The sequence below is a fragment of the Bos indicus x Bos taurus genome, chromosome 23 (assembly GCF_003369695.1).
Source record: "Bos indicus x Bos taurus breed Angus x Brahman F1 hybrid chromosome 23, Bos_hybrid_MaternalHap_v2.0, whole genome shotgun sequence".
Classification (NCBI taxonomy): Eukaryota; Metazoa; Chordata; class Mammalia; order Artiodactyla; family Bovidae; genus Bos; species Bos indicus x Bos taurus.
In genome coordinates this window covers 41120206-41192294 of record NC_040098.1, presented here as the reverse complement: position 1 = coordinate 41192294, position 72089 = coordinate 41120206, and the positions used below count along the sequence as shown (strand labels likewise).

General features: G+C 42.4%; 1 protein-coding gene, 1 non-coding gene and 1 pseudogene across 2 annotated transcripts; 2 read left to right on the top strand and 1 right to left on the bottom strand.

Moving 5' to 3' along the window:
• The first annotated feature begins 13505 nt into the window (after positions 1–13505).
• Positions 13506–13577, top strand: TRNAC-GCA. Its single transcript has one exon. It is a non-coding gene; the product is annotated as a tRNA-Cys (tRNA).
• A 25953-nt stretch (positions 13578–39530) lies between these two features.
• STMND1 (stathmin domain containing 1) lies at positions 39531–64005 on the top strand. The gene is made up of 5 exons (XM_027524979.1): positions 39531–40485; positions 48516–48681; positions 52411–52562; positions 62535–62666; positions 63363–64005. Exons 1-5 carry the CDS (start codon positions 40405–40407, stop codon positions 63645–63647), a joined length of 816 nt encoding a protein of 271 aa, XP_027380780.1. The 5' UTR covers positions 39531–40404; the 3' UTR covers positions 63648–64005.
• Positions 60791–62481, bottom strand: LOC113881849 (annotated as a pseudogene).
• Positions 64006–72089: the final 8084 nt, after the last annotated feature.

The following is a 72089-nucleotide window of genomic DNA, read 5'->3' as shown; positions in this document are numbered from 1 at the left end:
ACGGGGTATTGCATGAAAATATCGTGTTACCAGTTGACTTGCAAAAGTTCTTTGGTAAGATTTTAGTAACCATGTTTTGGTGAATAAATGGAGCAAGGAGAGTGAATCATGTCCTGAGATGCCTTTGTCTGGGAAAACCTATTTTTGGTTAGAAACCTCTCCCCTTAGGACCTTAGGGGTGGGTGCAGGGAACCATCACTGTCAGCAGTACCTACATCTGTCTAAATGTAGTAGACTCTATTATACAGAATGAGGTACGTCAGAAAGAGAAAGACAAGTACTGTATATTCATGCATATATACGAAATCTAGAAAGATAGTGCAATGATCCTACATGCAAGGAAGCAAAGCAGACAGACATAAAGAACAGACTTTTGGACACAGTGGGAGAAGGAGAAGGTGGGATGATTTGAGAGAAGAACATTGAAATATATACATTGCCATATGTAAAATAGATAGCCAGTGGGAGTTTGATGTGTGATGCAGGGAACCTGAAGCCAGTGCTCTGTGGCAACCTGAAGGGATGAGTTGGGGAGGGAGATGGGGAGGGGGGTTCAGGCGGGAGGGGACACGTGTATGCCTGTGGCCGATTCCTGTTAATGTATGGCAGAGGCCATCACAATGTTGTGAAGTAATTATCCTCCAACTAAAATAAATAAATTATTAACAAAAATAAATGTGGTAGGCTCTCACAGAAACTGCAGGTCTGATAGCTCAACCTTGTTCTTGATTTGTCTATTCTGGAGAGTTATAGTTGTCAGATATAGGTACAGGGAATATTTTCATAACAATAACTTTTTATAGGTAATCTTTCTTTAACTTTTTATTTTATGTTGGAGTACAGTTGATTAATATGGTTGTGTTAGTTTTAGGTGGACAGCAAAGTAATTCAGTGACACATATACATACATATACATGGTTTTTAAATTTTTTCATGAAATACAATTTGTTGGATTTCCTTCCTGTTAGTTTTAGTGGTTTTATGTCCTTTCTAAGAAATTTTTACCTACCCCAAGTCACAAAGATACTCTTCTATGCTTTCTTCTAGGATCCTCAGTTTTAGCTTTTAATTATAGGTCTGTGATACATCCTGAATTAAGTTTTATGAGGTATAAGTTCAGGTTCCAAGTTGATTTTCCTATGCATTTGTTCAACTGTTCTGAAACTATCCTTGTGGGCTCTGTGTAACCTGATCGGTGATTGGCCCGTCAGCATCCTGAGGTTTCCCTGACATAACTCTAATTGCATGATAATATCTCGAAATGTCTGTCTGTGTGTTTTCCTTTCCCCAGCATCCTGGTGCTTGCGTGACTTTTCTGTTTGTCAGAGGCATTTGCTTTGCCTGGAGGAGAAGTAGGATAGTTAAGTAGGAATTTAAAAAGCAGGAAACAGTCAATGTTCAGTATTTCTTTTTAACCTCTAAACAGGCTTTTGAATATCTGAAAAGAAGTCCTGAGGGAATCAGAGAACAGAATTTAGACCACAAAAATAGAAGTAGAAAGAGGATGAAAGAAAAACGGAGCATTGCTTCCCCACCAATACATATAAGTAGAGGGTCATTTGGGTTGAGGAGTGTGTGGGGTAGAGGATGTACATGACCTTAGAAGAGGTGGGTACTGGGAATGCGAGGGCTGACCGGGCAGGACAGATACAGACAAGCAGGGTCAGCATCACGAACATTGCTAACCATAGTGAACAGCTCTGGGGATTCCTGGTGAAGCTCAACCAGTGCCTGTAGACCATTGGTTGCCTTTCCGGGGCATCCTGCAATCTACCCAGCTGGGGAAGTGTTAGCTATTCATCTTGTCCTTGGCAGCTTCCGTTTTATAGTTCAATTGTTTGTTGCTTTCCATCTGGAATGTATAGGTAGTCACTGCTCCCCTCCATTTATTAAGAGCTTAGGGTCCCCATAAATTCTTCTCCCGATTCTTCTTTGGGGTGTTTGGGCCCTGAAACCCAGAGATGAGATGGTAGACAGTTCCTGTATTAAGACTTGAGCGTAGGGGGAACAATAGTGAAACCATTTACGTCACACGTTTACTATATAGTATTGTAATAATTCCTGCACTTTTCCTATCTTCCACTAGATTGTATGTTTAGGAGGGCAAAGATCTTGTCACTCTTGGTCAATATCAGACCCCGATGCCCAGTGTAGTGCCTGGTATGTTGTGGGTGCTCAGTTAGCACTATTGAGGTAAATTAATGATTCAGTAAAGAATGAGTGATTTCTAAACACACTGACTTTAGTGGGTTCCTTAGAGAGAATATCAAGATGATAATGCTTTTTATCCTAAACATGTAAGGTCTAAAACTTTAAAAAATTAAGAAGCTAAACTATTAACAATTATATTTTTAGACTTTCCTGTTTTGTTGTTAAGACTTCCCAACCTTGGAAGTCTGTTCACAGTCTCCCATATTCATTCTTTGGAGTCTTGTATATATTCAGTGTTTCAAATGGTGAAGTCATTGAAAGGACAACACCCAGAGAGTTAGAGCAAGCGTACAGGCCGTCATGAGAAAACTCCATTTCTTCTATTTGCAGGAAATAGTTTGACAAACATAAAATTATTAAACTTTTTCTTTTGTACTTGTGGTAGAGAGAATAAGGGTCCTCCAAAAATGTTCATGTCTTAATCCTTGGAACCTCTTACCATATATAGCAAAAGGGATTTTGCAAATGTGATTAATTTCAGGATTTTGAAATGAAGAGATTACCCTGGATTCTCCAAGAGGGCCCAATAGAATCACAAGGGATCCCTTAAGACAGGCAAGAAGGTCAAAGTCAAAGGAGATGTGATGATGGAAACAAAGAGGGAGATTTGAAGTTACTCTATTTCTGGTTTTGAAGGTGGAAGAAGAAGCCATGAACCAAGGAATGTAGGCAGCTGCTAGAAGCTGGAAAAAAACAGATTCTCTCCTAAAGCTTTCAGAAGGAGCACAGTCCTACTGACTCTTTGATTTTTAAGCCTTCTGACCTCCAGAATTAGAAGCTAATAAATTTGCATAATTTTAAGCTACTAAGTTTTGGGTCAATTATTATATAACAACAAAAAACTAACACAGTTCTATAAACTTTACCAGTTGCATTAGGCATATTCAGAATGCTGGCTGAGAGGGGCTTGAGAAGAGCTTAATGAGGTGATGCTCAATTGGGACAGAACAGGAATTCTATAAACAGATCAGGTGATGCTAAGGAATTTAAATTATTCAGTTATGTATAAATTGCCTCATGAATATTTATAAGCATATGTCTGAATATCATAAACATATCCAGATTTTATATTTTTATATATATATATGCACACACATCACACCCAAATACACACATATATACTATCTTGGGACAGGTGTAAACAAAAGAGTGTGATATAAGAGTACCTAATCCATTTTTAATTACACATGCCTTACCCAGACTTTCCACATATAGTACTGTACTTGAAAAAATAATGTTGTAAAAGTTAGTTTGAGAAGTGGGAAATAGAGTTCTTGGGAAGTAAATGAATGAATGATTAGAATTGGTTAAATTAGATTAAATAATGATGTGCCTGTGTTTCGTGGTGGACCAGTGATTGATTTCATTGGGTTTTTCCAAAGACTGAAAAATACTGATCCTTGAGCAAAGCTGAAAAAATTGTTTGCTTTATCTAGTCCTAGGGTCAAGTTTAAATGTATAAATAGAAGCCATGAGTCGTGCTGCCAACTTCTAAGTCTGAAATCTACCCCAGTTACAATGTTTTGAGAGATACCAATGAGACCCTCATAGTCAAAAGACACCCTCCACTTCCATTGTAATGCCTGAAATTCAGTTAGCAGCAATTTGTTCATTTAGGTGACTAAGATTTTTTACCTTAGTTTTCTCTTAAAATGCCAACATCCGTATGGATAGGGAATCTCTCCAGGTCATTATCACCAGCTACCTTAGCAGGAATAATTCATGTAGATTCCTTTCTAGGGGAGTAGGAGGTGGGAAAGGTGGGGAATACTAAAAAGGAAGAAAAGAGGACACCAGAATGTGCCTAAGGCTGGCCATAGCCAAGTTTAAGAACTCTGCACTCAAACAGTTACCAAACTTAGCTGCAAACAAAATTGCAAAGTAACAATTGCTACCAGATTGCTCTGTCATCTATCCCTACAACAGCCTTGTTTATTAGGTGGTAATATGATTCCAGATTTAAAGATGCACAAAGTAAGGTATAGAAGTGAGCTTGAAGTGGACAAGTCAGGACTAAGTTTAAGTGCCAAGTCTGTAGGACGCATGATGCAGCCCCCATTCCTCTCGTGAAGCTTCTCTTTGGTACCAGCCTCTTCCTGCGCTGCCCCCTGACTTCCCATCTCAGACGCTCTGTGCTCTCCGGTCACCCTGTCACCCAAGCCCTCTCACACTAGAGCCCCCATTTCGATTGACTTCACACTCCTATCCTATTTTTTCCCTTGGCAGCAGAGCTGGGGTTCATTTAACTCAAGGAGGGTTGCAGAGGGCATAGAGACATGCCTGAGAGGTCTCCCATGGGCTTAGCAGGAAGTTCAAAGGGGCAGAAATTTAGCAACCCACTGATTCAGTAATAAGCAGCAAACCATGACCGCACCTGTATTCATTCAATGACCAATGAAGGCCACTCTTCGCAGGGTGCTACAGTAGCTGCCAGACAACTGAAGTCAGAGTTTGGGAAACCTGAGAGCACGCAACGGAAACGCAGCCACACAAGCAAGCCTTCAGTGTAGGAAGAATAAAACACAAAAGAGAGTCTTATGCTGGAGCCCCAAACAGTGGTCCAGGATTGGAGTTTAGTACAATAAACAAAGCAAGAGTCTGATTGCTAGACTAGGACTCCAGGTGAAAGTCAGCTGAGCACAAGTGTGCCTTGACTTTGACTGACTCATCTGAGCCTCAGAGTTTCTGCCGGCTTCCTGGAGCTCAGCCTGCAGCTGATGTTGTATAGGCTGGGCCAGTGTTTTTCAAGCTGTGAGTCATGACCCATCCATGGTCATGAAGTTGGTTTAGTGGGTAGTAAAGAGCACTCATGAAAATAAATAAAATAGGGAGAATACCATGTGAAGATGAAGGTAGATTGGGTTGATGCTTCCATAAGCCAAGGGCTTCCCCTGTGGTTCAGCTGGTAAAGAATCCACCTACAATGTGGGAGAGCTGAGTTCCATCTCTGGGTTGGGAAGATCCCCTGGAGAAGGGAAAGGCTACCTACTCCAGAATTCCGGTCTGAAGAATTCCATGGACTGTATAGTCCATGGCATTGCAAAGAGTCGGACACGACTGAGCAACTTTCACTTTCCGTAAGCCAAAGAATGCCAAAGATAGCCAGCAAAACACCAAAAGCTGAGACAGAGTCATGGAACTGTCTCCCTGAAGCCCTCACAAGGAAGCAGGTTTAAGAACTCTGCACTCAAACAGTTACCAAACTTAGCTGCAAACAAAATTGCAGAATAATCATTGCAAAAAATAACCAGAGCAATCTATCCCTGTAACAGCCTTATTTATTAGGTGGTAATATGATTCCAGATTTAAAGATGCACAAAGTGAGGTGCCTACTGGCACCTGTTCGTGAACTTCGGTCCCCAGAACTGTGAGAGAATACAATTCTGCTGTGGAAGGCACCCACTTTATGGTACTTTGCTACACAGCCAAAGCAAACTAAGACACCTTCTCCAAGATCTCCCCCAAGTTGGCATTTGTGCTGGAGGAAAATGGAACTTTTTCTAATACCACTTCTTTCCTTCTACTTGAGGTCAAGAGCATACCTCCTGTTTCTCCTCCTCCTCCTCATTACTGCCCCCTACCCATCAGCCCCTATCCTGGAGGCATTTGGGGGATGGAGTGAGCTTGTAGGGTGCTCAGGGTAGGTAAGTTGGGGTGGAAGGGAGGGAGGTTATTGCAAGTTCCCTTTTCCTACTTCATCTCCCACCAGCAGTTCAAACAGAACAAAATAAGATGCAAGACCACTGATCAAACTTAGCTCTGCGTCAAAAGACCAGCTAGTTCTAAGACTAAGGCAGACCATCAGGGCTGATGTGGCTTGGCATCTCAGAGGAGCAAAGAGACCTTGGGTAGTGCCTTCTCACTCCTTCATCTGTTTTCCTACAAATGCAGACCCTCTTTGGGTAATGAGAAAAGGAAAAAGCAGATCTGTGGAAGGCGAGCCAAGGCAATCCATGCTGGGCTGCCCCCAAATTAGACTGGAACCTTCACCACCTAGGAAAGCAAGGCACCGGCCCCCTCTGTGAGCCTGGATCCACATGCACATGTTGGGAGCAGGATGTGCTGTGTAGATCTGAATTGTTCCAGCTTCCAACGTTGCACCCAGGCCTTAAGTGGAATCACTATCTGTGGGAACTTTTGACAAGAGCTGGCAAGCTGAGCTTTTCTTTGACATGTAGCCGGGGGCGTAGCACTTGCTCTCACATGAGAGGCAGAGCTCTGCAGCCTGTGTGAGCCACAGGGCTTGCCCACCTTCAGCAGGAGGGGAAATTGCCCTGGTAAATTACCAAGTGAGGGGGAAATTGGAGTCAGAATCTCTATAGCGGAATTTATTGTGAAGTTCCAAGATTTTGCGAGAAGAGACCGTTTTGACGTGTGGTGTCGTGCATGCTGCGGGCTCTCTTAAGCCAGGAAAGCTTTAATTTTGAATCACGAGAAAAGCCGTGACACACGATGTGAAAATATCCGGCCGTGCTTTGCCTTCCCTTACGGCAAATAAAAGTCTTGAAATAAAAATGTTTCCACGGATTTTCAGATCTTTGCATGGGTTGCTCCTTTAGTCACACGTTCTCTTTGATATTACTCACCGGCAGCTTAAATGGAAGTTATTAGCATGAATGAACACTCTTTTCTTAATGGCTGGATGAAATCCGTTGTGAAGCCCAAACAGTCAGACAGAGAAAAGCAATTAATAGAATTTGCCTTCCTCTAAAAGAAACTTGGAGTGTTTGTGCAGTCATGTGCTGAGGGAAATGAATATGGTGGTTGGTTGTGGGGGAAGGGGGCGGATAGAACAGACCCTGCCCACAGGTCAAGTCGCAAATGCGCTCCAAGTGAAAAACCCAAGTCTGCGACCTCGAGGAATTGCATAAATGTATCACAAGACAAGATTTGGCTCAATGCCTAGAAGCCAATGAGGTCACAAAACCGAGTACTCAGAAAATATGCCGTGGACCAGACTCTCATTCTATTGCTTTCCACCATAGAAAGAGGATCTCTTCCTCTTTTCTCCTGCCCCCCAACTGCCTGTTATTAGAAGTAAAAATGGGATTGCCAGGTGTTTAACTTATGTAATCTTACAAAGATGCGACATGTACTCTCTCATCCCACACTCGAATTTTAGCTGTGGCTCTTCTTGCTCTGTCTGGAGGCATCTCAGCAGTTAATGGGAATGATTCAAAAGATGCTACTCCAATTCTGGCTATTTTAAGATCCTTAGCTTTTCTTAGCCGTGGATTTCTTCTGTCTAAATCTGCCCGACTGAATTGGAAGCTGCCCAGAATCATCTTCTTTGGAAATTACATTTGTGCATCTAGGGTATATTTGTCGTTCCGCCCACACTCAAGCCACTTTTTGAGAAGTGCAGAGCAAGTCATGTGACAGTCATCAGTGTATTTGCACCCTTTTTTTGTTTAAAAACATAATCTGCATTACAAATTGCACCAATTCCTGTATGTAGTAAGTCATCATTCAATAAAAAGCCCAAATGTATGCCTGTCACATTCAACATAATAAACTGCAAGTAAATACATCTTTTCTTAGTCCAAATCAGTCAGTAAATGATGTCTTTATTTTCTCTGTTATGCACCAAGTTTGCAATCAGCTTGATTCTTGATTCTCTGAGGCCAAGACCGCACAGCTTCAGAGCAGGGGAAGAGCGTGTTTTGTCAGAAGCGTTTGGACATCTGAGGACAGGAACGTAGCCAAAGCAATCCATGTCTCCAATTCTTTGCTTTACTTTCTTCTCCTCACTCCAGTATTATCACCATCACCATCTTAACCTCCAGGTAGAAAAGACTTATTACACAGTGTCTTCATCGGAAGTGATGCTATTAATATGGACGAGACATTGTTCCCCGCGTGCTGTGGATGAGTCTGTGATTCATAAAGACGTATGGTATAGAAGAAACACTTCGGCTTTTTTTAAATTTCTTGATTGGAATATAATTGCTTTACAATGTTGTGTTAGTTTCTGCTGTAAAACAATGCACTTGGGCTTTAAAGTAAGACAAGACTGGGTTAGGACTGCTGTCTTCTAACATACATTAGGTCTTTGTCTTTGGAAATATTGCTTAACCTCTGAGATCTTCTATTTAGTTGTCTACAAGATGAGGATAATAGATGCTTTCCAAGATAAATGTGATGACTTTAAAATACATGTGTGTTGTGCTAGGTACACAGTACCTGCTCAATTAAACTTTAACTAGTAGCATAGATGTGGTCTTATGGAAAAAGGCAAGCAAGCCAGGCTATATTTACTGTGGACAACTTAATTTTTTAAAAAGATTTTAAGTCTTTACTGAATTTGTTACAATATTGCTTCTGTTTTTTGTTTTGATTTTTTAGCCATGAGGCGTGTGGGATTTTAGATCCCCACCAGTGACTGAACCCACACTTACTCCTTTGGTATGAGAAGTCTTAACCACTGGACTGCCAGGGAAGTATTAATAACAGTGGTTATCATTCTGGCTACCACAATCTCCTTTAATTGTGTAACAAGTAAGGTCGACTTATCATTTCCTTTTTGTAAATGAAACTGACACTCAAATATAAGTCAGACTTTTCTGCCCTAAATTTGGATTCCTTTTTCATGAAGATTATAACCACTCCATTGCCCTCTCTTTGTACTTCAAACAATTCAAGCTTATTTCTGCCTTCAGATCCTCATACTAGCTGATTTCTCTGCCTCAAAAACTCTGCTTTCAGTATTTTACATATCTGACCACTTCTCTTTACTTGCGTTTCAACTCAAATACTCCCTCCTCGAAGAAGTCTTCCCTGACTACGCTGTTTAATGCAAGCTCCTCATCCCAGCCACAGCCCCAAGTTCCCCCGGAAACTTTATATGTTTCACTGACCCAGGGCCCTCCTAGCAGTGCAGGAGTCACATGAGATAATGGTTAAAACTGAGGGCTCAAGAATTAGGTGGTCTGAATTTAAATGTTACTTGTACCACTTACTGGCAGGGTGACCTTGGAAAGTGACTTGATTTTGCTTTCTGTACTTCCATTTCCTCCTCTATAAAATGTGGATGATGATAATGTCAGTGGCAGCATAAAAGTGTTGGGTGGGATTAAGTGGATTAACACACATGGAGAGGATGTGAATCAGTGTCTGATGAAGACATGCAATAAATGTGGATGAAACTTTCAGGATTATGGGACACACCTCATTCTCCGATGTTATCTTATCTGCGTGTGTTTGTTTATCATCGTCCTCACCACAGGGAAGGCATGGAGCCTCCCATCTTTTTCACCATTCTGTCCCCAGAATCTAGAATGGCACTTAGTAGGGACTTGATAACTATGTGATGTTAATGAATGAGAGAACATTAGCTGTGTGTATATTAGAGACCAGCAAGCAAAGGTGTGATGAGAAAGAGGTGAGGCTAGAGTAGCTGCATATCTGGATGAGATGGTTTCTGGGGACTTTCTGCTTCTGTTTCACTGTGTATCAAGCATTTATTCTCTCTGTGCCTTCCAAAAGCCCTCTGTTCCTCTCTTATCTTGTCTCTGGGCACACAAGGAAAGACCTCATCTAACCAGCATCTCCACAGGTGTGCTCAAGACCCACGGGTGTAACTTCATAAACCATTACAACTCAAGGAAAAAAGTCAAGTTGAACTCTTTAGAATAATAGCAGATTTAATGGCTACTCAAGAAAGGTGAGCCATGATCCATAAAAGATCAGTATCCTCGTAAAAATAGAGCAGGATCCAGAAGTGAGCAAAGGTGGGGAGGGGAAGAGCCTTGACAAAAGCTGCTTCACACACACATACACACTCTAACACCATTAAATACTCCCCCAGGCAACACACCAACTGTGTCAGTCATTGTTTTAAGACATTTTTAGTGTATAGAGCCAGAAAATATATATATATGAGATAAAATGCCCGATGAGTTCACACTGATATTTTCTATTTAAATTCAAGATTACAGAGTTTTTTTTCCTTGAACTTTTCTATATTACATTCATATCTCCTTTCTCTCATAGTAAGAATCCTGGTTCCAAAGGACACTGGGAACAACAGACTTAGAATATAGCATAATTATTTGTTTAAGCTACAAAGCATAAACAACAGTCTTGGAAAAGCAAGCTAATTCCACCAAAACCCATGTAATTACAGAAACATTTTACAAAGTTTTCACACATTCTCTCCATTTTTAACGATCATCCAATATCTCTATTGTCAGAGCATATATCCATTACATACTATAGTCTCTTCCTTTGAGTCTCTTTTGGGCTTAGTTCTAAAAGTAACAATACGCTTAATGTTCGCCAATTGTTCTTCTGTAGATGTCTCTCTAGTTATTTTGGTTGTCCAAAGATCATTCTTTAGTAGATCTTCAGGAGGAGCTCATACAAACAATATTCCCTGCATTCATGCATGTTTACTACTTTGTCTTAGTTATATCTGAAAGTCAGTTTTGCTGGGAATAAAATCCTTAGCTCACATTTTTCTTTCTTTAATGTATTATATATACTTGCATGTCTGAGTACTAAGTCATTTCAGTCGTATATGACTCTTCGCACCCCTATGGACTACAGTCTGCCAGGCTACGCTGTCCATGGGATTCTCCGGGCAAGAATACTGGAGTGGGTTTCATGGCCTTCTCCATGGGATCTTTTTGACTCAGGGATTGAACCGGCTCTCGTGTCTCCTGAATTCTCAGGTGTGTGCTTTACCACTAGTACCACCTAGGAAGCCCTATATGTACATATACATACATATATGTTATCTGTTTACTCCTGTGATTAAACAGTCTGATGATAATCCAATTTTTCCCTGTATAAGTTGCATGTTCTTTTTAGCTAGATGTCCAATAGATGTTTTTCCAGTAATTTTATTGCCAAAAGCCTTTGTATTGGTCATTTTAGGTTGATGTTCTCATGTGTACAGTATGGTTTTTCCATACATTGTTTCAAAATATTGCTCTGTCAAAAAAGTTATCTTCAGTTATAGGACTTGAGAGGATAAATGAGATCACATAAAGTGCTTCACACCTTACCTTACATATATGAGAATTCAATTAATGTTAGCTATCATGTAAAAACTCAGTGGTAAAGAACCTGCCTGCCAATGCAGGAGACCTAAGAGATATGGATTCGATCCCTGGGTGGGGAAGATTCCCCGGAGGAGGGCATGGCAACTCACTCCAGTATTCTTGCCTGCAGAATCCCATGGACAGAGGAGCCTGGCAGGCTACAGTTCATAAGGTGGCAAAGAGTTGGATGCAACTGAGGTGATTTAACACACACACACACACGTAATGTAAATAACAAAATTCAGAATCCCTCCTCCTCGCCCTGAAAAAGATGAAGGAACATCTTTAGCTTCAGATTTCTAAGAATTTGAATACAATGCTTGATGGAAAGAGGAATGATGGAGCTGAAGCAGCTGTGCTCACCAGGGGCTATCACGAGCGAACATCCCCACACAGGCACATGGTAGCCAGCAGGACTTGATAAAGATGTGCTGTGACTTTTGAGCTTTGGAGCCAGAAACCCCTTGAAAATTAACCATAGTCCTTGGAAACCTGGAGCAATGTAGAGTCTTCACATGTGCAATGTATTGTCTCGTTACTCCTGATAGGCCTGGTCTTATTTTTATACAGTTGGAAGTTGGGATCAATTATGTCTATATGAAGTGCTGAACATTTTGTCTGCCCCATTAAATCTCTCTCACCAGGCCGATCCAAGGTTTGAAATCTGCCCCCACGAACTTGCCAAGGATAGCTCAGGTCGTAAACACACAGCTGGTCTTTGAATCTTTCTCATCCTGATGACAAAATCCTCTGCATTCTGGTCTACCTGGTTTCACATCGTTTAAGGCACCCATCAGAACCATAGCATCTTGATGGGGTATGTTCTCCCGGCCTGTCTTGAAGAAAAACCATACCTTCGTTCCAAGCATTTTGCGTGCAGGTCCCCAGTGCCAATCTTAATAGTCGGTCCTAATGATGCTTGACTTCACGAGTACATGTGCTCTATTGACTCGAGCTATATTAAACCTGTTGGACTCAGCTCCACGAATGCCAGCAAGCTTTGGCCTGTGTTACCTCTTTTGCCCTTAGTCTTCTCCTGCTGCTTTGCTCCAACAAAAGAGCCCTCTTGAATGCTTTTCCCTGCCAGGCTAGCCAGGCTGCAGGGTTGCTACCCACATTCCACGGTCAGGCTGCATTGTCGGGCATTATGTTCCAGTGTTTACTTAGAACGCCACTGGGGACCTTTTTCCTCTACAAGGACACTGACTGTGATAGAAAGTTTTTCAGAGGCTACACAAGCAAAAAGCAGGTAAATATCAAATATAAGGCTCAGCCACTTTGTGTATTTAAAATTGTCAACAAGAAAACAAATTATAAGAAAATAATAATAAATATTATTGTTTCATATCTTGGCTCTTTTAAAAGGAGAGATTGGGAGACGAATGGAAGGAGGAGAGAAAATAGCATTGAAAGTTTAAAAAAAAAAGTGCTGATGGATGGAGTTAAGACCCAAGGTTTAAAGACAGCAATTGAATATACATACATACATACACACACATATATAGGTTTTATTCATACACGCACACATACATACACACACATATATAGGTTTTATTCATACATGCACACATATGTATATACATATATATTTAGTACTGTGATAGTTGATTTTTTTCTATTTATGTGCTGCTTGTAAGAAAAACAATCAAAATATTAGGATCTAGAAAGGTTGAAATTAAAGGATAGAAAAAGGTATCTGTAAAAATATCAACTGTGTTGTTTTCTATGGTATGTAACAAATCATCACAAACTATACTGCTCAAAGAATTTCAGGGGAATTCCCTGGTGGTCCAGTGGTTAGGGCTGCGTGCTTCCATTGCAAGGGGCAAGAGTTCAATCCCTGTTTGGGGAACTAAGATCCCACATGCTTTGCAGTGCAGCCAAAAAATTTTTAAAAATAGGTGGCACAGTGAGCAAAGAATCCGCTTGCCAATGCAAGGAGACATATTCTAATGCACATATATGGAATCTAGAAAAATGGTTCTGAAGAATTTATTTACAGGGCAGCAATAGAGAAACAGACATAGAGAATAGATTTATTGACATGGGGAGAGGGGAGGAGACGGTGAGACGTCTGGAAAGAGTAACATGGAAACTTACATTACCATATGTAAAATAGATAGCCAATGGGAATTTGCTGTATGGCTCAGGAACCCAAACACGGGCTCTGTAACAACCTAGAGGGGTGGGATGAGGTGGGAGATGGGAGGGAGGTTCAAAAGGGAGGGGATATATGTATACCTTCCAGCTTCCCTGGTGGCTCAGAGGATAAAGCATCTGCCTGCAATGCAGGAGACCCAGGTTCGATCCCTGGGTTGGGAAGATCCCCTGGAGAAGGAAATGGCAACCCACTCTAGTATTCTTGCCTGGAGAATCCCATGGAGAGAGGACCCTGGTAGGCTGCAGTCCAGGGGGTCGCAAAGAGTCGGACACCACTGAGCAACTTCACACACTCACACACACATATGTATACCTATGGCTGATTCATGTTGAGATTTGACAGAAAACAATAAAATTCTGTAAAGCAATTATCCTTCAATAAAAAAATAAATTAAAAAATAAAAAATAAAATAAATTAATTTTTTATAAAAAGGTTCAATCCCTGGGTTGGGAAGATCCCCTGGAGAAGGAAATGGCTACCCACTCCAGTATTCTTGCCTGGAGAATCCATGGATAGAGAAGCCTGGTGGGCTACAGTCCATGGGGTTGCAAAGGGCAATATTGTAAAGTAATTAGCCTCCAATTAAAATAAATAAATTTAAATAAACAAAAAAACAACTTAGCGACTAACCAACAACAACAAACAACAACATGTATATTCACACGTATCACATGCTTATGACAGATACACATTCCTAGATAGACAGGGAAGTCCACGCGGGGTTGCCTACTCTTCTGGCCTCCCTTGCTCTCTCTGTTTCTCCCTCTCCAGCTCCTCGGGCTGCTCTTCCCTGAGGACCCGCTGCCTCCTGTGGCCCGGTTCCTGAGCCCATTGTGAAAAGGAAGACTGGACAGCCACCATCCCATTGATCGTCGCTAAAGGATCTAAGAATTGCATCTCAGGACCCAGACACGGCTTCCAGTTGCCCAGCCTCATCCACTCCACAGCCTCATTTGCGGTGAGTCTCTGTGACTCCTGAGGAAACCTGGAAGCTTGGCGGAGGGTGGGGGTCACCGGTTCTGGGGCTCTGTTCCCCACTCAGTTGCTGCCAGTGCCATTCTTTAACCATGGCCGAAGCTTATTCCTCCAGGCGAGGTGGGTTCCCTCCCACAAGAATCACTTTAGGAAAGAATAGAGAACACAGAAGCAAGCCTGATATGGGAGTGAGCAAAACTGCGCTCTTCTCTCTGAGGCCTGGAGTAGTTTTGGCCTCACCTCTGAGCTACAGAGCGGTTTTGGAACTCTTCTTGTGGGGACCCAGCAAGGCACCTGGAGGATGGCTCAGACTGTGCTGTGTTGGTAAATTTCTCTCTGAATTATGCTTCCTACCCACTATTTCTGAATTTCCAGTAAACTCTCATTGAGATGCAAGCTGATGCCTTCCCAGTGACGGAGATTAAGAGAAAGGACCTGTCCCAGGTGGGTTACAGGATAAACCAGAAAAAGCAATGCTTTTTCTTTTGCTGCCAAAATGGCCAGACAGCATCAACAGTAGCAATGGAGAGCTGAGCCCAGAGGGATGAGCAGCAGGAAATGACAAGAGGAGGATTCTGGGGGACGGATCCGACAGACCTGCACCAACTCCCAGAAACTGCTGGCAAACAGCTTGGGAGGAATGATTTAGGTAACACAATACATGATGTCAACGCCACTGGGTTACCATAATAACATCCACAGCTGTTTACTGTGTACAGAAAGCTTTCCATAAATGATCCCACTTAATCACCCCCAACAGCCCTAGAAGGTTAGTGTCTCTACTACTGTTTTACACCTGAGGAAACCTTAACTGAAGCTCAGAGACAACTGAGCTCAGCTGAAGCAAACAGCTATTAAATGGCACTTGAGGCCTTGAACCGGGCTGTGAAAGTCTAAGCCCCGTGTACTTCTGACTACTCACCCTGCTCCCTCTTCACCTAGCAGATGAGAAAATTACGTGAGAACGGTGCCAGTACTGCATGCTGTAAAGAAAAAGTTGCAAGGGGCATAGGCTAGGCTCCAGCGTGCTGCTCATCCTGTGGATTTTAAAGAAGTTGCCAGTGGTCCCCTGTATGATGTCACTCTGTTTGGGTAACCGTGGATAGGGGAGAATACAGGCTCTTGTTATTTGTCTTGTGCAGAAGATTAAATTGAAGTTGCAGAATCAATTTAGCTCCAAGTCCAAAGGTTCCCCAAGCTGGTCCAAAATCATTTCCTCTCTTTATTCCACATGTAGACATCTGGCCTCAGCCTAACCCGAGTGACTACTATCTCGAGCTATTTTGTTCCTTGGCTTATTTGTCTTCTGAATTATCATCACGACTCTTCCATAATCCCCCTCCAAGTAAATATCAGTTCCTGAAAGAAATTAATACGCCATGGAGACGTCTTCCAACAACAGAGAACGTATTGCGGTCACGTTTCAGTACCAGGAAGCTGCTAATTCAGACACAAGACGTTTAAACAGCCGTTAAAGATGGACCTTGAAACACTTTTCTTTGAGAAGAAAACATAACACAAAGCATAGGTTTTAAAGTGTATTCGCATAAGACTCCATAGATACCATTATTTTCTCATACCTGAATCCTTTCATTTCATATTTATTTCTGAACCATTCATGTCACCATTGATTTGCAACAATTTCAGAATATTCTAACAGATACACCACTTTACAACACTTATATTTGTTGTAAGGATAAGAGTATTTAAATACTGTATTGAAATTGTGACGATGTTTTACACGTGTCAAGCAGCTTAAGAACGAGAACAAAAGCATTCCAGTCACCTGGACTGCAGCTCTATTTCCTCTGTATCTGAAATAGACTATCATCTGGTCATTTATCTTTGAGTGATGGGATATTTTTGAGGTTTCAGTTCATACAGTATTTGTACAGCCATAATCTCTCAGATGCCTTGCCCTCTCATACTGTGATCCTATCACATTTAAATGGAAAACAAATCAAGAGAAACTAAAATTATCCGGGTTCCCATTATTAGGACACCTATTAGTGCCTCGTCTGGCTGTTCTATGGAGTGATGCCAATATCCTCTCTGTTTAGGAAGTCCATGTTTAGCACGGGCCATTTGGATGTTGACTAACACACAAAAATGGCCTTTATGCCATAGGAACAAACTTAAAATAGTTTATTAAACTGGTGCATCGGAATTTTCCACCTGAAACCATATTCCCAGGGAGAAAGTCTCCCTGGTTACAGTTTTTACTGGTTGCTTTGTTTATATCTGCCCTGTCCCAGAAAGAATTTTAGACAGCTAGTCACCGCTGTCAGTCTAACATGGTGCCCCATGTATTATTAATAAAAATCCTTCCAGTGCCCACTCTGATGACTCGAAGATGAGGATAAAGCAAACACTTTGGAGTTTTTTAGTGCACCATTAAGATATCACTGAAACATCATTCTGACCCTAGCTGTCACTTTTAATACTTTAACCCATGATACAGATTTTTATATATAGATGCTATGGTTTTCGTTTAAATGGCTAGGAATTTTTTATGTTCACAAGTAAAACAAAACAAAATGATAAATTCTGATCTTAATCTCCAAACGGGAAAGTATTGACGGAGGCGTTCTAGGTAATTCTGTCTTCTGGGCAGATTCATTCACTCTAGGGGAGTGAGAAATAAGGAAGATTTATTTACCCAATTAATGAAGACCAGGAAGTGGTGGCTTAAGTTGTATACACTTCCGCGGTAGCACTAACATCTTCCATTGATCAGATACATATTCCATAGCAGGCACTATAATAGGCAAGGCTTTTACAAATGTTTGCCCTTTACCATGATCCTACTATTACCAACAACCAACAGGAGAAAAAAATGGAGGTGAGGGAAGGTGCGGACGTTGCTCAGAGTGATTCGCAATATCGGGCTTCGGAGCAACATCAGAGGATTTCCCTGGTGGTCCAGTGGCCGAGACCGCGCCCGTCAGTGCATTGATCCCCAGACAGGGAGCTAAGATTCCACACGCCTCATGGCCCAAAAAGCCAAAAAATAAAACAGAAGCAATATTGTAACAAAGTCAATAAAAACTTAAAAGAAAAAGGTTCACATTAAAAAAAAAAGAAAGAGAGAAATCTTAAAAAAAAAGCTCCATCGATCTGGCTCCTGGCCTCACCTTCTAGCACAGTGATTCTGCCTCTCACAGGATGCTATGATAATACACACCTGGCATCATGAAGTACCAGTCTGCTTTCTAGATGGCCGAAAGAAGTTTCGTAGATTTCATGTACACCCACATCATAGCTAATATTGGCCTTCCTTTGGGATAAGCCTGGAGTAACTGGAACCCTCTGAACAACCCTGGTTCTAATTTGGATTATCAAATATTTTGAGCCTCTTAAACAGAGACTGGATCACAGACACTCTCATGCAGGACCTAGTTGGCAAAGATTTCCCTTGCCCTTGTCATTCATTAGCAGAATTTGCAGGATTAGATTGGAAGAGACCGACACTTGGAGAATTTGGTAGAAAAGAGATATCGGGATCAACGAGAACAGTGCTGTCTACCACAGTCCACCCTTTTCGCAAGATGAGTGGGCAGAGAGAAACAGGGAAGGGAACCATGGATAGTCACTTTCTTGTGGTTTTTGAGGGAAATAATGGGCCTGGCATGGTAGCAGGCAAAGCAGACTGAGGGTTGGCTGGATTGAATAATGTCAGTGCACTCTGGGACATAAGGACTGTCCCAAGTCATCTGATATCTGGCCCTGGGGTGATTAGGGCAGGATGAGAGGGGTCCAGAATCTAGTCCCCATCCTTAGGAAGTTTCCTGTGTCCTTGATGAAACATAACTAATATGCATGAAACAGAGAGCAAAGAAATAGTAATTATTTGACCAAGACGCATTTTACAGTCTTTAGAAAAAGGAGAAATTAATGTGGACTACCCTTTTTGTGAAGCTGTAACAGGAAGCCTTGCACCTAAAAGGGTTTAAATAAGCATAGGCCAAAGTATATCCATCAGTTCCTATTTTATCTTTCAGTGCCTTGGTTTTCACATTTGAAAAACTGGAGGTAACTAACACTTGTCCTTTCTCATAGCTGGAAGGGATAATTACCAAGATCCTTGGAGTGAGGGTGCCAGGATGCACAGATATCTGAAGGAAGGATATCATCCTGTTAACCAAACAGAAAAGGCAAGAAAATAAGAGACGGGCATCAAAACCTGGACAAATTGCGGGACTTCCCTGGTGGTCCAGTAGTTAAGACTCTGCACTCCCAATGTAGGGGGAGTGGGTTTGATCCCTGGTTGGTGAACTAAGACCCCACATGCTATACGACGTGGCCAAGAAAACTTTTAAAGTAAATTAACTTTTTAAAAAACTGAACCAATTGCATCCTTTGACACAACCTGGACTTGCCCAATGGCACAATATGGAATGCTTCCTGTATGATGTTTCTCTAACTTTGTGTTGGCCAGAATTTAGCATGTCAATCTTTGTTCACACATTTCTTATTATTTGGCAAACTTTGGAATCTTCAGCAAGAGTAAGCAGTTATCTAGTGCCAGGGACTATTTCAAGAGCTTGAGGGATGTATCAATAAGCCCAATCTTCTTGAAACAGTTCTGTGTGGTAAGTACTATTAACACTCTGTTTCACTAATAAGGAAACTTAAGTATGGAGAAATAGCTTGCCCAAGGTGTCACAGCTGATGAATGAAAGAAGTGATAGTCTAACTGGAGCCCAAGCACTTAACCTTCAAGCCGTAAAGAAATCTCTCAGCACGTCATTGTGAGGTACTGCCAAGCAAAGGAAGAGCCAGTATAAAATTCCTGTTTTTATGGACAGAAGTGTTGTAAGAGATATCGTACAAGAGGTGTCCACAGATGACAGTTCACTGGTAGGGTAAGGGGCCACTTTTTACTATTGGGGTGCCCTATGAGTGATTCTGCATACAGCCTAGTATGGAGGCCTTGGCGGGAGAGGATTGGGCAACTAAGAAACAAAAGACGATGGCAAGAGGAGGGATGCAGAAGTAGGACAGCCGGAACGGATCCAAAGTAGGGTACAAATCTGGAAAGGATTGAAAATCAGGACAGTGGTTTAGGCATCCAGGTCTCAGTCTGTTCCTGACATAAAATAAATGAATTATCTGAGTATCCTAGGCCTTTTCTCTATGTTCAAATGTTCATGCAATGAACCACAAGGAGTGTGGTTTCAAAACTAGTGGCCAGCAGCACAAACTGGGAAATTGCTTACTTAAACCTCTATGACAGTGAGATTTAACCAGGATGATTTTGTGATCTTTGGCATGTTTACAAAGGCATAGTCTGGGTAGTTTTCCACTGGACACTGTTTATCCAATTTGCAAATACTAATATTGTAAACAGAGAAGTCAATGGCACCCCACTCCAGTACTCTTGCCTGGCAAATCCCATGGACAGAAGAGCTTGGAAGGCTGCAGTCCATGGGGTCGCTGAGGGTCGAACACGACTGAGCGACTTCACTTTCACTTTTCACTTTCATGCATTGGAGAAGAAAATGGCATCCCACTCCAGTGTTCTTGCCTGGAGAATCCCAGGGACGGGGGAGCCTGGTGGGCTGCCGTCTATGGGGTCGCACAGAGTCGGACATGACTGAAGCAACTTAGCAGCAGCAGCAGCAATATTGTAAACACAGGGGTGGACACTCTGGTAGATGCTGGGGAAACAGATAGAGAAGTTCAGCCCCTGCTCTCAAGGATCTCATGGTCCAGTGAACAGTCACACCCGTATTTCATCAATGAAAATGCAAAAAGTGTGACAAGAAAGGGTACATGGTGCCATAAAGGCACAAAGGGAAAAAAATTCGACTGTTCTAGAAAGTTCCATGGAAGAAGTGTCGTGGCTGACTATCACAAGATTTGGAGTCTTCCAGACGGTGGGAAAGGATAAGGAAGGACATTCTTGGTGGAAGGGATAAATGGACAAAAGACGCACATGTGAGAGGGCATGATGAATTCATGCACTTATAAGCTGGTATTTGTTTTCCCAACTTAAACAGCACACATTCATTGTCTCACGGTTAGGGCGCCATGGTCAGGAGTCTGAGCGTGGAGTAACTGGCTTATCTCCTTCATACCTTCTCCCTGGTCTGCCTTCAAGGTGTTGGCCAGTGGTGGGGTCTGATTTTAAGGCTTGACTAGGGGAGGATGCTCTTCCAAGCCCATGAGGTTGTTGGCAGGATTCAGTTCCTTGAGGCTGTTGGTTGAGCAGCCTTAGTTCCTTGCTGACTGTTTGGCCAAAGGCTGCCTTGAGGTCCCAAGATCACGTGAACTTCCCTGACACAGCCACTTACTTCATCAAAGCCAGCCATGGAGAGTCTGCCAGCAACTGGGAAGGGACCATCTTAGATCATTTAATCCAGAAAGGTAACCCTCTGTCTTGATGGATTTCATTGATTAGAGGCAAGTTACTCAACCAGCTCACGCTCAAGGAGAATAGATTACACAAAAGCAAATGTACTGGAAGGTGGGGATTTGGGAGGGTGAAGAGCATCAAGTCTCTTTGCCACAGAGCCAGTGCCAAGTCTAGGAGACTGGTAACTTTCTATCTATATGCCCTGCATTGTGAAATACCATCCCAATTGAAAAACATGATGAAAAATTCTGGCTGGATCTGTAACAACCTCATTTGCTTTTCCCGCCTATCTTCTCAGTCTCTGCTGAGAAGAACTGGTGCCCCTGAAACCAAGCTCCTCCTGGGATGATAATGGCCCTGGCTCTCAGTCTCCTATCTCCTGAGTTTCTCCCTAATCAGATTACTACTGCATTATTAGGCTCCGTTATCATATTATGCTTTTCAGCGTATAGATAGAATTTGGGATTTTCCTAAATGCTTGAAATAATTTTAACCCCTTTAAACCCTCATTAAATGCTTTCTCAGTGAATGTTACTCATTACCAGTGAGATGTATTCACCTCTGGCTCTTTCCAAAGGGCATAGCTTTAAGGAGATAACAGATTTTTGACAAGTTATTAAAGAAGGGTTAAGTCCACAGATTTCATTATCATTTCTGGCACAGAGTTTGAGGTCAAGTTTTCTTTTTATTTTGTTGCTTGGGTTTTAACACATGAGCCCCACCTGCCACCGTCACCCGAGGACCTTACTATGTGAGAGTTTCAGTGACAATACAAGGCTTGTGAGTTGCCTGAAAGAGATCAGAGAGTATCTTAGAAACAAAGTAGAATTTCTCTCTCTCTCTCTCTGATCACGATAACCAGAAATGGAAAAGAACACTGAACCAAAAATAGTAGCACCATTTACTCTGACAGAATAGGAAACTAGCAGCTTCTGCTTGTGAGTTTTAGGACTTCAAGCAAGCAACACCTCTGTGACTCCTTCTACTCATCTGTCAAACAGCAAGGATGACAGAGATGCAAATGTATTTCCCTAAACAGAGTCCAGATTTAGTACAATGCTGAGCCCAGTGTGTACAGCTCTGAATTTTACCGAAAGAGAAGCCCAAAATAACTGAGTAGTCCACGCTCTCAACAGCAAGCAGGGGTTGCCACGGGTTTCAATAAAATTCTATTTATAGCCAGCATTCTGGAGCCACAGTCACAATTGTCTGTTAAATAGAAGAAATACAGGATTATTTTACACATCATTTAGAACACAGTTTAACAGAACCTTCTAACACAGAAATGAACAATCTTTAAGAACAATCTTTAGATGTGTGTGGGAAGGTAGAGAAATCACAAGCTTTGGGGTCCAGAATTATGGTTCCTAACCTCCATTTGGCCTCTGAGGGAATCCCACACCCACTGTGGCTTACATCATTAGTTCTCAGATTTTTTTCATATGGGGCCACCTCATGCGAAGAGTTGACTCATTGGAAAAGACTCTGATGCTGGAGGGATTGGGGGCAAGAGGAGAAGGGGACGACAGAGGATGAGATGGCTGGATGGCATCACTGACTCTATGGACATGAGTCTGAGTGAACTCCGGGAGTTGGTGATGGACAGGGAGGCCTGGTGTGCTGCGGTTCATGGGGTTGCAAAGAGTCGGACATGACTGAGCGACTGATCTTATCTGATCTGATGGTTTTTCCAGTGGTCATGTATGGAAGTGAGAGTTTGGACTGTGAAGAAAGCTGAGTGCTGAAGAATTGATGCTTTTGAACTGTGGTGTTGGAGAAGACTCTTGAGAGTCCCTTGGACTGCAAGGAGATCAACCCTGGGTGTTCTTTGTAAGGAATGATGCTAAAGCTGAAACTCCAGTACTTTGGCCACCTCATGCAAAGAGTTGACTCATTGGAAAAGACTCTGATTCTTGGAGGGATTGGGGGCAGGAGGAGAAGGGGATGACAGAGGATGAGATGGCTGGATGGCATCACTGACTCAATGGACGTGAGTTTGAGTGAACTCCGGGAGATGGAGATGGACAGGGCCTGGCGTGCTGTGATTCATGGGGTTGCAAGGAGTCGGACACAACTGAGTGACTGGACTGAACTGAACTGACATATAGCTGATTCACTTCCTTGCACAGCAGAAACTAACACAACATTATAAAGCAATTATACTCCCCAAAAAATAATTTTTAAAAAACAGTCAAAACAAACAAACCTCACTTGATTTCGTCTCCCATAAGAGCTATCCTCTCCTGTTTCTGTTCAGAACCAATGTTGTTCCGAACTGTCTCTCATAGTTTCCATTTCTTCACCTCTCCTTCATTTAAAAATTATTTTCACATTTTAAAAATTAAAATTATACACACACACAGCTTTTAAAATTCGACTATTACTACAGAATATATTGAAAATAGTCTTCTGCCCTACTCTCTATGCCCAAGTTGGTCAGTCTATCTACTGATCAGCGACAAATACTTTCAATTCTCTCCAGCTTTTTCTTTGGATAGTCACATTTCTAAATGATGTTCTTGAACTTTGTATAACTGGATGTACAATGTAATATTCTACACATCAGATTTTTTGCTCAATGTTACGTGGGTGAGAAAGACCCATATAATCCAGTCACTTCCATTACATGTCTTGCTGTGTTACATTCTGTTCAACAAAGATAGCAATTCTTTTGAGTGTGGTCATCTGAGCTGTTTATAAATGACATTACTATGAACGTTCTTATACATATCTCTGGGCACATGTGTAAGACTTTTTCTGCATTTCTAGATGTGGGATAGGACCAATGCATCTTGGATTTTTAAATTCTTTATGAAACAGAAGCTCTTAATATTAACTTGACAATAAAATAGTCCATGTTATCAGTTTATCTTTTAGGATTTGTCTCTTTTTTCGCATTGCTCAAAAAAGTTGTTCCTTATACTAAAATCATGAAAATATTCTTCCACATTTCCCTCTAGAAGTTTTAATTTCACCTTTCACTTTTAAGCCCCTAAAGCATCTTTGATTTATGTTTGAGCATCGTGTGTCCTTCTTCTCTTCAAATCTGGATTCCATTTCCACCATCTAACTGAACCAAAGGCTTTCATATTGCTTTCCATATGGATTATTCTAAACTCCAATTCTCCTCTCAGGCTTTATCTTGCTTCATAATCATTCACACACTTGACACAGTGGATGACTTCCCTCCTTCTTGAAAGATCCTCTTTTCTTGGCTTCCATAATGCCACATTCTCCTAGCTTTTCCTAAACACATCTGACAGCTCATTCAGAGTCACTTTTGCATGAGTCCATTTCCTGCCTGACTTCTAAATATCAGGGTCCTCCTGGGATCACTTTTCAGCCCTCTTCTCTTTCGACTCTGTTTTCCCAGGTAATCCCATCTAACTCTCGGGATTTGTGCGGATGATCCTCTAAAACCGAATCTCTAGGCTACATCTTCCTTCTGCCCACCAACCTTCTATCCCCTTTGGACAGATTCCTGACCTCCCACATTATCATGACTAAAATTGAATGCCTCCAATCCAGTTAATGTCGGCCAGCCACCCTGTCCTGTGCCCAGTATCTGGGGAGGGTCATTCTCAATACTTCGTTCTCCCTTAACTCTCCATACAAGACAAAGACAGATCTAGTCTCACTCAAACTACATGGGGAATCTGTTTAATTCTCTCCATCTTCACCACTAGACATTCATTGTTTATCACCTGATGATTATAACAACCTCCTAATCATTCTCCCTGCTGTAACTCTTGTGCTCTTTCCATTTTTTTTCTCCAAATAGAAACCAGACTGATCTTTCGAAAATATAATTGGATTCATGACAATCCTCTCTGCAAAACCCTTCAACATTTATCATTGCACTTAGGATGAAATCCCAAACCCTCGACTTGGCCCAGAGGGCACTTTGCACTAAATGGCACCAGCTTCTCTCTCTATAATCCAGTATATCTCGGTGTCAGCCTGGAATACTCTCCAGGTGTTTGTTTCTTTGTCTCTTCCCTTAAGCCTCAGGTTAAGTGTCTAACCCTCACTCCCATCTCATTATATGATCTCACACAAACTTGTGCTTTCCTTTAGATCATTAGGGCTTCCCTGGTGGCTCAGTCCTGCCAATGCAGGAAACAGTTCGGTCCCTGATCCAGGAAGATCCCACGTGTAGAGGAGCAACTAAGCCGTGCACAGCCATTGAGCCCAGTGCTCTAGAGCCGGGGAGCTGCAACTCCCGAGCCTACGTGCCCTGAGCCCACGCGCCCTAAAGCCAGTGCTTTGCAACAAGAGAAGCCACTGCAATAAGAAGCCCGCTCACTGCAACTAGAGATGAGCCCCCACTCACCCAACTAGAGAAAGGCCCGCACAGCAACAAAGACCCAGCACAACCAAAAGCAAACAAATAAGTATATCATTAAATACAGTTTGTGATTAGATGCTTATCTGATCATTAACTCATTATCAGCATCCCTACCAGACCCTGAGTTCCTGGGGGCAGGGGTCATTTCCTTATTGTTGTTATTGTTATTATTATTGTTCCTCCCTCCAGTACACCTCGGTGCCTTGCCCGTGATAAGAACTCGCTAAGCGCATGTCAAATACTGAGGGCACACAAAGACGAGCGATGCCCAGTTCTTCACTGAGAAGGCGGCATAGTCTTGTGGGGTTCCTAGCAGGTGCAATTCAAAATCTCTGGGCTCTGACCCTGTTTCTAGGAGGAGGATGCTGGAAGCACCATTTTTCCTGTCACTGGGCTTCATTGTCCTTACCTGGAAGCTTCCCCACTCCTGTCTATACCCACCTCCACCCCATGATTCTATCATCATCCCTTTTAAGGCTATGATTTCTTTCTATGGGGGAAGGTAGCCTGGGGGAATAAAAGTTTCCCCCACAGAGCCTGCCCAACTGTACTGCCCAGCTGCGTAGGCTATTATTACTTTAAAGCCGTAATTAGTGTATTTGTTCTTAAATTCCATCGTTGACCATGAGTAGCACAAAATCCATTTACCTGAGATTATCCTTGTAGATGATTTGGATACAATAAAGGCAAGCTGATTGCTATTTCAGCATCACTGTGGTTTTATTGCCCCCTGGTGGACATACTAATTACTTAGCCCTGCCCATTTCAAGATGCTGCTGTTTAAACAGAGGTCCACAGATTTTCCCCTGGAGATCATGGTATTCACTCCTCTCCAAGTGAAACTAGAGACAAAAGGCATAAGAGAATTTTCTTGATGAAAACTTCTATGTTGACTCCATCTGCATTTTTTTCCTTTAAGGGCAATTTCTTCATCCATCTACTTTCCTTTCGCCCAGGAGACGTTTCTGACCCCTCGGAGACACTGTCCAAGGAGGCAACCACCAGATTGATTAGCTATTTGGTCTCAAAGAACAATTGGTTGAGGACCCCCATTTTAGAGAGTAATATTCAATCCAGTGGAAGCTAGTTTTCCCAGGGGATCTAAATGCTCAGGCTGTAAATTTTTTCAAATGTATAAAAATAATAGAAGTACTACCAACACATACACACGAAGTTACGTATAATAATTGCATTATAGGGACATGTCCCCTGTACACATGGTTTCATGTTTCCAGATGCATTTTCACTCTCCGAATCAGAAACTTACTCATAAGACACAATTCAGCTACTCACAATTGTACCTCCTTGTTTTATGAAGTAGAGGAAAGGTGGATAAGGGGAATGACATTTCTAATTGACAGAAAATATTTTAGCAAGGTTTATATATATATATATATATATATATATATATATATATATATATATATATATGACTTATATATATATGGCTCAGATGGGTCTGCAATGCTGGAGACCCAGGTTCAATCCCTGGGTCAGGAAGATCCCCTGGAGAAGGAAATAGCAACCCACTCCAGTACTCTTGCCTGGAAAATCCCATGGACAGAGGAGCCTGGTGGGCTACAGTCCATGGGGTCGCAAAGAGTCGGACATGACTGAGTGACTTTACTTTACTCTACTTTACTTTATATAGATAGATAGATTACTCTTTCCAACAGATAGAACATTTCCCAAAAACTAGAGATGGCTATATTTATCATTAATGGAAAAATTCAATGAGAAATGGCTGACTGTTCAAAAAGAAGAACCAGCAGTGGAAATGCAGTTTTCGCTGTTATGTGCATTCCCATTTTTTCTCTGTAGCACTGGATTTAGCATCAGACAGCTCTGGGTCTGAATCTTGACTCCTTTCTAACGAGTTTTGTTCCTTGAGGCAAGTTACTTAAGATTTCTAAACCTCAGGATCTTCTTATCATCTACAAGGCAGGTATAATAATACCCACCTCACAGATTTGTTGTGAAGCTTGAATGTGATATTATATGTAAAAAGCTGTGCAAAATGCCAGGCACATATTAGGCATTCAAGCAACAGTAGCTGATATCATTACAGTAATTATTCTTAAGGTTATTCAGAAGGTTATGAATGATCTTGAGGGGGAAAAAATAACACAAAGCCAATCAAAGCTAATTGTTTGCATTCAGGAGCAGTATTTAATCTCTTTTAAGAAAAGACTCTCTTTTAGAAGAGAGTATGAATCTCTTTTAGGAGAGATTATGAATAGCAAATAATTAATAAGTAACGTTCATTTTCTGCACTCATTTCTTCCTATCTCCCTGGGGCAGGCAGAACTCTAAATTGGCTCCTAATATCCCAGGACCCTAGCGTGTACCCCCTGAATGACCCCCTCTCCTTGAATATGGGTGGACCCTGTGAATATGATGGGGCATCACACTCATGGTTGCAGATGAATTTAAGGTTCCCCATGGGTGGACCTGGCCAAATCAGGTGAGCTCCCTTTTTTTAAGTGATTGATTTTTTTTTTTATTTTTTACTGAAGTATAGCTGAATTTAAATGCTGTGTTACAATACTGGATGCTTGGGGCTGGTGCACTGGGACGACCCAGAGGGATGGTATGGGGAGGGAGGAGGGAGGAGGGTTCAGGATGGGGAACACATGTATACCTGTGGTGGATTCATTTTGATATATGGCAAAACCAATACAATATTGTAAAGTTAAAAAATAAAAAAAAAAACATTAAAAGAAGTGCTTGAAGATCTAAAAAATAAAAATAAAAATAAAAAAATAAATGTTGTGTTAATTACTGAGCACAGCAAAGTGACTCAGTTATACATATATATGTATGTATATATATGTATACATTCCTTATTATATTCTTTTCCATTATGGTTTATTCTAGGATATTGAATATAGTTCCCTGTGCTATACACTAGGACCTTGTTGTTTATAAGTCACGCAGTCTATGGTACTTTTTAATAGGATCCTGAATGGATTAAGACTGTCATTAATCCCATTCAGAGTATTTTTTTTTAATCTCAGACATTAAAAATTTCATTTCCAAAATTTCAGTTTGAGTCCTTTAAGTATCTTTCCTGTCTTTTGCTGTTTGCTCAGTCACGAAGTCGTGTCGGACTCTTTGCAACCCCATGAACTGCAGCACGTCAGGCTTCCCTGTCCTTCACTATGTCCCAGAGTCTGCTCAAACTCATGTTCTCTCTAATCTTCACCTGCTTAAACTTTCCTCTAGGTGTTTGAACATATAGAATATAGCAATAATAAGTTTTAAAGCCCTTGTCTGCTAATTCCAACATCTGTGTGAGTTTGGGGTCTCTTTTAGTTAACTTATTTTTCACCTAATTGTGGATCGTAGCTTCTTGTTTCTTTGCACGCCTGGTCCATTTTTTTAATTAGATTTCTAACATCATCAGTTTTATTTCGCTGGTTCCAGAAGAGTTCTGTGTTTCTACAAATATTCCTAAACTCTTGGGTGCAGTTCCATTACTTGGATGCAGTTTCAAATATTACTTTTATGATTTGTTAGGTGGGACTGTGGAGATGCTTTGTTGCTGCTGTTGTTTAGTCGCTGAGTCATATCTGACTCTTGTAAATCCATAGACTGTAGTCTGACAGGCTCCTCTGTCCATGGGATTCTCCAGGCAAGAATACTGGAGTGGGTAGCCATTCCCTTCTCCAGGAGATCTTCCCAACTCAGGGATAGAACCCTCATCTCCTGCATTGGCAGGTGGGTTCTTAACCCCAGAGAAGCCCATAGTGATGCTTAGTGAAGGGTTAGTTTTCCCCCCTACCAAGGACAAGTACTTAGTACCCTCTGAGTACTCTAACCTATATGTTCTGAGCTTTTCTAGTCCAACTAGTGAGAACAGGCATTGTGAGAGCTCTGGGTACCGTTTCCTCTAATCCCTTTGGGTGGTTCTTTCCCCAGTCTTGAGTAGTTTTCTCACCTGCCTGTGTTGACTAGTCCTGTGCTGAGTACTCAAGGAGACCCTGTGCAGTCCCCAGAGTTCTCTCTGTCTCCTCTTAGTACTTTGCTCTGCAAACTCTAACCACCTTTTCCCTTCCTGAACTCCCAACATCTTCTTCCCAATTCAAGGACTCCATTGGCTGTTTGGGGTTCTCCTTCCCTGTACCATCAGCTGGAATCTTTATCAAGGCAGTTAGATAAGGTACTCACTCTATTTGCTTTCCATCTCTCAGGGACCATTGTCCTTTATTGCATGATGTCCACTGTCTTAAAAGTCACTGTGGGCTTCTGTGATGGCTCATTGGTTCAATACCCATCAGTGCTGGAGGCACAGGTTCAATCCCTGGTCTGGGAAGATCCCACACGCCGTGGGGCAACTAAGCCAGTGTGCCACGATTACTGAGCCAGCACTCTCGAGCCTGGCTGCTACAACTACTGAGCCCAGGCTCTACAACAAGAGAAGCCCCGGCAGTGAGAAGCCCGTGAGCTGCAACTGGAGAAGAGCCTGCGTGGCAACGAAGACCCAGCACAGCCAAAAATAAATAAGTCATTTTTTAAAAGTCATTGTTTCACATATTTTGCTTCTAATTGTTTCTAGTGGGAAGGTCATCTGGTCCTTATTATTTGATCTTGTCTGCAAGTCTACCTGAATCATGTTACTTCAGGGGAAAGGGAAGAAGTTTGAAGGCATCCTTTTACCAAATTTCTTGAAGCTGTCAGGATACATAATAATCATACAATTGAGAGAATTTGTGTTTTTTAAAAATATATGGCAGATTCAGGAAAGACGGGGAGAAGGCAATGGCAACCCATTCCAGTACTCTTGCCTGGAAAATCCCATGGATGGAGGAGCCTGGTAGGCTGCAGTCCATGGGGTCACTAAGTCAGACACGACTGAAGCGACTTAGCAGCAGCAGCAGGAAAGAGGACAGGGAAGATGTCTCTCTCTTTTTTTTTCCCTCCTGTGCCAACGCTGGAACATTCTTTGCCTTTTCCCTAATAGAAAGTGAAATAAAAGAATTTTTAAATGGTTGCAAAACTGAATTCATCTGAAGCTAAATGTAGAAGAAGATAACAAGCTGAATATTTCCCTCTAGCAGTTTGGAGGGATAACATATCTGCTCTGAACAACTGAAAGCACAATTTACTACATTGTGTGGTGTCCTTTGAAAGTAAGATTCTCCCTGCTAGGTGAACATCACTGCTAATATCACTGCGAATATCTATCACTGTCACCCTTTCGCCACTTAGCTGGTAAATAGCAATCTAATTAATAGTCAGTTGGGATTCACTCTGGAGGAGGAATAAGAATAAACTCAGCAGGAAAGTTGTAGGCTTGCCCACTGTGGACAGTTCTTCAATTACTTCTTTTAATTCTTCAGAGGATGTACTGAAAGAGACTGATGGAGCCATTAGTGATAAACCCTGTCAGGAGAGAACGTGCTCCCTCTTCCAGTGCTTCTGGGGTACACCACTGTCTAGGTATCATCTTGGGGTCCCCATCACTACTAACACGACCTGTTTGAAAAGTAAAAACACATTTGGAGAAAAATGGAGGATTGGTGTCATGAAATATACTATGATCCTCTGCTGAGGGCCAGAAAAACTGCTAAGGGAAGAAGAGTTTCGTGTAGGATTCATGCAAGCTACATGGACTTAGGATAATTGGGTATAACTGTACATGGCCCCATAGGTTGACAAATAAGCCCCTTTCTGTTCCTCAGACACCTTATGTGGCACCTATAATAATACATGACCTCTCCAAGATCAAGAACGAGATGATACTACTTCTCCTGGGGTCCCATTCCAGTCCTTTAAACCATGATGCTGATACGAGCTGCCTCACTGACCTGGACTCTATCTTCTCCCAATTCCCAGGCAGCCACACTGGACTCCACGCTCTCCCTTGCACGGTCTAAGCATGCTCTGAAGCAGGGCATCCTTGCTCACTGTTCTCTCTTCTGAGAAGCTGCCACCTCCCTCCAGCCACAAGGGTCATTTCCTCTCCACCTCCCTTGACCCCCCCAATCTAAAATTATGCACCCTCCAGTTACTCTCTATCCTCTTCTGAGCTTTATTTTCCTGCACAGCACTTTTTACCACCTCCCAGAGTATCCATCTATTCTATCGTTTATCCCATTGCTGATTGACTTTAAGCTCCCAGAAGGCAGGGACTTTGTTTTGGTCTCTCCTGCACCCACAGCACCCGGACTGTGCCTAGCGAACAGAAGGAGCTCAATAAACATTTGTTGAGTGAATAAATAAGCAAGCATGTAGAACAATGGAAAGCTACATGTGCGTGTCTTGTGTGTGTGTGTGTGTATAGATGATAAGAAAACTGGCTTGCCTAGGTGAAAGTAACAAATGATGCCTGGCCATAAATTAAATTTTAATACACCAGGAAAACTGGAGATGTAGAGATATGAGGAGCCTACAGGTATGGGGTCAGCTGGGGTGCCTGAGGAATAATCCAAGAAGGTGATGAAGGATTCATGAGAAAAATGAGCAGATTAGGTCTGAGACACTTCCCCAAGAAAGAATTAGTAAGAAGAGAGTCTGAAAGGAGAGGGGCTGCAATTCATCCCATAGCTGACTGACATACCCTCCATTAAGAATGGAACAGCTCAGGCTTTTTTCGACCCTCACAGTTACTTAATCTTAGCATCAGAGAGTCTGATGGCTAGTACCCAACCATGTGCAAAAACTGACCATCAGCTGCACTCAGGACCATTCACAAAACTGAGCTGGAGTTTTGCATTAGCTCTTGAACTGGCATTCTTTAAAAAATTTATTTATTTATTTATTTTACTTGGCTGTGCTGGGTCTTAGTTACAGCACTCAGGATCTTCCATCTTTATATCTTTATTTCGGCACATGGGATCTAGTTCCCTGACCAGGGATGGAACCCAGGCCCCCTGCATTGGGAGCACTGAATCTTAGCCACTGGACCACCAGGAAAGACCTGAGCTGCCCTGCTGAACACAGATCTTTTTGTTTTTAACAATGATTAACATTTTTTTCATTCTAGGTCCACAGTCTCTGCTTGATCCTTGGACTCTTAATGACTGTCCCTAAAAGAATGTCACCCACTGACCCATTACTGAAATGTAGGGTTAACGCAGACATTATCATAGACCAACTATGGGCTCAGCAGAGCACCTGACACTTAGTAAGTGCCCAATCCATGTTTAGGGAATTAAATAAAAGAGCCATTTCTCCAAGCAATGACAGTGGTGCCACCTGGTGTGTGGACGCAGCCCAGACAGGCAAAGAACTGAGTTCCTCCTTCTCAAAGGGCTTCTCAGGTGGTTCTAGTGGTAAAGAACCTGCCTGCCAATGCAGGAGACATAAGGGACCCAGGTTCGATCCCTGGGTCAGGAAGATCCCCTGGAGGAGGGCATGGTGGGCTACAGTCCATAGGGTCACAAGGAGTTGGACACTTTAGCACGCACGTCCCTCTTTCTCAGTGGAAGCTGGTCCAGAGCATATTCAAGACACACACACTTCTTTATTTGGGAAAATCATCCTGACCTTTCCCCTGTATAAACAGTCTCCCTCTCTCTCCCTCTCTCTTTCTCTTTCTGTCATTATCTCTGCCTCCTTCCCCCATCCCTAACTCCCAACAAAGCTGTTGTACCTGAATTTCAGTCTTCACACAGAGAGAGAAATCTGTAGCAGCCTCCCTGTGATGGATCTCCTGGAGAGACTCAACAGACTTTCCAAGGGGAGAAGAGCTATAATTTCCTTCCAAGTAATTCTGACTATCAAGCCCTCACCGCAGCTTATCCGGAGAGCAAGGAGCAGGCAACTCGCTGGAGCTGCTCTAATTGTAGAGCCTGATCAAAGGCAAGACGGAGGGAAGCAAGGAGTCATGCCGCTTGTGTGACCCCCACCCGCTCAGAAGGGGGTTTCTCCAGAAGAAAGAAAACTGGCAGCACACACTGTGAACAGGGCAATGCTTGCTTTCGGTTGGTGGTAAATGACAACTGATACTTGCACTCTTTTTTCTTTCCCTAGAGCTTTGAGGCCTGATACAGGAGGGCTAGAGGGCAGTTGAATTGTCCTTGTGGGTCTAGGAAGGAGACGGAAGTAAGCTTGTGGCTAAAACACAAAAAGAAAAATCGTGTTCAAAAGCTAGATTATCCAACAGGAATTTTCTTCACTTGCAGTGATGTTAATCTGATAAAGTTGTGGGCTTCCGGCCAGAATTTAGAATAAATTTACAATAAAAAATAGGTCAACTCTAAATGTCAAAGTGTAGTCTAAATAATCTTAGCTGCCATGAATTTTATAATTACTGTGGATAAGTGGAGCATTTGCCATGCCTGTATATATTTAGTCATTAAATGTATATGTGTATATACATTTAATCCTCCTGATAACTTTAGGAGGTAGACGTTGATATTATGGCTATCTACTATTTTTTAAGATGAGTAAACTGAGACTTAGGAAGGCGGTATAATTGGTTGGCCTTCTCTGAGCCCAGACTCTTCTCCTCTCTGCTTTCCTATGCACACGAATAATTCCAAATGCTTCTTAAAAATGCAGACTCTGGAGCATCCACATCGGAGATTCTGATCCAACATATCTCTTCCAGTTGCTGGGAATCTGCATTTATGACATGCCACAGAGGGTATTTTGAAACGGACATGGCAGTACCTCACTTTGAGAATTGGTGTTCCGGGGGTTATTAAGTATTCAGCATATTCCCAGTCGAGTCCTTCTACTAGAAGAGCAAGGAGCTGGCCCCCAGAGGTTAAGCAACTTCCTGGAGGCCAGTCCACTACCAAGCCAGCTGGCCCAGCATTCTTTCCACCACATTCCAGTGGAGAAAAAATTCAAGTCTCTGAGAGAGCTTTGTTCTCCCCCAGTCTTTCAGTTCTTGCAAGCAGCCAAACTCCCCTGGAGCGTCCAACAATATGTTCAAGGCCAGCGCAGAAAAATCACACCACTCATTCGAAAAGTCTCCGAGCTCTGTGCCCACGTACTGCCAAAATTGGAAGCAGTGAAAATCATTTAAATATTACTTTTCTTTAATTGTGAGAATATCAGTGTGTGAAAATTACCATGTGTAACCTTAAGAGCTGTTACAGCTTTCTGAAAAGCAAGCTTGCCTTTCCAACTGCCATTCATCAAGGACTGGCTTTCCTCTTATACATCCCTGTTCAGCCCTCAGCATCGTCTTAGACCCACATATGACCTAAAGGTGGCTCACAACTGGTTCTTCAGGATAGATGTACAATAGAAGGCTTATAATTCTATGAGATTATTATGGCTACATTTCCGGTGACGCTGTCATCCTTGGGGCTATTCCTCTGAGATGGGTGTTTTCTCTGTATGTTTACCCAGTTTGTGTTGAATGAACCAACATCGAGATCGGTGGCTTAATGCCAAAGTTCGGCAAACAATTGTTCCCCTGTCTGTGGGCTTATTCATTTATTTCTGAGAGTTCTTTGCCAGAATCTGTCCTGTCAAGTCCCTTAGAGGGAGGTGTAAAATATGCTTGCACTCTGCATTTTAGGCCATTCCATTAATTCATCACTGGTGTCATGGCAAGTTTTCGCACATGGATGTCACAAATCTCAATTATGCAAATACGTTGTCTATTTCTTAACAACGCGCTGGTACAACTTGCCTTGACTCATTGTCGTTCCCTTCATCGCATGACCGCTCACAGACCGATTTGTGAGGTCTCTAAATGCGCTCGGTTCTGTTACTGAGGCAACCTGCCCCAGCGGATTCCACAGATAGAAACTTCACATCTGAGCGACACAACGTGTGCATGAAGGGGAGGACTGTTCTCCAGAAATACAGTGTTTGGGTTGAAGCGTCTGACAAAAGGACATGAAGAACCAGAACAATACCGGGTTTTAAAATTAGGTCTTTAAATTCAAGATGACACTCGAAATACCACTCTTGTTTCTTACAATCTGGAGCTCTCTTTTCCTTTTTCCAGAAGCTGCAAGGCTCCCTGTGCTCCGTCTCAGGATGCAAAACAGTTGAGCCTTACGGGGGAGTTTTGTTCCCTACTCTATAGCCGTCCTGTTGAACAGGGCTCTCCATGTGGCAGGGGAGGGTTTTAGCAGTTGAATGAAGCCACGTAACAAAATGTTTCATGCGCCTGGGAGTTGTTAGTTAATGAGATAAATCCCTCTCCTATAGAAGCTATTTCCTGGGAATTTTGCGCCTTCCTGGAAGTGGTACAAACTCTTTCAGGCCATTAGGGTCTCACAGAATCATTTCATACTCTTGTGGGAATTACTTTATCATTCTAAATCAGAGATCAGCAAACATTTCCCATAAAAGGCCAGATAATAAGTATCCTCCGCTTTGTAAGCCATATGGTCTCTGTCACAACTATTCAACTCCGTAGCAGAAAAGCAGCCAGAGACAGCATGTGAACGAATGGGAGTGTCTGTGTTCCAATAAAACTTTATTTATGGACACTGGAACTTGGACGCCATGTAATCTTCATGAATCACTAATTAATGTTCTTTTTCCCTCTATTTTTCAGCCATTTAAAATCTATTCTTAGCTCATGTGTCAGATAAAGACAGGCAGTGGGCCATAGTTTTCCCCATCCTTGCTTTAAGCCAACTGACTGATAAAATAGAAATACCAACATAGTCATCAGCTTCTCTCATTTACCTAATCCTTAGCAAGCACTAGAAAAATGTCAGCTATTCCTGAAATAATCAGTCAGTTGGGACATGTTTGGGAATGAAAGTCAGCACATAATTTTTCTATGCATAGGAAGAATGCTGGTAAACTCAGTGGATTTGGTGGTTGGAATCAGAATTGATTTCTCTAATGTCCCACTGCCTAGAAAATCTTAGGGTCTGAACTAAACTTGGAGAGTTTTCGATGTGAATTCTAATGCCCACCCTGATATATGAATGTTCCCAGGGCTGCTCTCTAGTTTTCCCATCATTCTTGGAAGTATAACTTTCAGAACAGAGGAGGAAAACTAACTCCACAGCTTGGGTGATGGCAAGTAAGGATTTTCTTTTCTTCTTCACTCTGACCCACTAACCCACAAAGATCCATTCTCTACCAGGGAAAAGGATGAGAAGAAGCTGGTATAGCGCTCAGGCTACAGTTGTGATTCGATGTAATAAAGTTCCTACCTGGAGGGCGAATACCTTGATAAAATGAGGCCAGGGTTTCTTTTTCTCTGTGCTTGATTGTCTAATGAACTTCATCTTATTCTTCGTTGTCATTTTCCTGCTCAGTCCTTTCTCCTTCTTGCCATTTTTCCTTTTTCCTTTCTGTCTTTTGAAGTAACAATATGGGGGGATTCCCTTGCGGTCCAGTGGTTAGGACTCTGCACTTCCATTGCAGGCAGGATGAGTTCGGTCTCTGATCAAGGAACTAGGATACCAGATGCTGGGCAGCACAGCTAAACAAACAAACAAAAAGATAACCAAAAATAATGAAGTAATGATTTGATATTCTGATGTGTTCTATACCTTTCCAACTCCAAGTGTGATCTTCTGACAACAGTGACAGAACCACTGGGAGCTTTTCAGAAATCTGGGATTTGAGGCCGCATCCCAAAACCTACTGAATCAATTATCTGCATTTTAACAGGGCCTGCACCATAAACTTTAAGAGGCACCAATTCTTATGATACCCCCATCACTCCAGGAAAAAAAAAAAAAAAAAGACAAAACTCAGGAGTACATAGATTCCAAATGGAAGTAAAGACTTTACCTTCCAGAGATTACTCATAACTGATGAGAAAAATTGGGCTTCTCCATTGGCTCAGACAGTAAAGAATTCGCCTGCAGCGCAGGAAACCCAGGTTTGACACCTGGGTTGGGAAGATTCCCTGGAGGAGGGCATGGCAACCCCCACCCAGTATTCTTGCCTGGGGAGTCCCCAAAGATAGAGGAGCCTGGTGGGCTATTAAGTCCGTGGGTTCATGGAGTCAGACACGAGCAACTAAGCACACATCGCACATCCAACTTTTGGTGAGATTTGAAGGATTTTTTGCCCTCAGTTCAGTTCAGTTCCTCAGTCGTGTCCGACTCTTTGCGACCCCGTGAATTGCAGCACACCAGGCTTCCCTGTCCATCACCAACTCCCAGAGTTTACCCAAACTCATGTCCATCGAGTCGGTGATGCCATCCAGCCATCTCATCCTCTGTCGTCCCCTTCTCCTCCTGTCCCCAATCCCTCCCAGCATCAGAGTCTTTTCCCATGAGTCAACTCTTTGCATGAGGTGGCCAAAGTACTGGAGTTTCAGCTTCAGCATCAGTCCTTCCAAAGAACACCCAGGACTGATCTCCTTTAGAATGGACTGGTTGGATCTCCTTGCAGTCCAACGGACTCTCAAGAGTCTTCTCCAACACCACAGTTCAAAAGCATCAATTCTTCGGTGCTCAGCTTTCTTCACAGTCCAACTCTCACATCCATACATGACCACTGGAAAAACCATAGCCTTGACTAGACAGACCTTTGTTGGCAAAGTAATGTCTCTGCTTTTGAATATGCTATCTAGGTTGGTCATAACTTTCCTTCCAAGGAGTAAGCATCTTTTAATTTCATGGCTGCAATCACCATCTGCAGTGATTTTGGAGCCCCCAAAAATAAAGCCTGACACTGTTTCCACTGTTTCCCCATCTATTTGCCATGAAGTGATGGGACCAGATGCCATGATCTTAGTTTTCTGAATGTTGAGCTTTAAGCCAACTTTTTCACTCTCCTCTTTCACTTTCATCAAGAGGCTTTTTAGTTCCTTTTCACTTTCTGCCATAAGGGTGGTGTCACGTGCATACCTTTTTTGCTCTAGCAGCCTTCAAAGTGGAAAAAGGTTATCCAATAGCAGAGCAGGATAGTTAAGGACACAGAGCCTGGAGCCTTAGCAGAGGGCTCCAGCTCCAGTGAAGGGAGACATGGAAATGATACCAGCACACATTCTGTGGCTCAGGCTGGGGGTAACAGAGCCTGCTTCACTGCAGAGAGGGGTCAGAGGAGAGTGAACAGGACGGAATCATTCCTCGGCATTCTGGAAAACAAACAGGCAGTGGTGTGTCCCTCGGGGGCCATGGAGGTGGGGTAGGGGTGGTGAGGAGAAAGCCTTGATTTGTAGCATTTATCAGTTTCCATGGTGTACCTGGGTTTCCCTGGTGGTTCAGACAGTAAAGAATCTGCCTGCAATGCAGGAGACCTGGGTTCGATCCCTGGGTCGGGAAAATCCCCTGAAGCAGCACATGGCAACCCACTCCAGTATTCTTGTCTGGAGAATCCCCACGGGCAGAGGAGCCTGGTGGCCCACAGTCCACGGTGCTGCAGAGTCGGACGCGACTGAGCACCTAAGCACAGCACAGAGTGGACCTAGTCCTACCCTGGCTGATTTTAAACCATCCATGTGGTATCACTGAAGGCGGAGTTGGGAAGAGACGCGGAGTAGCACATCACGATTCAAGAGCCGCAAATAAACTCAGAAACGCAGTAAGTTGTAAATAATTGGGAACTGATGAGTTGTACTTATTACCTTTGTTTTTAATATAACTAATTGTGAGTTTATATAATGTAAGTTTTAGCAATGGCTGTGTTGAACAACTAAGTTCAAACAGTCCTGAGAATTGGCTCTCATGAGACACTAAGAATAGGCTCCAGCATGTACCTTTAAAAGGGGCATTTTTCACACATTTGGACTGTAAATCGTAGGAAGTCTCAAAAGGTACCTGCACAACGCATTTGGGTATCATTTCTTCACACTGATATCCTAGCAAACATCTGTTCACAGCTTGCCTTCAAAGGAAAAGAAGAGAAAACATCTGTAGAATTTCACTCTTAAGGTTCATCCTGCAAACTTTCCTTAAACTTTCTCCAGAACATTTTATAGGCGTCCCTTTTGTTGAGTTCTTCTGGTTGAGGATTTTCCAGTTTGCAGTTGGAACGTTTCATGTGACTTACTGCACCCATGAGTTAATACTTTCGGAGATGTTCCTAAAACACCATATTAGCCTTATTTCAACTGTTCATTCACAAATTTTTAATGTTTGTTGCTCAATAATCATAAAGCCTTGGTTTGAGTTTCATCTCATCTTTCTTCTTCAGTTTTAGTCAAAGGAAAACTGACAGGCATCACAGCCGTAAGGAGAGAAAAAGGAGTTCAAATGCTATAAAAATAATCAGTTTCCTATAACAGAGCTGACCATTAATTTCCTTAGCAGAATCCAGAATTTTACTACATTTCCAAGAATCCATACTAGTATTTTCCCGGTGTTGTGGATACATGGGACTGAATAAGGCCATCTGGTTCCTCTTCAGAGATCCCTCATTAACTACTCCCCCACCCCCACCCCACTCCAACACACACACACACACACACACACACACACACACACACACATACTCCCCATCTAAGTCACAACCTCTCTGAGCAAAGGTTTGCAGCCTGTGAAATAAGGGACCGGTAAGCAATGTCTAGATCTCTTTCAGCTTTTAAAAATTTATTTAATTTAGCTTTTCAAAATTTATTCTAGAAAATTAAAATTAATTGGAAATAGGATAAAAAGAAAAAAAAATTTCAGGAAAGAACTTGTTGCTCATTTGGGCAGTCCGCCTAGTCTGCCGTTTTGGGATGACACCATGTTAATTCTTTGAGAGAAATAGGTACATTCATCCACTCTCTTTCCTTACAAGGCAACAGTTCATAAAAATGCCTCTTCCATAAAAAAGATTTGCATGACCCATTTCGCGGCTGCTGAGCTGTTTGTGATGCTAAAAGTCTGGTTTTCTTCACTGTGTGGGTTTCGGTTTGCGTCACCGTCCTCTCCGAGGTCGCCCCGCGCGACACTGCTCTGGGCCGTCCAGGCCGCCTCCACCTCCCACCTGTCCTCCAGGGCTTCGGCGGACTGCACTCCTACGCCGCCTTCCTGCAGCCGCCTCCTACCCTCTCCTCGCGGTCTGTAACCCCAAAACCAACAGCTTGAGCCCCCGGCTCCGGCAGCAGGGGTAGGGGCGTGTCCCAAGGTGCCTTGGAAAAAATAAGACGTCCTCGAAGGATGCCAGCGCCTAGGATACTTTTAAAACGCACTTGGCGGGGCAGCGGGAGCTCTCCCTCACTCCTCTCTGGAGAGAGGGCTTCCCAGGTGTGCCTTAAATGCCTCCGATCTTGCAGTTTCCGGTTACAAAGGTCCCATCGCCGCGCAGGTCCCAGGTCCGCGTGATGTGGTTTATTGTGGCAACAGTTTCCTGGCGTCGAGCGCCTCCTGCCGAGCCCTGAAGCGCCCGAGGCTGGGGACAGCGGAGGCGCGGGGTCTGGGCGCTGGGCGCGCGGGGGGCGCCGCGCGCACGGGCAGCGAGGCCGCAGGAATCGCGCGCACCGCGCACGATGGGCTGCGGACCTTCCCAACCGGGTGAAGAAAGGAGACGCGTGCCCGCGCCCAGGAAGGGCTGGGAAGAGGGATTCAAGGTAAAAGCACACACACAAAACAGACAAACTGTACAGCCTCTTGCTTGGGAGGCCTGGCGAGTCCCACGCCTGGAGGCGGCTGGAGAGGGCCCTGCGGGCTATCAGAGCCCACCTGGTGGTTGAGCACTGGGCGGACCGGGAGGGAGCGGCTTGCTTCAGCGGGGATTTAATTGCCTTCTCAACCAGGACTCCTGTTGCTCCAGGCCTAGCTTTCGGGTTTCAAGAACCCACAAAGGTGGTCACACCCCCGGACCAGAGGCGGGACTAACGGGGACGACGGCGCGTTCTGCATGGTACTGGGCTTGTGGTGATGCTCCAGGAAGATGAGACTTCCTGGGAGCCGCCCTATATTATCAGCTTCCGTTATGGGAGTAAGACCCGGAGGAGACCTCCGTAGCCGTCTGGCTGAGCTCTCTTGCTTCTCACAAGAGGATCCCGAGGCCCAGGGAGGTGGACCACTTGCCAGAGGCTGTACAGCTTGTTTTGGGGGGACAGCCGGAGACAGTACAGAATTGTCAGGAGTCTCATTTTAGGACTCCACCCACACTCCCGTAATTCTTCTAGAGACACGATGGGGCATTTTACCCCCCGAGGGCATGGAGGAATGGGCTGGTGGAGGCAAAAATGAGGTCCATGATTCTTGACATCATCACTACCATCGCGAGACTTCCACAAAGAGAACTAGGAACCCACCAAGGTCCCTTCTAGAGGGATTATCCCAAGATCATATTGCTGCTGCTGCTGCTGCTGCTAAGTCGCTTCAGTCGTGTCCGACTCTGTGCGACCCCATAGACGGCAGTCCACCAGGCTCCCCTGTCCCTGGGATTCTCCAGGCAAGAACACTGGAGTGGGTTGCCATTTCCTTCTCCAATGCATGAAAGTGAAAAGTGAAAGTGAAGTCGCTCAGTCCTGTCCGACTCTTAGCGACCCCCTGGACTTCAGCCTATCAGGCTCCTCCATCCACGGGATTTTCCGGGCAAGAGTACTGGAGTGGGCTGCCATTGCCTTCTCCTCAGGGAAGTGTAGGCAACCCTATTAATAAATTTACCCAGACAATCCAATTTAAGCCCATACTGTCTGCCGCAAATCAAGATATAATGTCGCCCTTCCTATATTCCCTGATGGCTCAGTCGGTAAAGAGGCTGCCTGCATTGCAGGAGTCGGGGGTTCAATCCCTGGGTCTGGAAGATCCTCTGGAGAAGGAAATGGCAATCCACTCCAGTATTCTTGCTTGGAGAATCCCATGGACAGGTGGGCTACAGTCCATGGGGTCACAAAGAGTTTGACACAACTGAGTGGCTAACACACACACATTCCTTAAGGGCATGTTTGGAAATACAGTTTAAAGAGCAAACACTCTCTCAGCAGGCAGTGGGTAAGTCATTCTTCAGTATCAGTTACAACAGCTACCGTGTGTAAATACATCAGAAACAAACTGGACTTTAGAGGCTGGGACTCAAGCATGGTCCACGGGGGACTCCTGTGCCCAGATGCACACCTATTTCAGCACTGTTCTCTGCTTTCCATCCCAACTGCCACTGTCTGCTTTCAGGAAACCATTTCCTCTTACACTGGGCCTTTCTGCCTCTCTCATCACCACCCTAACCAGTCCGTCTTCCACACTGCCACCTGTCTTCCTGAGAAGAAGTTGCCTTTGTTGTGTAAAAGTTTACATTTGGTCTCATCAGTCTCTCTGATGTCATCCTCTCCTCAGCAGTCCCTTGCATTCGTCTGCCAAACCCAGAAGCTGCAGTGCCCCGTTCTTCCAGGCTTCATCACACTCTGTGCCTTTCCCCCATGCCATTCCCACTCCCTGGAATATCTTCCCTGGGCCCCATTCCTGGTCCTCCTGATGGACTCCTACCTGTCCCTCCACACTGAACCCGAGCTCCACTGCCCAAACACTGTGACGTTCCCTTATCCTGTCGTAGATGTTTGTTTAAAGCTCCTTCGCCCTCATAGATTTATGGGCTTCTTGGGAGCAATTTTGATCATCTTTGTTATTCATCACTGTTGGGGAATAACATTAAGAATACTTTATTTTTATCTTTTTCCCCTAAATATATTAATGTGACTTTAAAGTACTAATCCATTCTGTTTTTCCCTTTTTTGGTACAAAAATCTTTTAAAATTTATTTTTACTGGCATGATTACATAGAAGACTTCAGTAGAAGAAAATTTTCACTATTTGTGTTTGTTTTATGGCCATTATCATTTGTCCCATCTCATGGTTATTACTGAAAAATATATATATATATTTTTTTTTTATAGAGGAGGAGTGCTGAAAAGCAATCGTCTCCAAGTGTCAAGTACACTGGGTCCCTTTGGACCAAGCATTCCCAAGGCTGGGAGGAGTTCTGGGTTTCTTTCTGACCTTTCCTGGGTAAGACAGTCATTGCCCCTTGCTTGGATTTTTGTACAACACTCCAAACTAGTCTCCCTGGGTGCTTCCTTCACAACCAGCTTCCACCTGCCCTGCGGCTCCAATCTTCCACGTGACCTCCACGTGGAAGGGATCATTCTAAAATAAAATCTGATTATGTCCATTCTCTGCTGGAAAAAAGTCACTGACCCACTAGGTAGGCATATCCACCGATGGTCAAGAGTGTGACTACCTAGGTTTGATTTCTGGATTCACCACTTGTCAGCTGTGTGACTTGGGTCCAGTTATTTGACCTCTCTGTGCCGTGGCTTCCTTCTCTGTAAAATGAAAGTAGTGATAGTTATTTTGTAGAGTTGCTGGGAGGAATAAATGAATTCAGTTCACATTAAGTGCTCATACCAAAGCTTGGCACAGGATAAGCACTTAATATTAGTCATTGCAATCACTGTTATTACAATTATTGGTTATTACACTCACTAATAATGATAGTTATTGTAATTGCTGTTATCACAATTATTTATGTGAGAAAAAACGCAAAGTTCTTAGCACACCTTACCAGCCACCCTCAAGCTGATGCTGGTCAAATGCCCCAGTTTCATCTCTCCCTGCTCCCCTGTTCTAATCAAACCTCACCACGGGTTCCCCAACCCCATTTTGTTCCTACCTCTGTATCTTTGCCCCCACAGCCTCTTTCCTTCAGCTCTACCTCTACATCTTCCTGGACCACAGAGAGATATACCCCCAGGTTTCAAGATGACTCAAGACCACTCTTCTCCATAACCCTCCCCCTCCCCCCATGCTGGCAGAGTGAAACTCATACCTTCTCCCGTCATATTTCAAAACATTTATTGTGCTTATTTATTTCCATGCTAGCCTCCCATCCTAAGCTATTACTGAAGAAAAGAACTGTTTTTTGTCTCTTAGTCTCCAGTGCTCACTACAGTGTCTGATGCAAAGCAGACATTAATGAATGTTTTGGGGTGACTGCGTGTAAAGCTGATGCTGACATGAGCTCCTCAGATTTCTTCACCTCTTCTTGTCTCCTAGGAGCATAACTGAACTAATGATAGTCAGCAAGGAGGAAATTCGATATTAAAATGACCTGAAAATAGACTCAGACTTGACTCTCTTTCCCTACTCCCAACATTTGACTTTGGAAATCCAATCTGGGAAAAAATATAATTATTAACTAAATACTCTCTGGCTATCAGAACAGTACTTTTTTTACCTTCATAAATGCACAGGGCTTGAGAGTTCCCTAGTTACGCAGTGTCTTTTAAATGAGATGAACACGTTTGCTTGCCTGAAATATTTATGTTTCTTAGCAGCTTGACTTTAAAATATTCTGAATCAAACTTCTTGAGATCTGCCTGCTGACTTTCTGTTCACTGTACCTTTAGTGGCAAGAAGACATGGTAATAAAATAATACATAATAAAGAAAGCATGGGGAACTGTTCTTAGAAGAAATGCTCTTCTTCCATGTGATCAACTCAAAGTTTCTTGCCTTATATAAAAGGAGAGAGACTAGATTGGAATAGATGATTTCTGAGTATCCTTTGCAGTTTCCCCCTAAACTTTGACAGGAAAATTGTTTGTCATCAGTAAACGGAGTTAACTTTTTAAAGTGCATTTTTTTAAAAAAGTTATATTTCTAGTTGTTTTTGATTCAGTTCAGTTCAGTTGCTCAGTCGCGTCTGACTTTGCGACCCCATGACCCCATGGACTGCAGCACGCCAGGCTTCCCTGTCCATCACCAACTCCCAGAGCTTGCTCAAACTCATGTCCATCAAGTCGGTGATGCCATCCAAACATCTCATCCTCTGTCATCCCTTTCTCCTCCTGCCTTCAATCTTGCCCAGCATCCGAGTATTTTCCAATGAGTCAATTCTTCACATCAGGTGGCCAGAGTAATGGAGCTTCAGCTTCAGCATCAGTCCTTCCAATGAATATTCAGGATAATGTTTTTGGAGGGTTGCTATTTATTATTATGTTTATTTGAAGTAAACTACAGAGAATCAAATTGTAATGAGAAAAATTCTTCCTATATGTTTACAGACAAATACATTCATCAGTCATCTGCCAATAATTTGATTTAGGAAGGTTTCAGCTCCAGGGAACTGTGACAGATGACTCTTCTTCCAAACTGTTCATCAGATTTGTTTCCACAAAGCGTTAGAAGACAACATATAATGCCATCAGACCAACCAACCAACAAACAAAATACCTTCTATAGTTAAAAATAGTACCTTTCTTGGGATGCTGATAATGCCCATGCAGAGCTGTTACTTTGGAATTCACAGCTTTTCACTTCTAACATTGGTAGATTTTTATCCCAAGACAGTGAAGCATAAAATAAAATTGATACAAAATATGAAAACGTTGATTCTGTACTTCTGCTACAACTTCATCTCAAGGACAAAATAAAACCTTCTACCCACCTCCCCACCCCCATACCATCACAGTTGGACTTCTCATTGGTGTAAAAATATAAACTCTGCATGCATAGACAGACCAGGAAAACTGTCTACACCATATCCCCATGAGGCATAGATCTAATTAATTTGTAAATATCTCTCGTCTTTGAACTACATCTTTTCTCAAGTCTAGATTATGAAATTGGGTGTTAAAACTTCCAGAATGTGTTGCACATAGATAAGATATTTGAAAGACATCGTTAGTTTGCAAAAGAGAAAAACCTTAAATTTCTGCTCTAGAAACTGAAGGCTGTGGGTATATGTTCTTTTATGCTGGAAGATTGTGTTTCATTGGCTACAATTTGAGTTTTGGTCATTGACAGAGCTTGAAGGCAGACTGTATTTAAATAAGCATAAATGGGAAAGATTCTTGCTCAGGCCTGGATGAGCTGCTTTGATGAAACAATTGGGAGGTTGTGTGGAATTTAAATCTACTCTGACCTGTAGTTGACAGATATCTTTGTGAAAATCCACATGTTCGACTAAAAACATTCAAACTTGCTCTCAGTTCCAATGTGGGCATTTTGTTTGTTTTGTTGTTGTTGCTGTTAAATCAGTTCCCCATTTCAGGATCTCCCCTGGGAAATCTTAAATGACAAAATTAGTCCCCATGCATAACTCCATGCTTTGCTGGGTTCAAAAACCGATGAATCTGTGAAACAAAAGGAACTTGTAAAAAATATCTGTTTTACTATCACTTCATAGATTGGGTTTTAATAGCTCATTTGGCAAGAGGAGCAAGAATGGTGGATATAATCTTTACCTTCAATGTGAACTGTGAGCCCCTTAAAGATAAACATCAGACAGGGTCTCCTTTTCCTGTTACCTGAAATATAAATATAATATGAGATATGTATACCTATAGCTATGTATATATATTTCATATAACAAAGGAAAAGGAGGCCCTCTCTGATAAAATATGACTGTTATTATATAATAACATAGCATGGAAAATGTTATATGTAAAGACTATTTTCCTGGGTCAGCTTACTATTCAGGGACTGTATGCACAATAACTAAGTCTGAGAAGAAAGAGATGAAGAGACAAAGAGAAAAGCCTATAGTTGTTCTCACCCTCTATCTTTGCGCTGAGTCGTATTTCAGGACCGTTGAGTTTTTGTTTGCTTACTTCTTTGTTTGTTCAGTTGGTTGGTTTATCATATTTTCTCATGTAGTTCTGAACCACAGAACTAATTAGGTCTCAACATAATGAACTGATATTGGTTTAGCTGGAGTGATTGTGTTCTGTAAACAGGATGATAAGCAATGCAAGTCTCCCTACTAACAGAACATACAAGAATGGCTAATAGAATTACGAGAACCTGAGGATGACAGGGGCCCTCAACCTATCAATGGTGGTTCCTCCTTAACCTCTGAGGGAGCTTTGGAATGCTTCCAGAAAGTGGTCAGATGGACTCAACTATTTTAAATTGTTTTTTTGATTTGTTTTTTGTTTTTATTGTGAAAGTACCAAGAGCCAACTCACTGGAAAAGATCCTGATGCTGGGAAAGATTGAGGGCATGAGGAGAAGAGGGAAACGGAGAAGGAGATGGTTGGATGACATCATTGACTTGGTGGACATGAATTTGAGCAAACTCCAGAAGATAGTGAAGGACAGGGTAGCCTGGCGTGCTGCAGTCCATGGGTTCACAAAGAATCCAACGTGACTGAGGGACTAAACAACAGCAATCAAGAGTTTTATGCCGATGTCCTGGCTTCTTATTCTTTTCCTAGAGGGAATGTTTTCTGCTTGGTCCCTAGAGTCATAATTTAGAGCCAGAAGGGGCCTCCCTCCTTTAAACTAAAGCTCTGAGAAGGTCTGTTATCCCTCCTTTCTAATATTTTGGGGCCCACTCTTTCCCCCACTTCCAGGGCCAGGGTCCCAGTTCCTGTTTAAATCCCATCTCACCTGGACAGTTGCAGTCCTCATACTGGTCACCCCGTTTTGTCCCTTCCTTCCCTCTACTCCTGCCGTGGGTGCTAACCCAAGAGTGGTTTTTCTAAAAATCACACCTGATCACTTTATTTTATGTAGAAAAAGCCTACAAAGGATTCTTGTTGCCTTCAAAACAAAATGGCACGTGTCTACTTGTCACAAAAGACTTTCCCACCTGAGCAGCTACCACTTTCTACATCAGTCTATTTCTGCTTAACTGGAATAACTCAAGTTTCTGAGCACGCCGTGTTGTCTCACACCCCACTGTCCTGTGTACTTTTCCTGTGTCTAGAATGACCTTTCCCTTTCCATCCTGGGACTTCGGGTTTCTCTGGTGGCTCAGTGGTAAAGAGTCTGCCTGCAATGCAGGAGACCTGGGTTCGATCCCTGGGTTAGGAAAATCCCCTGGAGAAGGAAGTGGCAACCCACTCCAGTATTCTTGCCTGGGAAATCCCATGAGCAGAGGAGCCTGGCAGGCTACAGTCCATCGGGTTGCAAAGGATTCGGACTAAACAACAAGTGGAAGCTCCTTCATAAAGACCCAACTCAAGCATCTTCTCACTGACATTTTCTTTGATTTTCCCAGCGTCTAGAGCTGCATTTCTTGGCTGCTGGCACTGCAGCATCTTGAACTGTGTCCCGCTTCTGACGTCACATCACCATCTCCCTCTCTGTAGTCATATCTTCTTCTGCCTCCCTCTTCTAAGGACACCTGTGATTACTTTCAGAGCTCCCTGGATAACCAGGATACTCCTGCTATCATAAAGTCCTTAATTTAGTCACACCCGAGAAGTCTCTTTTGCCTTAAAAGTTCACATCGACAGGTTGCTGGGTACTATTCAGCCTCCCACAGATAACCAATTGACTAAGTATTCATAAAGCAGACCCTGCGACATTTTCATTTTCCAAGAAACCATTTTCTGGGACTTCTCTTGGTGCAGTGGCTAAAACTCCACGCTCTGAATGCAGAGGGCCTGGGTTCAATCCCTGGTCAGGGCACTAGATCCCACATGCCACAGCTAAGACTTCAACTGCCGCAACTAAAGATCCTGCATGCCACAATGAAGATTTAAGATCCCACGCGCCGCACCTAAAACCAGGTGCAAACAAATAAATAAATAAAAATACGTTTAAAAAACAAAGAATTGTATATCAACTGTACTTCCAAAAACTTTTAAAAAAGAAGCCATTTTCTAAGAAGTCTTGACTCTCACAAAGCTATTCCCTTTTCACAGGCTGATGTCGGCGTGGCTCATAGACCCCAGATCGAAACTTCACTTCCTGAGGATGCAATGGGCAGCCCTGGAGACCTGGACAAGCAGGCCCACTTGGGAAGCTTACCTGGAACTATTCCAGAAAGTTTCCCATCTCCTAGTGAAAGAAACGGAAGACTAAATTCAGGTAACATCCCTGTGCGTGTTGATCTCTGTAACACACTGTTTCTCTGAATACATTTTATAATGTGTGTTTGGGGACTCGCATCACTGCTTCTTGTGTTCCAGATAGTGCTTCAAGTGATAAGGTCCCATCACCAAGACATTAGGAGTTAGCCTTAGGCCTTCATTATGTGAGTAATACTAACCATTACTTACTCACATCATGAGTTAATAAGATACTAAAAATTTTGTTGATGACATAATTAAAACTTTCTTTTTTACTTAAAACTAAAAGCCTTAGGACTTGCCTGGTGGTCCAGTGGCTAAGACTCTGAACTCCCAGTGCAAGGGGCCTGGGTGCGATCCCTCGTCGGGGAACTAGATCCCACGTGCTGTAACTAAGCTGCAGGCTGCATCGAAGGTGGAAGCTCCCACGTGCCGCATCTAAGACCCGGCACAGCCTGATTAATCGTTAACTCAAAAACTAAGAGCTCCTATTAGTGGTTGCATAAGGCCTTGGGAATAGGAGTTGCCCGGGCTGCAGTCCATGCGGTTGCTAAGAGTCGGACATGACTGAGCGACTTCACTTTCACTTTTCACTTTCATGCATTGGAGAAGGAAATGGCAACCCAGTCCAGTGTTCTTGCCTGGAGAATCCCAGGGACGGGGGAGCCTGGTGGGCTGCCGTCTATGGGGTTGCACAGAGTCGGACACGACTGAAGCGATTTAGCAGCAGCAGCAGCAGGCTTTAGTTAAATTCCTCAAAACTCCCACCATACTAACATCTTTCCAAGGCAAAGTTCTACATTTAAAAAATTTGTAAAACCTACATCAAACTATTTCTCCTGTCTCTCCCCATTCAAAGCTATCAGCAGATGTATAGTAAAAGTATCTTCCGAAACATCAAAGACATAATTTTGACCTAGTGTGTTCTTTAGAAACTGTTAGTGGGCCTTTTTTTTTTTTTTAATGGTGTGTTTTCACTTTACTTGAGCTACCTTCTGGTGTTAAGAGATTTATTTATATTTCTTCAGCTTTTAAAACAAATTGAACTTATCAGAACTCCAAGGAAGAGTACTCTCTTTTATTCGAAGGGGAAAGCTTTCATTTCATTCCTCATTCCCGTAGTTTCTTTGCTAGGAACCAGTTAGAGTTGGAAAATAGATTGGATAGTAAGTGATATTCTTTTACTTGGACTTTTGTGGCAACTTGGGTTATGACAAACCTCCTTTCTTTAATGCCCATTTTATTTATCTTTTAAACTGAAGCATAGTTGATTTATAATACGGTATTAGTCTTAGGAGTACAGCATAGGGATTCAGTATTTTTACAGATTATATATGCCATTAAAACTTATTACAAGATAATGGCTATAATTCCCTGGGCTATAAAATACATCTTAGTTGCTTATCTACTTTATGCATAGTAGACTATCTCTTCATCACCTACCTCTATCTTGCGCCTACTCTTTTCCTTCTCGCCTTTGGTAACCACTAGTGTCTCTTCTATATCTGTGAGTCTGCTTCTGTTTTGCATATACATTTGTTTGTTATTTTTTAGATTCCACGTATAAGTGGTATTGTATAGTCTGTGTCTTTCTGTGTCTGATATTTCATTAAGCATAATATTCGCTAAGTCCATCACAAGTTTCACATTGCTCCTCGTCTTGTGCTTCTGACAGGGTGTAGCATGACCTCTAAGGATGAGGGAGGGGTAGGGGAAGCAGGGAAGAGATGCCCCCCCTCACCCTCAGTGTTGCGCCAGCACATGTATTTTTTCTCTCTGATAATTCTGTTGATGAGAATCCCTCCTAGACCGCAATACGAATGCTCGCTATCGTGTTAACATACTACAGATCGTCAGGAGGATGGGGACCTGGGTGCCTCTGGACAGGCAGTCCTGCCATCTGTATACACTGTTGAGAGCAGTGTGGGGAGGGAGGCCCCAGGGAAGCAGGAGAGAGACCAGCGGGGGAGGGGCTGAGGCACAAGAGCAGGTGTTTTCAAAATGCAGTACTAATTTGTTTTCAGGGAAGGGCTTCCCACAGGATGAATAAGAACCAGTGCCCTGAGCCTTCTATTTGTTCTCACCCCAGTTTCCTCTGGGGCTTCCAGGTGGCGCAGTGATAAAGAATCCACCTGTCAAGGCAGGAGACACTGAAGACGTGAGTTTGATCCCTGGGGTGGGAAGATTCTCCTGGAGAAGGAAGTGGCGACCCACTCCTGTTTCCTTGCCTGGGAAATCCCATGGACAGAGGAGCCTGGGGGCTACAGTCCATGGGGTCGCAGAGTCAGACACGACTGCAGCAACTTAGTGTGTATGCAGTTTCCTCTCTGTCTCCTCTCTGCATCCCTGCTCTTCACAGCTACAGAGTATATTTGTTAAAAATTTCAAGAAGGTTAATATTCTTAAGTGAGGGACATCTGGTTTGTGTGTGTGTACATCTGGGGGTTTTTCCTATCTTCCCATTACAAATTCATGAAAACTGTCTTCGTTAAACCGTGATGTTAGAAATTTTTATGAAAAGACTTCATCCACTGGATGGAAAGAGCTTCTTAAAACACAAGAGAGCTCACTTCTTTCATTTTTTTTTAAGTGTCAGTGGCTGCTGCTGCTGCTGCTGCTGCTGCTAAGTCAACTTCAGTCGTGTCCAACTCTGTGCGACCCCATAGACGGCAGCCCACCAGGCTCCCCCGTCCCTGGGATTCTCCAGGCAAGAACACTGGAGTGGGTTGCCATTTCCTTCTCCAATGCATGAAAGTGAAAAGTGAAAGTGAAGCCGCTCAGTCGGGTCCAACTCTTAGCGACCCCATGGACTGCAGCCTCCCAGGCTCCTCCGTCCATGGGATTTTCCAGGCAAGAGTACTGGAGTGGGGTGCCATTGACTAGAGACTATTTATTTAATTTATTTTGCCTGTGCTGTGCAGCATACAGTATCCTGACCAGGAATCGAACCCGTGCCCCCTGCACTGGGAGCATGGAGTCTTAACCCCTGGGCCACCAGGGAAGTCCTGAGAGCTCATTTCCAAGGACCCCTCCTGGCACCTTTATTTTATGAGGTTGTGAAAATGGGATGCTTCCTTGCTTCCTTATATAATTGGGTGATGTGTAATGGGGTGGTCCCTCTCATTAGTGCTCCCCTAGAAACTGTTTCTGTGCCATTTTTAGAATCACTGATAAAAACTTGGCTACCACTTGACTCCAATCCTGATTTGGTTCAAAGACTCTTTTCAAAAAGGCATGCTTTTACTTATGTAGATTTAGCAGATGGCGTAATTGTAAACTCAGGGTTGCAGAACTAGAAGTCTCTTGGCAACATCACGCTGTTTATCTTTTGTATACAAAGCATAGAAACCAAACTGCAACTCATGAGAGTCACTGAAAGACTATCTCGTTTGTGCCTGTGGTTTAGCTTCATAATTATTGCACAGAACCCATGTAATCGTACCCAAGTGTATATGTGTTGTTACAACAAAAGTGTAGTATATAGCAGCACATGAAAGACTTTTTTGTAATGTTAATATTCCAACCTGCTAAGTAAACATTATATTATGTTGATGTGTATCCTCTGTAAGAACATTAAGGATTTGAACTTCAAAGGATTATAAAGATTTGTAATAGAAACATATTTGGGTACAAGTGTTGAGACTAAGAATTAATTATTTAGCATGATTTATAAGGCATGTAATTAGCATTTGATTGATAAAATCATTGTGCTTAAATTTCACTGTCTCTTTTTCTTTCCCTTTGGAAGACCTAGTGATCAATGGATTAATCCATAAACCCCAACCCTTAGAGAATCGAGAGCGACAAAAGTCATCAGACATTCTGGAGGAGTTAATTGTTCAAGGAATAATACAGAGCCACAGCAAAGTATTTAGAAACGGAGAATCATACGATGTCATGGCAAGTAATTTTGTAATTAACACTAACTTATAGGAAAAATGAGCTTTCCAGGTGGCTTGGTACTGAAGAATCTGCCTGCCAGTGCAGGAGACTCAAGAGACTCAGGTTCGATCCCTGGGTCAGGAAGATCCCCTGGAAAATAATAATCCACTCCAGTATTCTCGTGTCCCTGGGGTTGCAAAGAGTCAGACACGACTGAGCAACTTCACTTTCACTTTCTAGTATTCTTGCTGGGAAAATTCCAAGGACAGAGGAATCTGGTGGGCTACAGTCCATGGGGTCGCAAAGAGCTGGACATGACTGAGTGACTCAGCATGCCCTACATAGTTAAAGATAGCAACAGGATATGACTGATCATGAGTTATTTTTTCCAGCAATATGCATCTTAGTGTCACAATACAGATTATACTATAGCATTTATCTAAGCCCGTTTTTTCCTCTCATTAACTCCCTCACCCCTCCACACACCATCCTTCTCTATGGATTCAGAAATTGCCTGATCATTAATGATTAATGAATCCAATAAACATATCTTGGGTTTTACCAAACTTGAAACCTAAGACCCACTTAATAAAATGCCTTCCTTCTTTCAGCAATTTTTATTAAACATTACCTCTGTATCAGGTATGTGACTATAGAACTAAATGCTGGCTTATCCAATAAGAAAACAGGCCTAAATACCAAAGCTAAAGCAGATATGCTTATCACTTATATACACACCTAGGGGTCAATCATGAGGAAATGAAATGATAAAAATTGTTATACCCTATTTTTCTTTGTCAATTCATCTTAACTAATCAGTCATTGTTTTTCTGTAGTGTGAGCAGTTCGTTTTAGCCTGATTTTAACTGATTGTGGTCAAAGTCTTGAGTCCTTCACTTTTTAATAAGTTCTTTGTAAACCTGTGGTGAGGATAGCAGGCTTGGTGTTGTTTTGCTTAGTTCTCTTGTTTGTTTGGGTTTCTTTTTAAGCCACTGCTCCCGGCAGTACCTGTAATCCTAAAGCATAGACAGAGGAAAAAAGAAGATAAAAAGAAGAAATAACACAGAAAAGGGGCCTAAGGGAAAATGAATAGGGAAGAAAAGAATGAAACTGAAATGATGGAAATTAAGGCCTGAAATTATATCAAAGCCGCCTCAGTGGTGGCCAGTCTCCTGTGTTGTAGGGAAAACAATCAATAGGGGATAAAAAGATTCATTATTGAAGTCAAGTTCGCCACCTAGACTAAGTCACTTAGTGTTTCAATAAAGGTAATTTCCTTCTCTGTGTGTGGGACTTGCTGAGAACTCATGAATAAAAGCCAACATGGTATTTTCTTTTGAAGAAGGCAAAAATAGGTGCTACAGAAAGTATTCAGCGAAAGGAAGGAGATTGTTAAGCCTTATGAATGATATCATCAAGCTGCCAATAATAAGAGGAAGTGAGGGAAGATAAAAATGGACCATATGATGGAAAAACTGATGCCAACACAATGACAATTTACATTTGTATAAGGCCAGCTATCAGGATACAGGGCATTTTGGAGTACCTTATCCTACTTTCCTTTGGAGAAGGAAATGGCAACCCCCTCCAGTGTCCTTGGGGAATCCCAGGGACGGGGGAGCCTGGTGGGCAGCCGTCTATGGGGTCGCACAGAGTCAGACATGACTGAAGCAACGTAGCAGCAGCAGCAGCAGCATCTTACTTCAAAGTACTAAAAAATGATGTGTCTTTAATATGAAAAAGGCTAGAAGAGATTTTTTTCTTGTAGATGAATCTCGGGAATCAGAAAATAAAAAGTGGATCAAAAAAAAAAAAGACAGGAGAGCCATCTGGAGGAAGATAGATTGTGTGGACATTCAGTAACTAAGCAATGCCTTCTGAAGAGAAATGCTACTGTCCCTTGATGCTCACACCAGTGGGACTAGCATTAAAATATTTTTCAGTGATTCCAATGCCAGAGATGAATGAATTCAGACTCAGACCTCACTAGGGCATCAGCAAGGTTAATTAATATAAGCTACATCGTGAAAGAAACGTATCTATTAAAAAATGAAAACTACAGGCTTGGCTTTCAATAACATCATTAAGAGCGCCAAAGATGAAGGCTGCGTTTGTATTCGTATTATGCAGACATGGAATGGTGGTGGAGCATAGTCGGAGTGTTCTCAGAAGGATTTAAATGTGACAGGACTTCAGAGGTAGGCAAGAATAACACAGTTTGTGTGTTATTTTTTTGGTTTGGAATTGGGCCAAGATGTCCAACAAAAGCCAGACTTGCAACAGGCCAGAACAGTAATGCATCTTATTACCTAGCACAGTCCTTAACCTGAACATTCGCATCACCCAGGAAGCTTTCAGAACTCCTGGGGCCAGTGGCAAAGGCTGGGCCCCAGAATGTGGTGCTTTTGAAAGCTCCCAGGGTCCTCCTGAGCAGCCCAGGCTGAGAAGTACTGCCCTGAAGTGTCAATAAAAATGTACACCAAGCCCTCACATTCATGATCAAGCTGGGAAGGGTTAAAGCTTTCGAAACTAAAATTCCCCCATTCACCCTGAAAGAAAGTCCTAAAATATTCCAGAAAATAGAGCATCTGTTCACTAGAGGACTAAGACGGTTCCTAGGAAGCGTACGGAAATGAAGAGATAGAATTGCTCAGGGTCACGGGTGAAGTCTCTTTCAATTCACGTGTAGCTGAGAACGTGTATGTTAGACACCAGAGATCTTGAATATCTGGGGGAAAGTTATAAGGCCAATGCAAAAAGATGAGAATGAATATCGAAGGACTGAAAGGGGAACCGTATTAAGAATGAAAATATCATGAGACAGTTAATACTTTTAACTAAGAAACAAAGAGCCAAAGGAAACAAAAGGGGGATAGTCCAAAAAGAAAGCAATGTTAGTGTCAGTAGGTACTACAATAGGTTGGATTCAGACATGTAAACACCATTCTTCACTGGGGACTTTAAAAAAAAGCTCTAAATGAAATATTATGAGAAAAAAAAATCAGAACAGTAAATGTGAGAATACTTAAAAATAAGACTTCTTAAATAGACCAATAGTTACTTAAATATAAGGGAATTTATGACGTAGATCTGTCCCCATCTTAGCTAGGTTGTTATCTTTAATTCTGTCATCCTTTAGAGTGAAATAGAATAAAGGATGCTGAAAAGGGGACTCCCCTATGACCTAGTCTCTTTCTAGAAGTCCACAGCTGTGTCTTTGTCCAGGGGTCCCCATTGTCTTTTTGTTTGTTGGTTTGGCTGCTCCATATGGCACATGGGATCTTAGTTCCCCAACCAGGGATGGAGCTCCTGCCCCCTGTGTTGGAAGTGCAGAGTCTTAACCGCTGGACCACCAGGGAAGTACCCCCTGTCGTCTTTTTTCTCAATTTTTTTCATCATCTGCTTTTTAGCCAGTACTATGTCCGTTCCTGGATAACCCGCCTGAAAGCATATTCATACTAATAGGCGTTACGTTCACTCAGAATTATAATGATATGTAAGAAATACAATGTTAAGAAGCTAAATTATCAGACCAAGTGAATCGTCCAGTACGTTTTAAAACATTCTCATAAGACTCCAGTGACTGTATTATAAATGTAAATTGGTTTTATGTACACATGTAAATATGTATATGGCTTGGTACAGATCTCTTTAAAGAGATGGGATCAGCTCTCATTTATCCACATAGGTATTATCCACTTGTTGTTGTTTAGTCACTAAGTCAACCAGTCAATCCTAAAAGAAGTCAGTACTGAATATGCATTAGAAGGACTGATGCTGAAGCTGAAACTCCAATACTCTGGCCATCTGATGAGAACTGACTCACTGGAAAAGACCCTGATGCTGGGAAGGATTGAAGGCAGGAGGAGAAGGGGACAACAGAGGATGAGATGGTTGGATGGCATTACCAACTCAATGGACATGAGTTTGAGAACACTCCAGGAGTTGGTGATGGACAGGGAAGCCTGGAGTGCTGCAGTTCATGGGGTTGCAAAGAATCGGATACGACTGAACTGACTGAACTGAGTCTCTAAGTGATGTCTGATTCTTTGCAACCCCAGAGGAACCCCACCAGGCTCCTCTGTCCATGGAAATTCCCAGGCAAGTATCTGGAGTGGGTTGCCATTTCCTTCTCCAGGGGATCTTCCTGACCCAGGGGATCAAACCCAAGTCTCCTGAATTGTCAGGCAGATTCTCTACCACTGAGCTACCAGGGAAACCCATTATCCACTTAAGATTCTTTTATCCCAAACTCATTTCTCCCATCCTGGGTTTCCCTGCACAAGACTCTCAATCCTCTGTTGAGTCCTCCTATCTCTGATCCAAGATGATTCCCATTCAAGCCAACTCCTGTCCTTGATAACTTTCAATACTGTTAGGGAATTTGTTGACAATATATCAGAGTTTCTAACATTGTTGAACCGCATGGGGAGTTTTTTTTAAGAGGGAGGAAGTTGACCAGATAAAGACAAAATAATGGCAGTTCACGCTCAGAATGACTGTCTTGGAGGTTTTAACAACGAGCAGGAATGACAGATCTCTTCTGAGAATCTGCCTTACTCTAAGCACAAGACTCTCACTAAGAGAGTATAGCCAAAGTAAGTTTATTTGTCGGTCAATAGTTAACTAGAAACGTGCTGAGGGTACCAGAAGTAATGTATACAAGGTAGGTTGGCTAGAAACAAGACCCCTCAACTTATTACAGCGTCTTTGGGCGTGCAATCCCCTGCTGCTGCTCGTAAAGAAAACAGTTGATCTAACAACTTCTATAGCTTTTGAAGTTGATTTTTTTGTATGGTTTCTATGGGTAGCTCTCTAGGTATAACATGTTCATATAATGCTATCATTTTTGATAAATGGTACAAAATGATAGTTGATAACGCCTGACTTAATAAAATCCAGTGGTAAAGAATACAGATAGATTTTCTCAGGGCTTTGAAGGCTTTTCTTTAAAATGTCAAACTCAAGAAAGGACAGGGGTTGCCCAGGTAGGATTAACCTCCACAAGGGGTAGGAAGCACATGGTTTCTTAAGAGTCATTTTTGGATAAAGCTACAGGAAGAGTCCACCCAAACTGGAAAGCCCAAGTTCTCTGAAAACTGTTGATCTCATCACTTAAATCAAGGTTCAGATCCTGTGTAAGCCTGAAGGAACCTTTGTTTATTGGATTTTAGATGACTGTATCATATTCTCCTTAGCCCTCTCTGAGTGAATGTCCCTAAAAAAACTATCTTCTCCTAATTTTACAGTCTCTCTAACTGAGCCCCCATAGCAAGCATATCTGTCTTTTGAGCAGATGGCTTTGGCCAGCAGGGAGCCTAAAAGCCAATGGTCATAAAAAAATAAAACAAGGGTGGGGGAGGGGAACTTGCTTTGACAAACATCTCCCAGTTTTCCTGCAGTGCACAATTTCTCACCACATAAAACTGTCTGAAGGCTGCAACTGAGCCAAAACTTTAATAAATGTTTTCCCTCTAAAAGGCTTTCCAAGAATCATAGATATTAAAGCTGGAAGGAACCTTAGCCGTCCTCAGCAGATTGCAAAGCAGCGTCTATGGTATAATTTTGAGAAAAGTGAGTCCAGAGAGACGAACTGCTTTGTGTCAGGTCACCCAACGGGTAGCAGTGGTAGACCCGGGATGAAATAAAGTCCAGGACCCCTGCCTGCTGGCCCCCAAGCTTCTGAATCTCATTTGTCCCCTTCTTGACAAGTACTGGGTTTGGTGTGATTCCGTGTGCTGTCATTGAACAAAGACCATGCTTTCACTGAATGAAAAGCAATCACCGTTTATCGAGTGGCTATTGCATACTTTGCTTTTAAAAAAACAAAGACTGTGAAATGTGTATTACCAAACCTATTTTACAAATGAGGAAGGGAAAGCCTACAGAGTTTACGAGTTTGCACAAAGCCACACCGTGACTGAGCCAGGATTCAAACCCGAGGCTGCGCGAGTCTGGGTCTGGTGCTCTTCCCGCTGTGCTGAACTGTCTCTCTTTGTGTGATTTATCTTCTCAGTAACTACCATCTTGCAATCTGAAGACACAGTCTTTTAGATATGAAAATGAATATCAATAGCTCCTTTGTCTTTAAAAGTCTTTAGAGAAATTAACTAGAACTATACACAGGGGTACTACCTAGTCTGGAGATACTGTGGATTCAGTTTCAGGCTACTGCGATAAAGCAAGTTAGTGTGTTAGCTGCTTAGTTGTGCCCAACTCGTTGTGATTCTACGGACTGCAGCCTGCCAGACTCCTCTGTTCATGGAACTCTCCAGGCAAGAATACTGGAGTGGGTTGTATATAGTATAATTTCATTGAGTGGTTGAACATGACAGATGCACTGTGAATATATTAATATATGTATATAGATACATGGGCATGGGGCTTCCCTGGTGGCTCAGACGGTAAAGAATCTGCCTGCAATGCAGGAGACCCAGATTCGACACCTGGGTTGAGAAGATCCCCTGAAGAAGGGAATGGCAATATGAGCATAGAGAATATCTGGAAAGACCCACACCAAACTCTTTAAAATAGTTTATGCTGATGAATGCATTCAAGGCCCAGCTGGTTAACAGAGGATTCAGTTCAGCTCAGTTCAGTTCAGTTGCTCAGTCATGTCCAACTCTTTGCGACCCCATGAATCGCAGCATGCCAGGCTTCCCTGTCCATCACCAACTCCCGGAGTTTACTCAAACTCATGTCCATCAAGTTGGGGATGCCATCCAACCATCTTATCCTCTGTCGTCCCCTTCTCCTCCTGCCTTCAATCTTTCCCAGCATCAGGGTCTTTTCCAATAAGTCAGTTCTTCGCAGTAGGTGGCTAGAGTTTTGGAGTTTCAGCTTCAGCATCAGTCCTTCCAATGAATATTCAGGACTGATTTCCTTTAGGATGGACTGGTTGGATTCCCCTAAACAGAGGATTGGGGGACTATTTATGTATCATTTTAATTTTTCATAACCAAGGTATATTATTTTTAAAAATTAAACTTTCTTTGCAAACCCTTTACAACAGTTTAACCTTTTTTAATAACTAGAAATTATAATCAAAGTCATTATCACTGCTCTAAACTATATAAAGGATGGCCAGTCATAGGAGATGTGCATGCGTGCTAAGTCACTTCAGTCCTGTCCATCTCTTTGCGACCCATGGACTGTAGCCCACCAGGCTTCTCTCCATGGGATTCTCCAGGCAAGAATACTGGAGTGGGTTGCCATGCCCTCCTCCAGGGGATCTTCCTGACCCAGGGATAGAACCCATGTCTCTTATGTCTCCTGCATTGGCAGGCAGTTCTTTACCACTGGCGCCACCTGGGAAGCCCTCATAGTAAATAGTATGGGTTTTTTTGTTTTTTTTTTTTTCCTGTTGTCATGAAACATGTGGAAAGAACCAACAGCAAAGCCCAGTGCAGAGCAGAGTTGCTGTATCAGTGATTGTTAAGCCTCTCCTCCATAAGACCGAAAGTTCTAACACTAATCTCAATCCCAAATGAAAGTCTTTTGTTGCTTGTGGAATATTAAAAATCATGGGGTTTAACTTTTTACCTTGAATTACAAATGCATCCAGCATTCATTTGCCACCTTTTCCCATCTTGTTTGTGTTCTTCGGATTTTTTTTTCCTTCTTATCAGCCCTCTTTCATCTCTGCATTTTTGTTTTTTGGGTTTTTTTTTTTTTTAATAATAGTTTGTTTTTTTCCTAGACATCCAATAGATATGTTTTCTTTAGGAATTAGTTCTGTTGTTACCAGGAATTAAGTCTTTAGGAATGAGTTCAGTTTTTACCAGTTTTCACATAATTGTTTTTAAAATCTATCCAAAAATCTATTTAGATTTTTGGACTAACACCTTAAACAATGTTTATTCACTCTCTCTTGCCTTTCTCTTTGCCAGTGAATACATTTGTCTGTCCATTTATTTATTTTATTTTATTTTTTTTTTTTAGAAATATTTAGTCAATTTACTCAAATGAAGAAAACTTAAATGATACAGAACTGAATATATCAGAAATCTATATACAATAAAAAGTGAATATAAATTAGTCAATTCCATAGACATTTCCAGTTAAGCATTCATACAAATACAGATTCGCCTTTTTCTTATATATAGGAGTAACACATACATACATACATGACATGATTCTGGCAAAAAAAAAAAAAAGAAAAATCAGAGATACTAAAAATATTCTCAAGTTTTAAGAATGGTGTAGAATAAGTTTTAACAACATTCTACATGAATGGAAACCCCTGATTTAATTCCATGATTTTATCATGCCAGAAGCATGTTTGCTTTTAATTTTCTTAAACAGATATTGGTATCATACACATTGGCTTATTAATAATTAAGGCATTTTGCATACACAGTATCTCAGTGCGAACAAAAAACTTTTAGTACTGATTATTTGCTATAATGGTTTAAACTTTCAAAGTCTTTTCAACATAAGAAAATAGTAGCTGCACACATTTAAGTGTTTTCTTATAAAACACAATCTTAAAAAAAAGTAATGATGATTGGTCTCTGTGATTCCTAGTAATAAGTCCTGTCTTATTTTTTACATAGTATAAATTATATTCTTATGCAGGATTGCATTAAGACCCAGTAGTTCTTAAACAATGTTACCAAATAATCATATAAATCCCAAACGCAGCAAAGATGAACAATCTTCGTAGTGCACTTTCACCTCATTGGAGCTGAAGCTGCTCCTTTTGGATCTTTTTCCACTTCAATGTGAAGTAGATCGGTAGCATTTCATTAGTGGTTTCAACATACATTTCTCTTTAAAGGAAAAAATGGTTTTGATTTCTTCCATAGTTCACAGTTCTCAGATGAGATATTTCTGGGGAAATCATATTGTCCAAGGATGTTTTGAATAGCCAAATGCTATAGATGAAGTCTTTCAATGCAACTGTAATAAGTAAGCATCTACATCCTTGGCTATATTACCAGTATATCCTGGAACCAAAGTAAGATGGTTTACCTGTTCCCACAACCCACTTAATTGCTGTTTTAAAATCTGAATATTTCCATCGTTCATAATTTCTGTTTTGGATGATAGTTCTGACCACCACCTTTTAATGACTGCTTGAAGCCAGTTTAAACCAACTATTATATATTCTTCAAATCTGCTTTTAAGTAGTGACTTTACTAGAGGCAACAAATCTACACAGCAGCCAAGTGAGATATACTGTTTTTCCTCCTGTAAACTATTGGTGAGCACGGGAAGGCAATCCACCACAACTCCAAGGTCCTCTATCCTTACTAAATATGCTACAAGTTCACTAATACTTCTCTTTCTCCAGAAAGTTAAAGCTACATTCAATCTCAAGTTCCTGCTGAACAAAACCTGTGCCATTGTTTCATGGTCCTGAGAAACATCAGAAAAAAAGCCACTATATTTTGATGATGAGCTTTCTGTCTGTGAAGAACCAGAATCACTGGTGTTAATCAAATATGTTCGGCTATCATGCCGTAATTTTTCAGGGAGGTGGCCTGCACAAGCCAGTTCATTTTCTTTATTTGCCATGACACAGCCCCCACTTTTAGGGGACTGCTTTTTTCTGTAACAAGGATTTTGAATAGGATGATGAACTTTCTTTCTTCTATAGATCACCTTACGTAGTTTATCTGGGCTTTTCACAGCTTGTCCAACTGTTCTAGTTATGTAAGTAGCCAACTGTTTTGGAGATTTCTTAACCTCCTTCATGTTCTTATTAGTGAAATTAGAGATCCTTTTTCTAGGAAGATCAATGGAATGATCCTCAGTATGATTACAAAAGTTGCGTTTTTTAACATTGTGGGTTTCAGATGCCATAATCTCTTAAATACCGGCGCCTCATGGTACCGCGGCGCCTCTGCCCAGCCCAGGCGCTGACCGACTGCGCCCGGCAGCCCAGACTATCCCTCGGCTCCCCGGCCGAGATCCAGGAATGGCCATTCAAACGCCGCCGCGCGCGGCCCGCCTTGTCTGTCCATTTAAAAAAGTGTCTTCCTCCAGGTAAGCACTACCGAGAAGCCACTGAGAAAGCCACCAGCCAGGCTGAAAAAACTTAAAATCAAGAAGGAAGGAAAAGATTTCACGATGAAGGACATAGAAGAGAAGATGCAGGCGGTGGAGGCGCGCAGGAAGGTAGCCCAGCTCTCACGTGAGGGGCACTGCTCTGAATGAGTGCATCCTCTCTAATTGGCAGCTTTCAGACAAATTGCATGGATTGTATTAATTCTTTTAGTGATCTCTATGCTTCCCATGCTGTATACTTAATTTTTTTAAGTTCTCTTTGTGTGGTGAAGAAATGAAACACCATCTTGAATTTGGTCAAATTACAGCTTCATCCATAAAGCCTAAGGAAGCAATATCTAGTTCTGAGAATTAAGTATGATATTTTCTTCCTATTAAAAAAAGAGAGAGAAACATCAGCTGGGGCCCCGGGTGGCAGAAGGTCTCGGTTGGAGGATGGGAGCTGAGTGGAGGCTGTGCAGACCTCAGACAACGCCTGCAGCATTCACACACACATGGTCCCCATCACCCTCTGTCTGCCATTATTTTGGGAACCAGCCTTCATGGCTTTGGTCTGATAGCCTTTACCTGCGTGTCTCTTGTTGGCCTCCCAAAGAGCAAGGACTAGACCATAGCTCCTTGAGAGTGTCTGGATGGTATGGGGGGTGGGGGGAAGGGTCTGTCTCCTTCAATAGTAATTCCTCAACCTCTGTTGAATGACTGCATAATGAAATAGAGAAGCCAGGAATGTTCGTTACAGGCAGTATTAATGAGAACTTGGAGAGAGTTACTTGGACTCTTTTTTCACCCTTTAACCCTGCTTTTCAGACTAAAGAAGAAGAAACAAGAAAAAGGCTACAGAGTGACCGACTTCCGGCCCCAGCCCATCATTCAGATTCAGCTGAACTGGTTGGGGAGGACATTGTGTTTGCAAAAGGACTCAAAACCGTAAGTTGTGCCGAATTTGAACCGTCTGACCTGCAGGAAGGAAAACTGCTGAAAAGGAAGAAGAGTACAAGTGAAACTACCTCTGACGATAGAAACTACAGTTACGAAAATATCGGGGCTGTGGAGTCAGACGCGTCCTACAACCAAGCGGACGGCGTATTCTGATAAAACGTAAGCCATTTTATGTGAATTTCAGGAAAAGGCATCCATTTCCCCAGGTGTGACATTCTTAGTCTGTCTCCGGTTTTCTTTGACGGCCTGACCCCCTCACCCCCTGGGATGTGCCTTGCGCTTTAGGAATGATTGTGAGAGCTGCCTGGGCTGGAGCTCAGTTGAGTCAACTAAACGGCTAGTCTGGCTTTCAAAAAAAATAAATAAAAGGAAAATTTGCCCAACTTTGGTTTTATAAAGTTGTTGTTCTCCTTAAGTGTGGCTTCAAACATCGTGAAAATGCCTTTCATTTGTGAGCACCTTTCAGCTTCCGGTAATGTATTTGTGACAAATAAAATCCTTCTTTGTGGTTCCTGCCCCTTGGCTGTGTCCACCCTCTGAGGGTCCTTTAAGACAAATTATATGGATTTGTGTTAAGTATTTTCATGATCTGTATGCTTCATATGCTGTATGTTTAGGTGTGGGTTTGTTTTTTTTTTTCCTTTTAATTCTCTCTGTGTTGTGATGAAAGCAAAATTCTAATGGTGGCTAAATTACACTTCATTCATAAAATTTAAGAAAGCAACACCCAATTCTCAGAATTAAGTGACATATGGAATTTTCTTCATGTGAGAAAAGAAAAACTTTAATTGGAGCTGGTGGGGGAGGAGGTCCTGCGCCTGACTTCCCTGAGGAGTTTCCTGGCCCTCATCTTCCTGGAATTACACTGTGGTTCTTCTGTTTCCTCACCACCCTCGTCCAATCAGTTGTCAGGTCCTATGAGTCTACATTATATGAAGCTCTCTTGTATCCATGTTTATACTCTCTCCCGTCATTACCTAGTTCAGACCATCTGACCATCATTCAGCTAGATTACTACAATCGTCTTTCTTTTTCCAATGGTCTTGAGAAATGGAATATTCCTGCCATATCTGTAAACAAGGATGTCACAGTCATCAGACTGTGACACTCAGCCCTGCAGCGTGAGTCGATGAGCCCTGAGGGATTCAGGTAGGAAAGCCTACGTGCCATCTATCAGCCATAAGATTGCAGCCACTCCCTACGATGAGCCCTGAGGAAACTCAGGATCTGAAAATACAGGAAGGGGCCCCAGATAGCTGAGGTGGATATCAAAGGCATGATTTCAGTGAGCCCAGACTCTTGAATCTTCCCATACATAGAAAAGTACTAAATTCCTTAACTTGACACATCTAGTTTCTTTAATTAACAGTGATCTTTTGATGTTCCAAACTACCTGCCCTTTATTGTAAAACTCTTATATATCCTAGCTCCTCTTCTTGGAGCCTCGGAGGAGTTTCTCAAGCTATCTGAAATGCTGTCTCCTGGGCTACAGTCCTCATCTGTCCCAAATAAAACTTAACTCTCAACTCTCACATTGTGCAATTTTTTTCTGATAGTAAAAGAAGTCTGACTTTTTTATACTGAAAAAAGTCTTTTCAGTATTTATTCAATGGTCTTCTGCTGAAACCCTTTTTTGGTTCCCTTTCATGATCAAGGTAGAGTCCAGACTTCTTTTTCTGACTGGTAAGACCCTCCGCTTTCATAATTCACTTCTGCTGAATTTCTGCTTCTTCAAACTTCACACACTCCCTAGTCTCTGGGCCTTTGTGCTGTTCCCTCCTTCCTCTCTCCCCATCTCACGGCTTTACTTGACTAATACCCTCTTGTTTCTCCCGTCTCCATTCAGACACCACTTCCTCTGATGCCCCTGGTCTCGGTTGATGGCCCTCTCTCATAGTTGCCCCTTGGTATTCCGGGTTACTCAGTGTCACACCTGCCACCTCTGTAGGAATTGGCTGATGCATGTCCGTCTTCCCCACCAGACGTGTCAGTTCTAACAGGGCAGAGGATGGGTTCATCTTGACCTCAGTTGCGGTTTTGTACCTTGGAAAGTGACTAGCACATGATATATGCTGTGTAAATATTTCTTCAGTGGGTGAGTCATTACACCCTCCTCCAAGAGCTGGAGGAGAGCCCAGGAGATGGCTGGGGAATCATGGCTGGGGGCAGTGCTGACTTGAGCAGAAGACCACTGGGTACCTCCTGTTTGTACATTCCCTTTGGGATGGTGTAATGGATACCACATCTTCCTACAGCCTGTAGGACCGAGGACTCCTTAAGCTGATGTATGGTGGTGCTGGTGGGGAGGCTTCTTTCAAAACTCATTTCAGAACCAAAACCTTTGAGAATCAGAGTCTACTTCTTACAAGGGTACCTTGGAAAGCCCTGTAGGCTCCCTGTGCCTCTTTTGTGAAAGTGTTAGTCTTTCAGTCATGTTCAACTTTTTTCGACCTCATGGACTGTAGACCGCCAGACTCTTCTGACCATGGGATTTTCCAGGTAAGAATACTGAAGTGGGTTGCCATTCCCTTCTCCAGGTGATCTTCCCAACCCAGGGATTGAACCCAGGTCTCCCGCATTGCAGGCAGATTCTTTACTTCCTGATCCACCTTACTTTATATGTTAATTTGTAATCACCCTTTTCAGAGTTGTACCAGATGAAATATTGTGTTTTAAAGTACTGTGCAAGCTAGAATATGTCAATATTTATAGCATATTATTGACATAAAATCCTATGTGGGAAACATGATGTTTTTCATCTGTCCATGGGTTTTTCTACAGAGATGATCTTGCGGTGACATGTGCCAATCCCAATCATGTGAAATATAAAAGTAGCTAATGATTGACTACTATAAAATCATTGTGCTAGGACACTTTGGAAGAGTTGGAGTATCATTCAGACCTATGCAAAGAATAAAATTTAATTGACTAAAAATACATTCAATGCAAATTTACAGTAACTGTTGAAAGTTAAATCAATCTTCAAATTTGCTAAATACCAAAATAATACTTTCCCTTGAAATCTTATGCTTGTGCCTATGCTATTTATAGGCATGTTTATTGAGCTAAAATAAATGTAATTATAGGGCTTCCCCGGTGGCTCAGTGCTAAAGAGTCCGCCTGCCAGTGCAATAGACACAGGTTCGATCCCTGAACCGGGAGGATCCCACATGCCACAGAGCCACTCAGCCCATGCACCACAACTATTGAGCCTGTGCTCTAGAGCTGGGGAGCCGCAACTACTGAAGCCCGAGCACCCTAGAGCCTGTGCTCAGCAACAAGAGACACCAGTGCAATGAGAAGCCAGAGCACCACAATTCGAGAAGAGCCCCCGCTCACAGCACCTAAAGAAAAGCTCGAGCAGCTGTGAAGACCCAACACAGTCCCAAAATAATAATAATAAATAAATGAGTAAAATTATTTTTAAAATATATACAATATAGATGTGAGCATTATCATTGATATCCTGGCTTGAAACCTCTCACTATATAGTTAAACATGCCAAGGAGTAAGACACCCTAGATGATAAGCCACATATTTTCTTAGCAAGACCTTTCATTTTAACAGCATGGAAAGAGAGAGATGCAATGAGTTACCTGGATACTGGGTATAGCCCTAAAACTCTAGATATGTGTTGTGTGTGCGCTCAGCCACATCTGACTCTTTGTGACCCCATGGACTCTAGCCCGCCAGGCTCCTCTGTCCAAGGAATTCTCCAGGCAAGACTATTGGAGCAGTCTGCCATTTCCTTCTCCAGGGGATCTTCCTGACCCAGGGATTGAACCCGTGTCTTGCATTTCCTGCACTGACAGGCAGATTCTTTACCACTGTGCCACCTGGGAAGCCCAAAAACTTTAGGCATGTTACTACTCATGAAACCATCTGATGGTTTAGGGAAGAAGCGAAGGAGGTTCAGAGGCTGTAAGTCCTTCCTGCCTTCCCAGAGCCACAAGCATCAGCAGGACACGAGGTTTGTGTTTGAACCCACTCTGCCTCCAGTAAGCCACCAACCCCATCCCTGCAAAATTTAAAAAACGAACAAAGCAAAACCAACCACTTCAAATGTAAACATGACTTTTTACCAGGATCAACTCTCTTTCTTTTTTAAAGATGATTCATACTAAACAGTAAGGACTGAGCTTTCTAAAATATAGTCTCTAGGAATAATGTTAATTATCTCTACTGAAGTAACATAATTGGTTTTCTCATTCTTATAACGAAGTTCTGAACAATCACCAGGGTATTTCAGTTAAAACCAAACCACAACCTTCAGAAGTTATGAGTCAGGAAGGTGAGATTAGGCAAATGTCTTTATAATAATTTTAATTGAGGGCAGCTGAAAAATGCCTGTATTGATTTCCTTGTGAAAGATGGCCTTGCTGTGTCTAACAGAAAGTACTTTGATATCTAGCAAAAAAATCCTCCAGTTTTTTCTGGGAGAAAAAAAACTTGTGATAATTTATGTTTATTTAAAATAATGTATAAAAGGTGTATTTAAAATATTTCACATGTATTTAAAATATACACGATGTAAGACTGTTAGCAAAAGTACTTTTGTAATCACAAGGACAAAAATAGAATTCCTCATAGGGTGTTGCTATGGTGACTACTAGTAATTTATGACTGTGCCGATTTCTGTGTTTGTTATTTCATTATCAGTAAACAGCTAGTATTTGAGGGAGTAATTATATAGTAAATGCCACATACTAAAGATGTTTAAGGCTGCAGTGTGTCAGCGGACAGATCACTTTTGCATCCACATAAGCTATATATGCAAACCTTCTTGTAGGATGGTGGAATGTTTGTCTCAGGAGATCAATAAAGGCATTATTTTAAAACAAACTGTGGGAGATAACCGTTATGGTCTCTCTGTCACTCCTATCTGCTTCTTATAAATAATACCCACCTCTTTGTTTTTGTTTTTCTAAATCCCATAAGGATTTATGTTATAGGCAATATGCACTGAAAAACATAGGAATCAAAAAATACCAAGAATCCAACATTTTTCCCTCCTATCAAGAAAACTACTAGAAATATTTGACTGTATGGACTTCAATTTTTATTTCCTGCCGTAAATGGACTCATACAACATAAACTGTTTTGTAACTTGCATTTTTCAACTCAGAAGTACAATATCTTTTCATGTAAATAAATCTACTCCCACTGTATCATTCTGAATGATGTAACATTGTGTAGTTTCCCTGTTATGTGTTTAGGGACTCTCATCCCTAAAGATGATCATAAACACATTTCTGTTTCTGTTTTCTGGCAAGTTGGCAAGTAAAATAATTTGAACATTGCTCATTTAACAGCAACCTACACCACTGGGAGGGCAGACAGCTGCTTGCTCACCCAGGACCCTGCTTCCTATTGTCCTTATTCTTGGTCACTGCTCCTCAGAGGGCAGAAGATCTGTCTTGCAAATTCACCTCAAGATTCTCACCCTGTCCAGGAAGCTGCATTCCCCTTATCACAGTTAGCATTCTGCACACTGAGATCTCAAGTATGCTTGAAAAGTCCAAGAGATAAAACATTTCAAAAAGGCAACCGTTATATCTTACTTTTCATTGTTGTAGTTGTTCAGTGGCTAAGTTGCACCCAACTATTTGCAACCCCATGGGCTGCAACATACCAGGTTTCCCTGTCCTCCACTATCTCCTAGAGTTTGCTCAAACCCAAGTCCACTGAATCAATGATGCCATCCAACCAACTCATCCTCTGTCATCCTCTTCTGCTCTCAATCTTGCCCAGCATCAGGGTCTTTTCTAATGAGTCAGCTCTTCGCATCAGGTGGCCAAAGTACTGGAGCTTCAGCTTCAGCATCAGTCCTTCCAATGAATATTCACGGTTGATTTTCTTTAGGATTGATTGGTTTGCTCTCCTTGGAGTCCAAGGGACCCCAAGAGTCTTCCCCAGCACCACAGTTCAAAAGGATCAATTATTTTGTGCTCAACCTTCTTTATGGTCCAACTCTCATATCGATACATGACTACTGCAAACACCATAGCTTTGACTCCATGGACCTTTTCATTGATTGGGGATAAAGGCTACCTGCCTTTGCAAAGTGTAACTGACAGAAGAGTGTTTGCAATTAAAGATCCATACATTTTTCTTTTGTCATTTAGAAACAAGAAATTACTGTCAGGAAAATAAAGTGATCAGCTATTTTAAGCACCAAATGCAGTCATTCTAAACGTCAGGATCATGAAAGCAATAATCATTTCTAGTAATTAATACGTACATTTCCTCTCAATGGAATACAATTTAATTCCTGAACCAAACATATTATTTTAAAAGGAGGATATTGCTTTATCCTCCTTAACTTAAGGAGGAAAATCAGTGCTAACTTGTTAAATCCTAGAGTATTAGCCCTTAACCATCACACCAAACTGTGGAAAATTCTTAAAGAGATGGGAATACCAGACCACCTGATCTGACTCCTGAGAAATCTGTATGCAGGTCAAGAAGCAACAGTTAGAATTTGGACATTGAACAACAGACTGGTTTCAAATCGGGAAAGGAGTATGTCAAGGCTATTGTCACCCTGCTTATTTAACTTATGTGCAGAGTACATCATGAGAAATGCTGGAGTGGATGAAGCACAAGCTGGAATCAAGATTGCCAGGGGAAATATCAATAACCTCAGATATGCAGATGACACCAGACTTACGGCAGAAAGCAAAGAAGATCTAAAGAGCCTCTAGAGGAAAGTGAAAGAGGAGAGTAAAAAAGTTGGCTTAAAACTCAACATTCACAAAACTAAGATCATAACATTTGGTCCCATCACTTCATGGCAAATAGAAGGGGAAACAGTGGCTGACTTTATTTTGGGGGGGCTCCAAAATCATTGTAGATGGTGGTTGTATCCATGAAATTAAAAGACGCTTGCTCCTTGGAAGAAAAGTTATGACCAACCTAGATAGCATATTCGGAGAAGGCAATGGCACCCCACTCCAGTACTTTGCCTGGAAAATCCCATGGATGGAGGAGCCTGGGAGGCTGCAGTCCATGGGATCGCTAAGAGTCGGACACGACTGAGCGACTTCCCTTTCACTTTTCCCTTTCATGCATTGGAGAAGGAAATGGCAACCCACTCCAGTGTTCTTGCCTGGAGAATCCCAGGGATGGGGGAGCCTGGTGGCTGCCATCTGTGGGATCACACAGAGTCGGACATGACTGAAGTGACTTAGCAGCAGCAGATAGCATATTAAAAAGCAGAGACATTACTTTGCCAAGGTCCATCTAGTCAAAGCTATGGTTTTTCCAGTAGTCATGTATGGATGTGAGAGTTGGACTATAAAGAAAGCTGAGCACCGAAGAATTGATGCTTTTGAACTATGGTGTTGGAGAAGACTCTTGAGAGTCCCTTGGACTGCAAGGAGATTCAACTAGTCCATCCTAAAGGAAATCAGTCCTGAATATTCATTGGAAGGACTGATGTTGAAGCTGAAACTCCAATCCTTTGGCCACCTGATGTGAAGAACTGACTCATTTCCCTGATGCTGGGAAAGATTGAAAGTGGGAGGAGAAGGGGACGACAGAGGGTGAGATGGTTGGATGGCATCACCAACTCAATGGACATGAGTCTGAGTAAACTCTAGGTGTTGGTGATGGACAGGGAGGCCTGGCGTGCTGCAGGCCATGGGGTCGCAAAGAGTTAGACATGACTGAGCGACTGAACTGAACTGAACTGATGGGACTGACCCGTGCCAGTGGTTCTCAGCCTGTGACCCCCTACCGGTAGCATCAGCATCACTTGGGAACTTGTAATAAATGCGTTTATGACTAAAAGACCACTTTCCAGCAGGTTCAATTAATTACCCCTGCACCCAAGGATCAAGTTGAATATCTACAAAGAGTTGATTATTATCTCTTCTGAAACCTAATTTATTGCCATTTGTACTGGAGTATGGTGAGACCACTCAAGATGGCGGTTCCCTTGCTCTTTGTACATCTCCTGCATGACCAGTGCCTGCTTCACTCACATGCCTATCCGGTCCTCTTAATTATGTCTTAATCAGTAACTGGCTACGTGCTTGCCTGCTGCCCCAGACACTGGTTTCCCTGGTGACTGATGAGAAAACCTCACATTGATTCCCCATATAAAGGGCAGTCTCCTTGTCCCTCAAGCAGCGAAGGTTGCGATTGTGTCCTGCCTGCTCTTACTGTCTGCTGTTCACAGTGGGGTGTCACTCTACGCCCTTTTGTTTCAGACACATAGAAACATAGAGCTTTTGGTTCAGACATATAGAGCCGTTGTTCAGACAGCGGTTGCATCTCTGTGCCTAGTAGCGGTTGATGTTTCTGTCACTGTCTCTGGGCACTTTCTTTCGTCTAGAAGGCTCATATGTCTGTGGCATCCAGCCCAACTACTAGCTATTACATTTAATTTTGAAAAGCATTTTTTCTTAAATATGATCTAAAGGAATAGACAAGATTATAAAAAAAAAGAAATCTTTGAAGCTTATATTCATATGGTTTCATAAAATGTACAAATTTCACCCTCCAATTCAAGAAAACTAAACCTGCAATTATAGGTAATACATTACGATGCGATCTTTGTAACTAATACAATTATGTAAAGTTTAAAAATAA

Excerpts from the sequence above, each read along its gene's own strand:
- STMND1 (XM_027524979.1), top strand. The coding sequence starts at position 40,405 with ATGGGCTGCGGACCTTCCCAACCGGGTGAAGAAAGGAGACGCGTGCCC. Across the intron at positions 48,682-52,410 it reads AAACGGAAGACTAAATTCAG|ACCTAGTGATCAATGGATTA; the intron begins GTAACATCCCTG and ends TCCCTTTGGAAG. Across the intron at positions 52,563-62,534 it reads GAGAATCATACGATGTCATG|GTAAGCACTACCGAGAAGCC; the intron begins GCAAGTAATTTT and ends GTCTTCCTCCAG.